General features: G+C 41.5%; 1 protein-coding gene and 1 long non-coding RNA gene across 4 annotated transcripts; one reads left to right on the top strand and one right to left on the bottom strand.

Moving 5' to 3' along the window:
* Positions 1-230: 230 nt before the first annotated feature.
* On the bottom strand, positions 231-12,030 carry LOC145353722 (CD83 antigen-like). Of its 3 annotated transcripts, none has more exons than XM_080204508.1 (5): positions 11,944-12,030; positions 10,983-11,107; positions 7,090-7,318; positions 4,940-5,019; positions 231-2,278 (listed from the first exon to the last, which is right to left on the bottom strand). In XM_080204508.1, the coding sequence occupies exons 2-5, from the start codon at positions 11,100-11,102 to the stop codon at positions 2,213-2,215; spliced, it is 495 nt and encodes a 164-aa protein (XP_080060634.1). In that variant the 5' UTR covers positions 11,103-11,107; positions 11,944-12,030; the 3' UTR covers positions 231-2,212. The 3 variants fall into 3 exon arrangements, with proteins under 3 accessions (XP_080060634.1, XP_080060627.1, XP_080060619.1); XM_080204501.1 differs by lacking the exon at positions 11,944-12,030 and adding an exon at positions 11,339-11,550; XM_080204493.1 differs by lacking the exon at positions 11,944-12,030 and adding an exon at positions 11,312-11,548.
* Positions 12,031-12,156: 126 nt separating this feature from the next.
* On the top strand, positions 12,157-37,933 carry LOC145353827 (uncharacterized). Its single transcript, XR_013888769.1, has 3 exons — positions 12,157-12,296; positions 33,499-33,581; positions 35,580-37,933. It is a non-coding gene; the product is annotated as an uncharacterized LOC145353827 (long non-coding RNA).
* The last annotated feature ends 34,156 nt before the right edge of the window (positions 37,934-72,089 follow it).

Raw genomic sequence — 72,089 nt, forward strand, 5'->3', positions numbered from 1 at the left:
CTGTGTAGAGTTTGCACATTCTCCTTGTGTCTGCGTGGGTTTCCTCTGGGTACTCCAGTTTCCTCCCACAGTCCAAAGATGTGTGGGTTAGATTGATTGGCCATGCTAAGAAATTGCCCCTTAGTATCTAGGGATGCATAGGTTAGAGGGATTAGTGGGTGTAATATGTAGGGATATGGGGGTAAGACCTGGGTGGGATTGTGTTCAGTACAGACTTGATGGGCCGATGGGCCGAAGGGCCTCTTTCTGCACTGTAGGGTTCAATGTTCTCATACAGCTTGACACTTAGAAATCTCTCAATATGGATACAGATCTTATTAATCATTTATACATCACTAGAAGATACTGTGCTGATTGGGACTTAAGTCTATTCTGGGGGCATTTTTTAGACATAAGAAAACTGGGGTGGTTCCTGTCTGTGAGGGCTAGCCCTGAGAGAGAATTCAGACCTGGTCAGCAGCTAATGAAGTTAAAATTGCTCCAGTAGATTTCCAACAAGAAGTGCTCAGTCCCAACCAGTCACAGTAAAATTGAGAGATGGTTACTTCTACTGTTCTAATTCAAAGATATATGAATATATTACTGAGAACAGAGACATGTTGTCAAAGCATTTTATCTTGATCTCACCAGGATAAATGCAAAAGTGCCAATTTTCAAACAAGATAAAAAGTTGATTGGTTGGCAAGTCACCTCTGATTGGCTGATGCAGTGCCATGGCAAAATCAAGGGGAAACAATAGCTTCTCAAGCTCCTAAGGTGCAAAGCTTCAACATATTTCTTTAGTTTGCAAAGAGATGGTACCTGTGTATAAATGTATGACACCTCAAGCAAGCATAAAGAACCTCATTACAAGTTTGACTGATCATCTTAAATTGGTTGTTAGTGTGGCTATTAGCATACTCTGGATTGTTCAGCAAGTGCTGCTCAATTGCAGAATCACATCAAACAATAGAAATTTTGTTTTTGGTTTTGCAAGCATGAGCTGGTCAAGTATGGTCTGTGCTCTGCCTGTTATGAACAACTGAAAGATGATGCTCAACCAACCAATTGCTGGGACATCTGATCTATGCACTTGCCTTCCCAAAATAACTTCAGTGCGATTCAGATGCTTAGGCTGCACAAAACCAATGAAAATGGTGGTGAGCACTGGACGTGGACAGAATCCCTATGTGACATCATCTATTTGGACAAACATGGTGTCATTAAAAGAGAACCGGATGTGCAAATTGCTGTTAATAAGTTCAATAAGTACAGATTAATGAAATAATGACACATCTATATTGCTATGATATAGGAACCAGACTTCCTTCAACGGTACCTAAATAAGCCTGCAATGTCAAACAATGCAATGATACCAATACGTAAGTCATGGATAGTTTTTTCCATTCATGGGACATGGACATCACTGGCTGGCCAGCATTTATTGCCCATCCCTAGCTGTCCTTGAATTGAGTGCTTGCTAGGCCATTTAAAGAGTCAACTGCATTACTGGAGTCACATGCAGGTCAGACGAGGTAAGGATGGTAAACTTTTCTTCCCTAAAGGATTAGTGAATCAGATGGGTTTTCTGACAATAGACAATAGTTTTATGGTCACAGTAGATTCTTAATTCCAGATTTTTTTTATTGAATTCAACTTTCACCGTCTGCCATGGTAAGGATTCAAACCTGGGTCTCCAGAACTTTAACTGATGTTTCTGGAATTTTGAGCAATAATACTAGGCCATTGCACTTGCTGAACAATTCAGCATTCACTGATAGCTACACTAATAACCAATTTAACATAATAAGTCAAGCTCACTTACGCTTGCTAGAAGCAGCTTACATTCTCTGGAAATAAAAGGAATACGTTTAAGCCAAATGACTTTTTTTGAAACATCCAGGAGCTTGGGAAGCTTAGTTCCCCATTCTTTTCTGGACTCGCTAAGTAATCAGTACCCTTTGTTTGGAATTTGGCCTTTATGTTTGTCCTGATGTGCAAGACAAAGAACTTCAGCAACATGTCTCTCTTCAGAAATATTCAAGCTCTATACTGCAATTAAAACTGCCAATGCTGGAACTCTGGCAGAAACGCAACATACTAGATTATTACAATTCTGCTGAAAAGGTTTTTTTTTTGGCAAAATGTTAACCTGTTTGTTCGGCTGTATTGATTTTCACTGATTCCAAGTTCTTTTTGTTTGTACCCATTGTTTTTAGGAACCTTGCAGTTTTCATACTGATAGATGATTGTTAGATTTCTTATAACCTGAATGATCCTTACGTTGTCTTGCATAGATCTGAACAAAAAAAGAGAGAAAAGAAAAAGAATTTTTACATTGGTAGTTGTGATAAATTTCAGACCCACTCTAAATTTTCTCATAAATTCAGTCACTGATCCCTCCTGTTCCCAGATCCTGCATCCCTTATCAGGAATGTGTGTTTATTGTGTAACATCTAGGCATACAGCAACATGATTGATGGCTAGAACACTGCAATTTCTCTTCATCACACAGACTGGAAATGCATGTACTATATTTTGCACTTGTTCAATCTTGCAAAAGCCAGATTTTGACAAAGCCAGGTTATAAAAATGAAGAGTCATACTGAACTTCAAATTTTAATAACCTCCACAGATGCAGCCAAGCCAGCTGAGTTTTTCCAAGAGTTCCGTGTTTCAGGTTCTGTATCTCCAGTACTTTGCTTTTATATAAAAATTACCCTGTTGCTTTATTATCATCATGTAAATTGAGTTATTGTATTGTTTATGTTATAATTATCTCCATTGTAGAAAAGTTACAAGCCTGCTATATGATCCATGTTTAGGGGTTAAATACAAATTTTCTGAACAATAATTCACCTGAATCTGAGCAGTAGAAGCTTCAGAAATTGTTCTTACTCTGTGCCTGTCTCTTTTACTATTTTCTTCCCTATTCCTCACTGGGTGTGTCTTGTCCTTTGGAAGTAAAGAGTTTGATCTCTGGCCCTTGTAATAACTTGGCTCTACCAGTTATGAATAAATTATAAATACTTATTAACAACAACTATTTATAGGGTGATACAGATTCAGTGCTTCCAGTCATGCCTCTAGGATCCAACTGCGAAAATGCGTGCTCTCTGCTTGGGTGATCCTGTGCGTTACTTACTGCTTGGACGAGCAGATCACATGACTCTTCAGAAGATCATTCTTTAAAAAGGGGCTAGCTAGTAGATCCCTCCCCCTCTAAGTTCCTTAATATACAGAATGATAGTTAACATATACAGTTCCCATAATTTACAACAATGAATATTTTTAATTGGTCCATCAAAATCTCTGTCTCTGGTAGCTTCCGCTTTCTCGCACAACTCCACTGACTGAGCTACTTCTATTGGGGTTTTATTTTAAATAGAAACTGTCACACTTTGTTTCTTTTCTCCTGAAGCTTCAACCTCCACTGCTCCAGTCGGAACAATACTCTCACCTATCACAAACCGATTAGGTATTTCACTTCATGAGCAGCCAACAACACTTCCAGCTGGCAACAACATATCAGGCTCTAACACTGGCTCTCGTGATGACTCACATCCTCACATGGTTCATGTGTTTTCTCAAAATCCTGTCTTTTACCGTCACTTTGTAAAACAATAATCCTGTCTTAACCACAATAATTCCTGGAACCAGTTAGGAACACTCCCAAAATTTCTCAAACAGAAAATGCTGGAAAATCTCAGAAGGCCTAACAGCATCTGTAGAGAGAATAGAGTCAACGTTTTGACCCTCGTGGTCAAATGCAGGGTGGACCTGTAAGCTAAAAGAAATTGAGCTATATTTGATTCCAAAGATGCAGCTGACTGTTTCTTTAAGCTGGTCTTGAGAGACTGCTCTGTCCAATCAGCCAATCCATTGAATAGAAGGATAATATGGTGAAGTTCTGATGTATTTTATGCCATTGAAAAACTTGAAACTTTGAAATTTGGTGCGTATAAAAGTTGTTCCATTATCTGTTACGAGTACTTCAGGTACTCCATAGGATGTGAAGCATTGGCATAAGTTCTTGATTGTGGTATGTCCGGTTATGGTCTCATCTCAAATATCTCCATCCACTTAGAGTGGCCTTGGCAGCAAGATGGTGCAGTGGTTAGCACTGCTGCCTCTCAGTGCCAGTAATCTAGGTTCAATTCCCTGCTTGGTCACTGTCTATGTGGATTCTGCACGTTCTATGGTGTCAGCATAGGTTTCCTCCCACAATACGAAAGACTGATTTGGTGCATTGGCCATGCTAACTTCTCCCTTAAAGGTCCCCCTACAGGCACCAGAGTGTGGCGACTAAGGAATTTTCAAAGTAACTTCATTGCAGTGTTAATGTAAGTCTACTTGTGACATTAATAAATAAACTTTATTTCAATATAAAAATTGTTGGGGAGCTACACCCACTAGCCATGCAAAAATCGTCATTGCAGTTGCCCATTTTACTCAATAAAACATGCCTACAACTGAAGTGATGAGTTTTGCGTAATCAACTGGTAATGTCAGGAGGGCTCCTGCAGAGCTGCACCATTATGACGCCCATTCTTTGATGTACGTTTTTCACTATTTGGATCAACAATGCAAGAAATTACACCCATGCCATGTGTGGTTATCAACTCTTTCTAGATGGATCTGGCCACTGTTTCCTCAGACAGGAAGAACAAAGTAGTACTAAGACATCAGTGTAACAGATTTACACAAAATTAGAAGACAGTAATAGATTTGAAAACAGTATCACTAAGACAAGTTAGTTAAATTCTGTATCATCTGTATGACAACACATCAAAATAGAATAACTATACAGTGGGAAAGGCTTTTATTTGAATGTCTTCATGAAGCTACTTTCCAAAATTCTTGCATATTCTATGCCCATTATAGTTTAGGATAAACTAGTTACGCCAGTGAAAATAAAACAGAAACCTTACTTGCTTTGGAACACCATCTGAATACTTACACAAAATATCATTGATGCAAGTACTGTCAAAACAATGAGTAAGATAACCAAGATAGTCCACCATTGTTCAAACTCGATATCTGCATCAAAAAGTTGTATTGTTAGTCACAGATTCAATAGAAAACAGTCACCAAACAATTAGCAGAACAACCTTTCTAGCAACTAATTAAATGATACATTATGAAAGGATACCAGTCTATTTTTTGCTTAGAAACCGTGACATGATACCAAGGTGCTCAACGTTCGGATTTGGTACAAATCTGAAGATCACAGCTCAACTGAAGTTAACAATTTACTGGTGTCAACATTGTTTCTCCGCCTGTCCAGATGAATGTGAACAATCCTGTGCCAAATCTTTTGTAAAGCAAGGGAGTTATCTCCAATATCCTGGCCAATATTTATTCCTCAATTAACATTACTAAAACAAATTAGCTGGTCATTAACATTGTTGTTTATGGGAGTTCACTGCATGCAACTTGGCAACCACATTCCTACAACACATTAGTGACAACATTTCAAAAGTACTTCATTGACTGTAAAGTTTCTCAAAATATCTGGTAGTTGTGAAAGGCCGTATTTAAATGCAATTTTTTTATTATGTTAAATCAGAAAATTCATTTGCTAGAATTGAAAATCACTGGTACTATTCAAAGAAATGTGACTAAGCCATTCAGCCCATTGAACCTGCTCCACCATTCAATACAACTGTGGTTGAGCTCATTGTGTTCTTAACTCCACTTTCCTACCTGTCTCTCCAAGTCCATTATTTGGTTTTCAAAATCCATATACACAACAGCAACCCTCTTGGGGTTACTTCAAAAGAATTCAAATCAGTGGTGATTATAGCTCAGAAGTATCTCAACACCTTTGGGGGAAGGACTATCAGTTGTATAAGATGAAGGTCTAGTGCTGGGTGATGGGAAATATTCAACTTGGAGTTCAGTTACAAGTGGTGTACCTCAAGGATCCGTTTGGGGCCACTGTTGTTTGTCATTTTTATAAATGACCTAGATGAGGGTGTAGAAGGATGGATTAGTAAATTTGCTGATGACACCAAAGTCGGAGGAGTTGTAGACAGTGAGGATGGATGTTACAGTTCGCAGAGGGACATAGATGAGCTGCAGAGCTGGGCCGAGAGGTGGCAAATGGAGTTTAATGCGGAAAAGTGTGAGGTGATTCACTTTGGTAAGAGTAACAGGAATACAGAATATAGGGCTAATGGAAGGACTCTTAGTAGTGTTGACGAGCAGAGAGATCTTGGTGTGTGTGCATAGCTCCCTGAAAGTTGACACCCAGGTTGATAAGGTTGTTAAGAAGGTATACGGTGTGTTACCTTTTATAGGTAGAGGGATTGAATTTTGGAGCTGTGAGGTCATGTTGCAACTGTACAAAACTCTGGTGCGGCCACACTTGGAGTATTGCGTACAGTTCTGGTCGCCGCATTATAAGAAAGATGTGGAGGCATTGGAAAGGGTGCAGAGGAGGTTTACCAGGATGTTGCCTGGTATGGAGGGGAGGTCTTATGAGGAAAGGCTGAGGGACTTGAGGTTATTTTCATTAGAGAGAAGGTGGTTACAAAGTGATCTAATTGAGGCATACGAGATGATGAGGGTTAGATAGGGTGGACAGTGAGAGCCTTTTTCCTTGGATGATGATGGCTAACATGAGGGGACATGGCTTTAAATTAAGGGGTGGTAATTATAGGAAAGATGTCAGAAGTAGGTTCTTTACTCAGAGGGTAGTAAGGTCGTGGAATGCCCTACCTGCAGTTGTGGACTCGCCAACTTTAAGGGTGTTCAAATGGTCAGTGGATAGGCATATGGATAACATTGGAATAGTTTAGGTTAGAGGATCATTAGATTGGGTCGACTGGTCGGCGCAACATCGAGGGCCGAAGGGCCTGTACTGCGCTGTAATGTTCTATGCTCTATGCTTGCTAAAAAGCAATACAACTAGGCAATAAGTGCACCCTTGCCAACACTGCCCACAGCGAAAGAAGACATTTCTAAAAAAAGATTTGGCATTTGAGACAATGACCACATTATCAAAATCTTTAAAAGAACCTATGACTCCAGTGACTGACAATAAATGCAAATAACACAAGTTCAAACAGGGACTATTTAGTATCACAGCAACATTAATATACTGACCCAATTCACGGAGTTCTATGTCTGCTTGCTTGTTTCGTTCTCCAAGTGGTGCCCACAAGGAACACTGATACGTTCCAAAGTCTTCCCTGGAGACATTGTGAATAATCAAGGAAAAAGGTCTGGCAGAATCTAACTCAATCGATCCATTGAAACCCAGATACCGCCTGGCTATGTTCTCCCTGAAATCCTTTCGAACGATTCCTGTTAAACCATTTCCATTACCAACTATCTGTAAGAGTTAAACAATTAATGTCACTGACATTTCTATGGAAATTCTAACAAAAACACTGGCTTTGAATATTTGGAAACCAGGAACTATACTGCTAAGATTATCAGTTTAATGCATTATATTAAATTCCTCTTTCCATTATTTTCCTAGAACAGTTCGTAGATAGGGAATAGAATAGAAGGTAGGAGTAAGTGGAAGTTTAAGATCGACAAGATGCACCAGTGTGTAACCGAGGGCCAGATGCTATGATCATGCAGGCAATATTAACTTAACCCAGACAACCAGAATCTGAGTGAGTACCCATTTCACACTCTGCCCAATTTTACCTTCCATTGCAATTAAGGAACAGGAAGCAAAGAACAGATCCTTGGAGGGTCTACTGACAAAGTTTAGGTGAGCTTGTACAAGACATTGGTGAGGCCGAATTTAGAGTATTGTGCACAGTTTTGGTCACCTAATTACAGGAAGGATATTAATAAGGTTGAATGAGTGCAGAGAAAGTTTACAAGGATGTTGCCAGGACTTGAGAAACAGTTACAGAGAGAGATTGAATAGGTTAGGACTTTATTCCCTGGAGCGTAAAAGAATGAGGGGAGATTTGATAGAGATGTATAAAATTATGATGGGTATCAATAGAGTGAATGCAAGCAAGCTTTTTCCACTGAGGCTAGGGGAGAAAAAAACTAGAGGATGTGGGTTAAGGGTGAAGGGGGAAAAGTTTAAAGGGAATATTGGGGGGGCTTCTTCACACAGAGTGGTGGGAGTGTGGAATGAGCTGCCAGATGAAGTGGTGAATGCAGGTCACTTTTAACATTTAAGAAAAACTTGGAAAGGTACATGGATGAGAGGGGTGTGGAGGGATATGGTCCAGGTGCAGGTCAGTGGGACTAGGCAGAAAAATGGCTCAGCACAGCCAAGAAGAGCCAAAAGGCCTGTTTCTGTGCTGTAATGTTAAATGGTTCAATGAATCAGAACTACATTTAATAAAAACACTCATTCAATCACCATTAATCATAGTACCAAAACAATACAATGTACATTGCATGGAATGACAATCATGTTTTAATATTGATCTCATATGCCCAACTTCCCAACTTGAAAATCATTTTTGGCATTCTGACTCAGTCTGCACAATAGGAAATTGTCCTGCATTTTTGTGTATTTTTTTTCAAGCTACCCTGAACTTCTAAAAACTGCTATATGTTTATGATGTAAGTAGTAAGAAATTAAAATTAATAGTGGACAGATGTAGGAAAATAATTCTGGAGAAAACACAGTCCCAACTCCAACATCCAACTAGTTGCTGAATGGTAAATTGATCCTGCATCAAGCTAGTAAAATGACATTTTGATTCTATTCAGTGAAAGTGCCTGGAAAGGAAACCGCCAAACATATACAATCACAGCTAGTTTTACTGAGGTTCACGAATGGTAAACAGAAGGAGAATGATTTTAACTTGCCAAAATTATGGTTAGTGGACTTTACTGCCAGAATTACGCTAACTTTGACTACCACTTTTACAGGGGCCTACTTCAACACTTTCAAAGCACATACCTATATCAGACCCTTTTAATATGACAAATTTCCATTTTACTATATAACTAGACAGAGCATGTACCATGCACTTCATGAGTACTTTTACTGGGAATACTTTTCAGGAGCTCTTCAGGTGTAAGTTTTAAACTATATTTATGGGGCCAGGAGCCTACCTACAAATCCAACAAAAATAATTTGTCATGCCAAAGCTCCAAGCTCTTCCCTCATGATGGCAACCATCCTAGTTTTATCTTGCTGCAATATTGTGCTGGTCTGAATTCAGCTAGCTATATCAGGATGCCCATTTGGGAATGAATAGCTTGCAGGTTCTATTTAATAGAGCTTCATATAATGCAGCACAAGCCCTAGCCAGAATGGAGATGATGGGATAATTGTTGCCATCATTCACGCCTGCACCATACTGCTGTCGGTAACTGGAATTGATTTTGTCTGTGTAATTCATTTATTTAACTATGTTGAACTCATTGCACGTTGCTGGGGAAAATAATTCCACTGTACGCTGTAGACTATTTTTTGTAGTTTTTCATCAAGAGTTCTGAGATTCTAAATTAAAATCACTCCCTGAACCTAAAACTCTTGGCTGGAATTTTACTGCCCTGTCCCCCAAGGGAATCAGAGCAGGCAAAGGGCGGACAATAGAAAGGTCTGTTGACCTTGGATGGTATTTTATGGTTTCAGGACGAGCGAGGCCCTAAAATCCGATCCGTTGGCTGCCAGAGTGGTGTCAATGTTAACTCTGATTTGATAAGACTTGGGCCTCAAAATTGGCTCCAGCATTTTTGCTGCTGGATGGTTGGCCAATATACTGCACCCATCAACCATCCAGAATCTAACATCTATCTTGAAGGATGTCAAGTGTCCATAGTGAATATCCTAAAGTCTGAAAAGGATTCTTGCTCATCACTTCACATTATAAACTAATTCTGATCTCTAGCTGTTGGTGAATGTGAAATGAACAAGTTAGGCTACAAAGGCAATTATGTGGTGTTTAAGTATTTAGGCTAGTCAAGAGTTAATGGGAACCTGACAGCAAGCTGTGAATGAATACCAGACACACATGGACAGAAGCAGTGAGTTACCAAAACAACTACTGCAATTGCTAGGAATCAGAACTAAAAACAGAAAATACTGAAGATACTCTGCGGGTCAAGCAGCATCTTGACAGGGAAACAAAATGAATATTTGTGGGCAATGATCAATCATAAAAACCAAATAATTAGAGGCCTAGCCAAGTTTAATTCTTTGACGAGAATACCGTAGACATATAACATCCAAACAATTTGATACCAGTGTGCCTGTATGATTGAATGATGGAATTTTGTTTATAAGTCAGTAATTGGTTAATGGATGATAGTTTTGGATCCACTGTAAAAGTATAGAAAAAGGCAGATATAGAACCCCTAATGCAGAAGGAGACCATTTGACCTATCAAGTCTGCACCAACTCTCCAAAAGAGCATCTTATCCAGGCTGTCCCCTGTGCCTTATCCTCTTGGGGAAAACACAGGTTACTGAGTTGGATGATCAGCCTTCATTGTACTGAATGGGTGGAATAGGCTCAAAGGACCAAATGGCCTCGTGCTCCTATTTTTCTATGTTTTAGTTCTATTTTTTAAACCTCTCATCGCCACACCTCAGGTGAGAGGCAAGGTTGAGAGGACAAGCCTTCATGGATAATCTCGGTCAGTACAGGAATTGAACCTATGCTATTGCTGTCATTCTGCATCACAAACCAGCTGTCCAGACAACTGAGCTAAAGGGACCCCCATCAAGTATTGATCTATCTTTCCCCCTTCTCTATCTGTAGCCAGAAATGTTTCATTTCCATTTGTGTCCATGTATAAACTGTTTTTTTTATATAGCTACTGTAGTATAGCCTTATTTGGTAATTTGTCAGTAACATTACCACACACGTCTGCTACTTCCTGTTTTTATTTCTTTCCTCACATTACTGCTGTCTTGTTACTTGTTGGGAATGAATTATATCTTTTTTTGTTTCCTATGAACTTAAACAACAATTGTATTTATTCTACACGTAGTAAAACATCCCAAAGCGGGATGAACGTGGACAGTATAAGCCCAAATGTAGTGGCAGCACACGTGTTCACCTTGTACCAACTGATAGCTCGGTACTGGATTTCAAGTTCATACTCAGCTCGACAGGGCAACCTTGCTGTTTCTCCACATTTTACAACAACTTCTGGGGTGGATTCCGCGCCCATAAGCATCAAAACTGTAAAACAAGAAATAGCAAAGATTAAGAGCTAAATGATGCATATAAACTCAACATTAAATGCTACTGCTCATCGGAAGAGAAATATACATTTGAAAATATACGACGTACATAAAAATAACTATCAGTTCCGCCTTAAACAAGGCAGGGCGTAACATGAAACGCTGTAGGAACCATTTTCTTTAACCACAATGAAACACTTACTTTGGAGAAATGGGATAAAATATCTACCTTGGGTGGTCAGAAGGTGGAAACAGTAATACATTTTTCGGACCATGTTTAAAGTGGAGAAACAGCAAGGCCCTTAGCCGAGCAACCTGAAAGCCCCCAGACGATTAAAAGCCCCCGGACCTATTCATTTCCTGTTTGTATTCGAAACAAAATCTAGGCAGCTTCAGCAGTCCTGATAGTTAACCAAGTTCATCCCATTTCTTTTATTGACTGAAGATACAGTGTATTCTCAAAGTAAAAATCTCCAGTGCCCAGATATAATTAATATTTGGAGGTTTTTTTTTGTTACATTTTGTTCGGAGAGAAGGACGAGGGGTGGAGCTTACAGCTAGAAACACAAAGCTTAATACAGGGCTTGAGCAGCGTGGTTTCGTTCAACACCAGAGCAATGTAGAGGTGGTTGATTTTTTTCCTTGTTTTTATTCCAATTCAGTCAAAGCAAGTCTAATTCAGAATTGAGACATTCCTGATCCAAGCTGACAACGTAAGAAGTCTCACAACACCAGGTTAAAGTCCAACAGGTTTATTTGATAGTAAACGCCACAAGCTTTCGGAACACGATGACTTTGTCAGGTGGATGGAAAGTTCGGATCAGAAACACTCACTTGAGGAAGGAAATAAACCTGTTGGACTTTAACCTGGTGTTGTGAGACTCCTTACTGTGTTTACCCAAGTCCAACCACATCTTCACACCAAACTGACAAAACAGTGCTCTCACCTCCTGTCTTGGGTTTGATCGACATGATCCAAGCTGATTGGAGTAGGCATAGCTCCTCCTCCAAGGCTTGATCTTATTTGCAACTGAGCCAAAAGGCTGATATGCCGCTTTTAAAAATGGCTTCAAATGAAGCTGAAATGTAACCTAATGACTTCAACCAAGCACAGTGTGTCGATACTACACTTGATCTTAGCCAAAAGGCGGAGAGGTGGTTCATGTTGGTCTTGCCCCTAGCCGGAGGTAAGTGTACAAGATTGTCAATATACAAGGTGTATGGATAAGTGTATATGGGCTGGGTATACAGGGTGAGTCCTTGCTTTCTTATAAAGCCTAAATAAGGTTTTACAGTTCTTAAACCTCGACCACTGATTCATTTTACTATCACGAGGTAAAAATGAGTGGAAACAATGTCTTTCTCTGTATATTAGCTGTTCTGTATTTTTTTCTCTTGCTTTGTATCACACTTTTAGGCCACTAACTATCGACAGGTAGTTCGCAAGTAACTTTCTGCATAATTTTCTAGTGTGGCTAAGAAGTTACATGTTTAGTGTTTATTTAGTTTATTAGTCTTTTATATCGATCACTAACTAATTTTAAAGAACATAAGAAATAGGAGCAGGAGTAGGCCATCTAGCCCTTCGAGCCTGCCCCGCCATTCAATAAGATCATGGCTGATCTGTCGTGGCTCAGTTCCACATTCCCGCCCTCTCCCCATAACCCTTAATCCCCTCTCTCATCAAAAACCCATCAACCCACGTCTTAAAAATATTTAGCGAGGTAGCCTCCACCACTTCAACGGGCAGAGAATTCCAGAGATTCACCACCCTTTGAGTGAAGAAGTTCCTCCTCAACTCCATTCTAAACTGCCCCCCCTTTATCTTGAGGCTGTGCCCCCTAGTCCTACTATCCTTTCTGAGCGGGAAGAGTCTCTCCACCTCTATCCTATCCATCCCATTCATCATCTTATACGTCTCAATGAGATCTCCCCTCATTCTTCTAAACTCTAACGAGTACAAGCCTAATTTATTCAGCCTCTCCTCATAGCTCAACCCCCTCAACTCCAGCATCAGCCTAGTAAACCTCCACTGCACTCCCTCCAAGGCCAAAATATCCTTGCGTAAGTACGGCGCCCAAAACTGCACACAGTACTCCAGCTGCGGCCTCACCAATGCCCTATACAGCCGCAGCAAGACCTCCCTACTTTTATATTCAATCCCCCTCGCTATGAAGGCCAGCATCCCATTCGCCTTCCTGACCACCTGCTGCACCTGCAAGCTGGCTTCATTGCTAGTATAAAATCCTTCTGATTGGAGTTTTTGATGAGGTGTCTGTAAGGGTGAGGGTGGGAGAAGGAGCTGTGGAAGATGAATCATAAACTAGTATTTAGTTTTCTGCCAATTAAACAAATTCTTGTTGGCTTTTTGAGTTTGAAACCGTATGTTTTTATTTTGTTAGTTAAGGTAGGTGAAATTTTTCAGGACCAGGAGAGAAACCCATAGTGTAGCTGGCTTTCCACTTCCTAGTTTGTAACAAAGCTGTGAAGGGGATTCCCACGCTGGCAGGCTTGGGAGAGCCACTGACATCAACTCTCCAGGGAATAGAGAAGATCCCACACAGGGACACCGAGGCACATGCCTCCCAACCCCCTCAGCAACCCCTGGACACACACACACACACACACACACACACACACACACACACACACACACACACACACACACACCTCCCCAGCTGAAGGCATCCCAGTACTACTTCGATGGGGGGGGTTGTGGTGGGCAGGGTCAATGCCAGGATTCACAAAATCGCTACATTGCAGAAGGAGTCCATTTGGCCCATTGAGTCTGTACCATTCTCCAAAAGAACATCCAACCAAGGCCCAATGGTTGTAACCCCACATTTAACCCTGCTAATCCCCTAACCTACAAATCTTGATTCTAAGGGACACTTTAGCACGAGCAATCCACCTAACCTGCACATCTTTTGACTGCGCAAACTCAATACAGACAATTACCCAATTGAATCTAGGTCTCTGGTGCTGTGACAATACACATCTCTTTAACCTGTGCTTAACTCTCTCTCCACTCACATTGGCTGTACTCTTGAGACTTGATTACCTGTAAAGACTTGCATTCCAACCATTATTTTGTAAATTGAGTTTGTGTCTTCATATGCTCTGTTTGTGAACATAACTCCCACTCACCTGATGAACGGGCAGCGCTCCAAAAGCTAGTGGCTTGTGCTATCAAATAAACCTGTTGGACTTTAACCTGGTGTTGTAACACTTCTTGCTGTGAGGCAACAGTGCTAACCAATGTGCCACCTCATGTCGCTCTTTCCCATCAAACCACCCCCCAGGGCTATACCTACTTGTATGCACCCAGTGGGTTCCCTTCACCTGGTTCATATTTTTTAAAATGTTGTTGGCAAGGGGAGGGGGAAATCCAAATGTTGGGGGCATGACACAGCGAGGAAGCCCACTTATCAGATGTAAATGTAAGGAAAAGAGGTTCCCAATCTTCCTTAGCAGGATCCTTGTTACATCAATGGCAGAGAATGGGGGAAAATTACAACAAGATCTCAGTGGTAAGATTCTTGTTTTCCAGTTCTTGTGGGATATGTGTCCGCATTGCTGTTTGCGCTCGTGGTGAACTCTGGTGCAAAATCCTCCCCCCCCCACCCCACCCTCCCGGTATTTTCTTACACTATCTGTGCTTAGTGGAGAGGCCTCTTCCCCTCTGAATCACGTGATTGAATGAGTTCAACTCCAGATACTGAATGCTAGAAATCTGAAATGAAAATAGAAAATGCTGGAAAGATTCAGTCGTTTTAGCAATGTCTGTGAGGAGAGAAACAGAGTTCAAGTCTATTTTTTAAAAATTCATTCATGTGATACAGATGTGGCTGTCCAGGCCAGCATTAATAGCCCTTGAGAAGGTAGTGGTGAGCAGTCTTCTTGAACCACTGCAGTCCATGTGATATAGGTACACCCACAGTGCTTTTGGAAGGGAATTGCAGAATTTTGCCACAGTGAAACAATGGTGATATATTTCCAACTTCACATGAATGGCTTGGAGGTGAATGTCCAGGTGGTGATGGTTTCAGGTACCTGCTGCCCTTTCTGGATGCTAGTGGTCTTGGGCTTGGATGAGTCATCTTAGGGGCCAAGGAGTCTGTAGCAGGCTGCATGCTTCATCTCACCATCTAGCTGGAGGACAACAGCCTCACCTTATTAACATTACTTCCAAGATATTAATAACTCTTTACTAAAAGAGAGGCATTTCCTTGATGCCAATGAATAGAAAACCAGTGGACAGAATTTCACTGTATAAGCAAAATACTGTGGCTGCTGAAATTTGAAATAGGAACAGAGGAGGCCAGAAAAACTCAGCAGGCTTGCTAGTCCTCTCTTGTTGCAGATTCCAGCATCCGTGGTATTTTGCTTATTTTCATCTGCTATTTTACCTTTTGCCACCATTTGGCAATTTTCAGTCCTTAAGGACACCCCTATTACTCCCTTTGGCAATCTCTCATTTTCTCATCCTATCTCTGCCCTTCCATTCTGCCACACCACCTCCAACATTTCTGTCCCTCTTCATTCTGTAAAGGATCATATGAACTCACAAAGTTAACTCTGTTTCTCTCCTAACACACCTGTTGGGTTCTTGAGGCATCCTTTTGTTCTTGTTGTTCTATATAAAACATTTTACTGTAGCAAACCAACAAAGCATTAATAAAAGGCAAAGGACATTTTAAGCAAAGGAGCATTTTAAATAGTCAGGCGCTTCCATTTTCATGAAATTTGCAGGAAGAGGGTAGAAAATCAATCACATTCTGATAGACGCCATGACCTGGCCACACCCGGTTTGGGTGGGGTCTGAAAACTGGCATTTTGACCTGCTGCTGGAGGATAGGCAATTAGAGCCTTGTTTTGCTGTTTATGGAGGAGGTTGGGGAACTTTTCTCCTTGCGGCTATAGACAAGGCTTATATCCTCTACTGTCAGGAGTTCACGGGGAGGGGGAGGGATTCATTGGGGTTTATGTGGGGTTGGGGGAATTGCTGGCAGATGCCCAAGGTACAATGATTGTTTTGATACCTATGACATCCTTGACTCTGGCACCAGGGACTCAGATTTACTTCTGCTATTGCAGAAATTTCTAACTATTCCCCTAACCATTGGGTGACTTATCACTATATTGCTCTTCTGCTGTAAAGTTAAACCATCAATTGTGCCATGGAGTTGACTCTGGCTACACTGCCCAGATGAACCATCATTCTCATCGGTATTCCAAACTGAATACTAGTTGGAGAGTGCAGGGGACTCCTGCACTACTTGCCTGTCTCTACTTGATGTCTGTCTGGTGGTCAGCCATTCTCCCATCACCTGCATTCTCTTAAGCTATTGGGGTTGTCACATCTACATGGCATACCATTCATGAAGCTCTCCATCTCATGGATTCGTGGCAATGATACCAGCATTTCTTTTTTTTCATTTATGGGATGTGGGCATTGCTGACTAGGCCAGCATTTGAGAAGGTGGTGGTGAGTTACCTTCTTGAATCACTGCAGTCCCGGTTGTGTACATATGCCCACAGTACCCTAAGGAAGGGAGGTTCAGGATTTTAATCCAGCGACAGTGAAGAAATTACATATTTCCAGGTCAGGACAGTGAGTGCCTTGGAGGGAAACTTCCACGGGATGTTTCCCCATATATTTGCTTCTTATCCATCCAGATGGTAGCATTTGTGGGTTTGGAATGTGCTGCCTAAGAAGCCTTGGTTAGTTCCTCCAGTGCATTTTGTAGATGGAGCAAATGCTGTCACTGTTTTTTTGGAAGGGGCAACAATCAAATGGACTGCTTTGTCCTGAGTGTAGTTGGAGTTACACTCATCCAGACAAGTAGAAAGTATTCCATCATAGAGGTCTACAGCATGGAAAGAGGCCCTTCAGCTCATCAAGTTTGTATCAGTCAAAGACAAACCACCCAATTATACTGATACAATTTTTCAGCACTTTGTCCATAGTCTGATAGCACAATTGCATATTTAAATACTATTTAAATGTAATGAGGGTCTCTGCCAATGAGTATCAGACTCACACTGTCATCTGGATGAAAACCTTTCCTTGCATCACGTTTGAATTTTCTGCCCCTTAAGGAGGTGAGGGGAGACCCAACTGAGGCCTACAAAATTATGAGAGGCATAGACAGGATGGATAGTCAGAGGCTTTTTCCCAGTGTCAGTTACAAGGGGCACAGGTTCAAGGTGGGAGGGGGAAAGTTTAAGGGAAATGTGTGGCTTGCTGGGTGCCTGGAACACCAGAGGAGGTGATGGACACGTTAGCAACATTTAGGAGGCATCTGGATGGGACATGAATAGGGAGGGAATCAAGGGATACCAACAAAGTAAGGGCAGAAGGGTTTTTTGTCAATTAGTTAGAGTATCATGACTGGCACAGGCTTGGAGGGCTAAAGGGCATGCTCTGCTATATTTTTCTTTGTTCTTGCCTTAAATCAATGCCCCCTTGCCATTGATCCCTCCACCAAGGGGGAAATGTTTGTTCCTATCTACTCGATCTATGCCCTTCATAATTTTATATATCTCAGTTGTGTCCCCTTCAAACAACCCCTGTCTATCCAACTCCAGTCTATCACATCCTGACTTGTGCCTTGTATATGGTGGGCAGGGTTTGGTGAGTCACGAAGTGAGTCACTCGCTATAGGATTCCTAGCCTCTAACCTGCTCATGCAGCCGCAGCATTTGTATAGTTAGTCCAGTTCAGTTTCTGGTCGATGGGAGCCACCCCAGGATGTTGATTGGAGTTCAGTGATGGTAAGGCCACTGAATGTCAAGCAGCAATGATTAGATTCTCTGTTGTTGGAGATGGTCATTGCCTGGTACTTATGTGGCACAAATGTCACTTGTTAGTCCAAAACAACTGGATATTATCCAGGTCTTGCTGCACTTGGACATGGATTGCTTCGGTAACTGAGGAGTCATGAATTGTGATTAACATTGCGCACATCCCCACTTGCGATTTTACTCTGGAAAGTAAGTAATTGAAGAAACAGCGGTAGATGATTAGGCTCAGACGCTCCCCTGAGGAACTTGTGCATGTTTTCCTGAGATGTTTGACCTCCAATCACCATAACCATCTTCCTTTGTGCCAGTGCTGCTGTTTTGCCTGGGTTTGCAAAACCTCACTTACTGTACTGTCTGGAGACAATACACATCTCTGTGACCTGTGATCAGTGCTCCTTCCACTCACATTGTCAGCCACTTCAGGTCTTGAACAGCAGGTTAGGTGTAAGGATTCGCATTCTAATCAGTGATCTCTAAACTGTCTGTGCTTTATATGCTCTGTCTGAGGCCAGAACTCTCCATTCACCTGACGAAGGGACTAACCCGAAAGCTTGTGAGTCTATTATCAAATAAATCGGTTGGACTAAAACCTGGCGTTGTCAGACTTTTTACTGTGTTTACGCCACTCCAACGCCGGCATATGCCGGATCATCGACATGGATACCATCATCACACGTGAGAATACCATCCACTGGGTACATGGTAAATACTCTTGCAACTCGGCCAACATTGTCTACCTGATACGTTGCAAGAAAGGATGTCCCGAAGCATGGTACATTGGGGAGACCATGCAGATGCTACGACAACGGATGAATGAACATCGCTCGACAATCACCAGGCAAGACTGTTCCCTTCCTGTTGGCGAACACTTCAGTGGTCACAGGCATTCAGCTTCTGACCTTCGGGTAAGCATTCTCCAAGGCGGCCTTCACGACACACGACAGCGCAGAGTCGCTGAACAGAGACTGATAGCCAAGTTCCGCACACATGAGGACGGTCTCAACAGGGATCTTGGGTTCATGTCGCACTATCTGTAACCCCCGTGACTTGCCTGGGTTTGCAAAACCTCACTTACTGTACTGTCTGGAGACAATACACATCTCTTTAACCTGTGATCAGTGCTCCTTCCACTCACATTGTCAGCCACTTCAGGTCTTGAACAGCAGGTTAGGTGTAAGGATTCGCATTCTAATCAGTAATCTCTAAACTGTCTGTGCTTTATATGCTCTGTCTGAGGCCAGAACTCTCCATTCACCTGACGAAGGGACTAACCCGAAAGCTTGTGAGTCTATTATCAAATAAATCGGTTGGACTAAAACCTGGTGTTGTCAGACTTTTTACTGTAAGTACTGAAACACAGAGCTCAAGCTATTGCAATGGATGACAATAGCTGCACAAATTGTTATCCAGGATGCGGGAAGTATCTGGTGTTTTTACATAGCACAGGACATGCATTCCAGAAGTTGGAACAGCTCTGCCATTCCTCTACTTATTAATTCGTAAACCATTGCCAATACAAATACATTATTAATAAACCTTACCAGTACTAATAAATCTTACTAATACCTACCAGTACTTATTGCACCCTATTAATAGTAGTGAAATCTTTAAAAACAAAATTCCCCAGTTTATTCCCTTGTTTAGCTAAGGTAAATGATAAACATCTACAGGCGATCATCTGCAGTCTTCTCTGGTGTTACCTCGTTTTCTTTCCAATATGGCTTAGAACCAACAGACTGACTCCTGGTGAAATAGCTGCTTTATTCTTGCTCTATCCCACTATTCTTACGGTGAGCTCTCGGTATCTCCTGAGCTGTTTTATACCTTGTGATGTTCTTATTTCTCCCCTTCTTGCTCGCAGTGCTGCAGACCCTGTTGAGTTATCTAAAATGGAGCTGTCTGTGAGATATATTTTTCAGTAACTACATGGCTCAGTTATGACATGTGGCTCCTGTATTTGTGAACCTCGAGGCTCTCCACGCCTCCTTGCAGCAGACTGCTGTCTTTTACTAGGAACTGATTAGAGTCTGGAACATGACCAGGGATCCATGTTCGGTTTTGACTTTGGGTGACTGTGTGGAGTTTGCATATTCTCCCCATGTCGGTGTGGTTTCCTCTGTGCACTCTAGTTTCCTCTCACAGTCCAAAAATGTGCAGGAAGGTGGATTAGCCGTGGTAAATGCACAGGATTACAGAGACTGGGCGGAGAAGAAGGGAGTGCCTGAGTGGGATGCTCTTTTAGAGAGCTGGTGCAGATTCACTGGGCTGAATGACCTCTTCTGCACTGTAGGCGTTCTATGGTTCTAAACATTGTTATTCCTTTTCACCCTTATTTGTCGCTGTACTTTATATAAAGTGCATTTTTGTACATAAATTCTGTGCATGAGGTCTATGAAAGCTTAATCAGATTCAGTTTAAGTAGTAAACTGCTGGAGAACTCTGCCTTGGAGAGTTGGAAGAGAAGCTAAAAAGATGGTGAAGGAATTAGTTGGGAGAAAAATAGTTGAACTGCTTGGTATATACAAATATACAAAGCCAAGAAAAATATAGGCAGCTGGAGACTTTAATTGGACCAACTAAAAAGGTAACAATACACAATTTACATTGGGAGCTATGTATTCTTAACTGTACGGTTTTCTAAGAGTGTTTTAGGTGTGATAGGGGAGGGTTAAAAAGAGGAGGGGGAGTGGCGCTCTTAGTTAGGGAGCAGATCACAGCGGAGCGGAGGGAGGATAACATGGAGGGGTTGGGAATTGATTCTCTGTGGGTGGAGTTGAGGAATAGGAAGGGGGCCATTACTATGCTAGGAGTGTACTATAGGCCGCCTGACAGCGCGCGGGCAGTGGAAGAGGGTATATGTAGAGACATTTTGGACAAGTGTAGGAAGAACAGGTTGTTGTAGTGGGAGATTTTAATCTCCCTGGGATGGATTGGAAGGTGCCTAGAGCTGGAGGTTTGGACAGGGAGGAATTCGTAAGATGTGTATTGGAAGGGTCCTTGCAGCAGTATGTAGATAGCCTGACTAGAGAGGGGGCTATATTGGATTTAGTTCTGGGCAATGAGCCGGGTCAGGTGGTTGAGGTTGCGGTAGGTGAACATGTGGCTAACAGTGACCACAACTCTGTCTACTTTAGGATACGAATGGAAAAAGATGAGTGCTGTCCTAAGGGGAGGGTGCTAAATTGGGGAAAGGCTAGATACAGCCGGATTAGGCAGGAGCTTAGGGATACAGACTGGGATAGGCTGTTGGAAGGCAAGACCACGTTAGGCATGTGGGAATCTTTCAAGGGAAAACTGCAATGGGTGCAGGAAAGGCATGTGCCGGTTAGGAGGAAGGATGGGAAAGGTAGGATTAGAGAGCCATGGATTACTAGAGATATAGAAGACCTGGTTAGGAAGAAACGAGAGGCATATGTCAGATCTAAGCAGCTGGGAACGGAGAGAGTGTTGGAGGAATACGGAGAGAGTAGGAGGGATCTCAAAAGGGGAGTTAGGAGAGCAAAAAGGGGGCATGAGATGGCTTTGGCAGGTAGGATTAAGGAGAATCCAAAGGCGTTTTACTCCTATCTTAGGAGCAAAAGGGTGGCTGGGGTAAAAATCGGTCCTCTCAAGGACAGACGAGGGGAATTGTGCTTAGAGGCTGTGGGAATGGGGGAGATCCTGAATGAATACTTTGCGTCGGTATTCACGAAGGAGAGGGGATTGATGTCTGGTACGGTCATTGAGGGAGCGGTAGACCAATTGAAAGATCTATCGATTACGAGGGAAGAAGTGTTAGGGCTTTTAGGTAGCGTTAAAACCGATAAATCTCCGGGGCATAAGAACATAAGAACATAAGAAATAGGAGCAGGAGTAGGCCATCTAGCCCTTTGAGCCTGCCCCGCCATTCAATAAGATCATGGCTGATCTGAAGTGGATCAGTTCCACTTTCCGGCTTTCTCCCCTGTCTATCAGAAACCTATCTACCCGTGACTTAAATATATTCAGCAAGGTAGCCTCCACCACTTCAACGGGCAGAGAATTCCACAGATTCACCACACTTTGAGTGAAGAAGTTCCTCCTCGACTCTGATCTAAACTGCCCCCCCCCCCCTTATCTTGAGGCTGCATTCTCTAGTCCTGCTGTCCTTTCTAAGCGGGAAGAATCTCTCTACCTCTACCCTATCCATCCCTTTCATTGTCTTATACGTCTCTATAAGATCCCCCCTCATCCTTCTAAACTCCAACGAGTACAGACCCAGGTTAGGGGGATTGGCCATGCTAAATTGTCCCCCAGTGTCCAAAGATGCGCAGGCCAGGGTGACCAGTGGGGTAAATATGTGGGTCTATGAGGAAAATGGTCTAGGCAGGACGCTCCGCCGTCGGCGCAGACCCGATGCCCGATGGCATTTATCCTAGGCTGCTTAGGAAGGCAAGAGATGAGATTTCTGGGCCTCTGACGCAAATCTTTGTCTCTTCTTTGGACACAGGTGAGGTCCCAGAGGACTGGAGGATAGCGAACGTGGTACCATTGTTTAAAAAGGATAGGAGGGATAACCCGGGTAACTATAGGCCAGTGAGTTTAACGTCAGTGGTAGGCAAGTTGATGGAGAGGATTCTTAGGGATAGGATGTATGAGCACTTAGAGCGTTGCGATCTGATTAAGGATACGCAGCATGGCTTTGTAAAGGGGAAGTCTTGCCTTATGAATCCGGTAGAATTCTTTGAGGAGGTGACAAAAACGGTCGACGAAGGACGAGCCATTGATGTCGTCTATATGGATTTCAGTAAGGCGTTTGACAAAGTCCCTCATGGTAGGTTGGTACAGAAGATTAAAGCTCATGGGATATGTGGTCAGGTATCTAGATGGGTAGAGAACTGGCTTGCAAAGAGGAGTCAGAGAGTAGTAGTGGAGGGGTCCTTTTCTAGCTGGAGGTCTGTCACTAGTGGTGTGCCGCAGGGCTCAGTACTGGGACCTCTTCTCTTCATAGTGTATATAAATGATTTGGAAAAGGGAGTAGGTGGTGTGATCAGCAAATTTGCTGATGACACCAAGATGGCTGGATTGGCGGGCAGTGAGGAGCAGTGTCTGGCAATACAGCGGGATATTGATAGGCTGGTATATTGGGCAGATACATGGCAAATGGAGTTTAATCCGGATAAATGTGAGGTGATGCATTTTGGCCGGAATAATGTAGGGGGAAGTTATATGATAAAGGGTAAGCCCGTAAGGAGTACAGAATTGCAGCGATACCTGGGGGTGCAAGTGCACAAGTCTTTGAAGGTTGCAGTGCAAGTGGAGAGTGTGGTGAAGAAAGCCTATGGTATGTTAGCCTTTATAGGAAGGGGTATAGAATATAAGAGCTGGAGTCTAATGTTGCAGTTGTACAGAACGTTGGTTAGGCAGCATTTAGAGTACTGCGTCCAGTTCTGGTCGCCTTACTACTGGAAGGATGTGGAGACTCTGGAGAGAGTGCAGAGTTGGTTTACCAGGATGGTGCTTGGAATGGAAGGACTGGGGTATGAGGAAAGATTGAATAAATTGGGGCTCTTTTCCCTTGAAAGACGGCGACTGAGGGGGGATCTAATAGAGGTATATAAGATTATGAAGGGTATAGATAGAGTAAACAGAAGTAAGCTATTTCCTATGATACAGACACACAGGTCAAGGGCCATGGGCTTAAGGTGAGGGGGGAGAGGTATAACACAGATATTAGAGGGAGGTTTTTCACACAGAGGGTAGTAGGGGTATGGAATGCCCTGCCAAGTAAGGTGGTGGAAGCAAACACGCTAGAGTTGTTTAAGAGTAACTTAGACAGGCACATGAGTGGGTTGGAGATGAGTGGATATAGGCGATTGTTTTAAATAAGGGTCATTTGCATTGGGGCGTCCCTGGTAAGGTAAATGGATATGGTACAATAATAATGTTTTTTTTTTCTCTTTTTCATTCACAGGTTTTAAGTCGGTCCACCTTGTGTCCAACGAGGGGCTTACATGTGATGGGTCGTACTTGGGCTGCTCTTGGTTGTTCGAGATTGGCCTAGTGCTTCATGTCGTTAGTGTGTGCTTAAACTGGACCAGATACTGGGCAAGACGACAGCTCAGTGACTATCGCTGATTGCTGTGCAGACACATGGATTTGGGCCGGTGTCTGTGGGAGTTTGCGCATTCTCCCCGTGCTTGCGTGGGTTTTCTCCGGGTGCTCTGATTTCCTCCCACACCCCAAAAATGTGCTGTTAGGCTGATTGGCAGTAATAAATTGTCCCTAACTTAGTTTCCCTCAATGTGGATGGCCATAAAACATTAGATAAGGGTCATGGGTGGACGGGGTGACTGGTGGTGTTAAGATGGCGGCACAGGCTCGTTGGGCCGAAGGGCCTGTTTCCTGGGCTGTTTTTGTTTTTTGTTCTTTTTGTTTTGTTTTATTGCGAAGTAAACAAAGAAGTGGCTTTATTCATTGAGGGAAGTTTCTTTCTGTCCAGAATATTGAGATAAACAATTAAGGGTTCTGTTAGGCATAAGCTAATTTATGTATCTTTGGTCACACCCACTGGACATACCAAAGTATTTTACAACTGGTGATATATGTTTTGATGTGTAAAGACATTTACAATGTAGATATGTTATAAGCCACTAAATGGTTGGTCAGAAATTTGGTATGCGATTGGATCATGCTGAGTTTGCAGTAGAAAGGGAATATTTTTGTTTTGGACATCCTTAAAATGAATTATTTTTGAAATGTAGGAGGCCGAAGGGCCTGTTCTGCGCTGTAATGTTCTATGTTCTAATTGCTCGCAGTGCTATGCGCTAGAGAGTACCAAAATGGGAGGATAGCACAGATACACGCATGCTGGAGCAATGGTGCAGGAAGGAAGGCTTTAGATTCTTGGGAAACCTGGGCTGCTTTGAGGAAAGTGGGATCCATATTGTCCAAATGGATTGCACCTCAAAAGAGCTGTGTCCAATTCTCTCATAGGAAACTTCTAGTATGGGTAAATTTAAACTAATTTTGCCAGAGGTTGGACGGCACGATGCAATATTAGAAAAGGGAAACAAGGTGTACAAAGTATTGGTAGCACTGGAGTAAGAAATAGTCATGTATTAGATGGAATGATATGAAGGAAATAATTTGTTGTATAAATAGCAGATTTGTGCATAGCAAAATGCCACCAACAGCTAAGAAAACAAATATTTTCCACGATGGCTATTGAGTCAAATGCTAAATCATTATTTAAAAAGGACTTGTGTAAAGAAAGAATATGTGGACTGCAGCATTTCAAGACAGCAGCTCACCACCATCTTTTCAAGGATGACCAAGGACAGGCAATAAATGCTGGCCAGCCATGCTGTGCCCATGTCCCACAAATGAATAAAAAAATGAAAGGGAAGCTGAAATTGTATTAGAGTGTATTAATCCTGTTGAAGACTTGTCAGCACAGATTCCAAGTTGTCTTCCTCTACACTGTAATTTCTATTATTTCTGTTTGTGTTCGTTGAAACCATAGAAACCCTACCGTGCAGAAGGAGGCCATTCAGTCCATACCGACAATAATCCCACCCAAGGCCCTATCCCTCAAATTTATCCTGCTAATCCCTCTAACCTACATATCACAAGACACTAGGGGCAATTTAGCTTGGTCAATTTTGGACTGTGGGAGGAAACCTGAGCACCCAGAGGAAACCTATGCCAACATGGGGAGAACATGCAAACTCCACACAGGCAGTGACCCAAGATGGGAATTGAACCCAGATCCCTGGAGCTGTGAGACAGCAGTGCTAACCACTGTGCTGCCCTAACAAATCTTTCTTTCATATCTTCAAAATGCCTCTGTAGTCTCGAGTAGAGTTTTTCTGTTAGGCCTATGAATTATGTGGATTGTCCCCATGTCTATAGCAGCTTCATCTCAATCAGAGGGAAATTTGATTTCACCACAGCCTAAGAAATACTTCAATCCCAGAAACTGTACTCCAGATTTGGAAATTTTTGACCCCACATCTGACAATAGAACAGCTAATTAAGTATTACTTTGAAGTGCAGTCCAAGTGCTTTAGAATGTCCCGCATTTGTGAAAGATTGTATATGTACAAGGTCCTTTGTTCTATTCTGTTTCCACTGTGTCTCCCTCATGGTTATTTGACCCATGATGGTTGGTTAAATAATTTTAATTGAGTAAAGTGCACTTGTGCCTCTTTAAAATGAGTGATTGAATAGACTGGGTCTGTACTCATTGGAGTTTAGAAGGCTGAGGGGGGATCTTACAGAGACATATAAGAAAATGAAGGGGATAGATAGGGTAGAGGTGGAGAGATTCTTCCCGCTTAGAAAGGATAGCAGAACTAGAGGGCACAGCCTCAAAATAAGGGGGGTGCAGTTTAGATTGGAGTTGAGGAGGAACTTCTTCACTCAAAGGGTGGTGAGTCTCTGGAATTCCCTGCCCATTGAAGACTACCTCGCTGAATATATTTAAGTCACAGGTAGATAGGTTTCTGATAGACAAGGAAATTAAGGGTCATGGGGAGAAAGCGGGAAAGTGGAGCTGATCCACTTCAGATCAGCCATGATCTTGTTGAATGGCGGGGCAGGCTTGAAAGGCTAGATGGCTTACTCCTGCTCCTATTTCTTATGTTCTTAAAATAAAACTGAGGTAAGTAATATCTATTCAAAGCTGTTGATAAGTATTGGAATATTAATACTTTTCTTTCTGTTTAAGTTGCCAATGCTTCCAGCATTGAAATCTGTGATGAAACCCGTAACTATGGTTTAATAGCTAAGATAGTTATACGTATCCCTCTGCACTTCAATTTCAGTACTAGTTGTAAAGAAGAATGGACAAAATTACCTAAGGTATACTTTCTTCAGCATTTGAGACAACAATAAAATGTTTTTGAAACATAGAATCATAGAAAATAGGAACAGGAGTAGGCTATTTGGCCCTTCAGGCTTGTTCCACCATTCGTTTATGTTCATGGCTGATCATTCAACTCTGTAGCTTGATCTTGTCTTCCCTCATATCCTTTGATCCCCCTCTGCCCAAGAGCTATATCTAACGCTTGAAAATGTGCAATGTTTTAGCCTCAACTGCTTTCTTTGGTTACAAATTCCACAGGTTCACCACTCTTTGGGTGAAGAAATTTTGCTTAATCTCAGTCCCAAAAGGTTTACCTTGTATCTTTAGACTATGACTCCTGGTTCTGGACATTCCCACCATCAGGTACCTCCTTTCTGCATGTACCCTGTTTAGTCCTATTAGAATTTTATAGATTTCTAAGAGATCCACCTTCATTCTTCTCAACTCCAGTGAATGTAATCCTAACTGACAATCTTTCCTCATATATCAGTCCCACCATCCCAGGAATCAGTCCAGTAAACCTTCTCTTCATTCCCTCTACAGCACAAATATCCTTCCTCAGATAAGCAAACCAAAATTGCACACACTGTTCCAGATATGGACTCACCAAGGCCCTGTATAAATGCAGCAAAACATCTCTGCCCCTGTACTCTAATCCTCGTTATGAAGGTTGACGTAAGAACTAAGAGCAGGAGTAGGCCTGCAGGAGAGAATTAGGAAGCATAGGTTGGACTAGGAGACTACAGGGTCTGGGAACGTCCGAAATGTGGAGTTTTTTCAAGGAGCAGCTACTGCGAGTCCTTGATATGTATGTCCCTGTCAGGCAAGGAGGAAATGGTCGAGCTAGGGAACTGTGGTGCACTAAAAAAGTTGGTTCGCTGGTTAAAAGGAAAAAGGAGGCTTATGTCAGGATGAGACTTGAGGGCTCAGGTAGTGCACTGGAAAGCTTTAGATTGGCTAGGAGGGAGTTAAAGAGTGAGTTAAGAAGGGCTAAAAGAGGACATGAGAAGACTTTGGCTGATAGGATTAAGGAGAATCCTAAGGCGTTCTATAGATATGTTAAGAACTGAAGATTGGTTAGGGCAAGGTTAGGGCCAGTTAGAGACAGCAGTGGGAAGTTATGTGTGGAACCGGAAGAGATTGGAGAGGCATTGAACCAATATTTTTCTTCGGTATTCACGCAGGGGGACATAAATGTAGCTGTGAAGAACACTGGGTTACAGGGTTGTAAACTGGATAGTATTGCAGTTGATAAGGAGGATGTGCTAGATATTCTTGAGGGTTTGAAAATAGATAAGTCCCCTGGGCCAGACGGGATTTACCCTAGGATTCTCTGGGAGGCAAGAGAGGCGATTGCAGAGCCTCTGGCTCTGATCTTCAGGTCGTCGTTGGTCACAGGTACAGTGCCGGAAGATTGGAGGATAGCGAATGTTGTCCCATTGTTTAAGAACGGGAACAGAGACTTTCCCAGGAATTATAGACCGGTGAGTCTTACTTCTGTTGTGGGCAAAGTTTTAGAAAAAATTATTAGGGATAGGATTTATAGTTATTTAGAGAGTAATGAATTGATTGGAGATAGTCAGCATGGTTTTGTGGAGGGTAGGTCGTGCCTTACAAACCTGATTGAGTTTTTTGAGAAAGTGACCAAAGAGGTGGATGGGGGTAAGGCAGTTGACGTGGTATATATGGACTTTAGTAAGGCGTTTGATAAGGTTCACCATGGAAGGCATCTGCAGAAAATGCAGATGTATGGGATTGAGGGTGATTTAGTTAATTGGATCAGGAATTGGCTAGCAGATAGAAGACAGAGGGTGGTGGTCGATGGTAAGTATTCATCATGGAGTTCAGTTACAAGTGGTGTGCCTCAGGGATCTGTTTTGGGGCCACTGCTGTTTGTAATTTTCATAAATGATCTGGATGAGGGTATAGTTGGGTGGATCAGTAAATTTGCTGATGACACCAAAGTCGGAGGTGTGGTAGATAGTGAGGAGGGGTGTCATAGTTTACAGAGAGACTTAGACAAGTTGCAGAGCTGGGCCGAGAGGTGGCGGATGGAGTTTAATGCGGAAAAGTGTGAGGTAATTCACTTTGGCAGGAATAACAGATGTGTAGAGTATAGGGCTAACGGTAGGACTCTGAATAGTGTTGATGAACAGAGGGATCTAGGTGTATGTGTACATAGATCCCTGAAAGTTGGGAATCAAGTAGATAAGGTTGTTAGGAAGGCATACGGTGTCTTGGCGTTTATCGGTAGGGGGATTGAATTTAGGAGCCGCAGCGTCATGTTGCAACTGTACAAAACTCTGGTGCGGCCGCACTTGGAGTACTGTGTGCAGTTCTGGTCCCCACATTATAGGAAGGATATGGAGGCATTGGAGAGGGTGCAGAGGAGGTTTACCAGGATGTTGCCTGGTATGGAGGGGAGGTCCTATGAGGAGAGACTGAGGGATTTGAGGTTGTTTTCGTTAGAAAGAAGGCGGCTAAGAGGGGACCTTATTGAAACATATAAGATGATTAGAGGATTAGATAGGGTGGACAGTGATAGCCTTTTTCCTCGGATGGAGAAAGCTAGCACGAGGGGGCATAGCTTTAAATTAAGGGGTGGTAGTTATAGGACGGATGTCAGAGGTAAGTTCTTTACCCAGAGGGTGGTGAGGGATTGGAATGCCCTGCCTGCTGCAGTTGTAAATGCACCTAGTTTGGGGGCGTTTAAGAGATCCGTGGATGGGTTTATGGTTGGAAAGCGATTGGTTTAGGTTAGAGGGTCATTGCTTTTTTAATTGGTCGGCGCAACATCGTGGGCCAAAGGGCCTGTTCTGCGCTGTAATGTTCTATGTTCTATGTTCTATCTGGCCCCTTGAGCCTGCTCCGGCATCCAGTAAGGTCATGGCTAATTTTTTCATTGACTCAGCTCCATTTACCTGCCTGTTCACCATAACCCTTAATTCCTTTACTGTTCAAAAATGCATCTATCCTTGCCTTAAAAACATTCAATGAAGTAGCTCAACTGCTTCACTGGGCAGGGAATTCCACAGATTCACAACCTTTGTGTGAAGAAGTTCCTCCTCAACTCAGTCCTAAATCTGCTCCACCTTATTTTGAGGCCATGTCCCCTAGTTCTAGTTTCACCTGCCAGTGGAAATAACTTCCCTGCTTCTATCTTATCTATTCCCTTCGTAATTATATATTTCTATAAGATCTCCCTCATTCTTCTGAATTCTACTGAGTATAGCCCCAGTTCAATCAGTCTGTCTTCATAAGCCAACCCTGTCAACTCCAGAATCAACCTAGTGAATCTCCTCTGCACCCCCTCCAGTGCTAGTATATCCTTTCTCAAGTAAGGAGATCAAAACTGTACACTGTACTCTAGGTGTAGCCTCACCAGCACTTTATACAGCTGCAACATAACCTCATTGTTTTTAAATTCCATCCCTCTAGCAATGAAGGACAAAATTCCATTTGCCTTCTTTACCACCTGCACCTGCATGCTTGCCTTCAGCAACTGGTGTACAAGGATACCCAGGTCTTGTTGCACATTCCCCTCTCTTAATTTGTAGCCATTCAGATAATCTGTGTTCCTATTGTTACTACCAAAGTGTATATTTCTGCATTTATCCAAATTATACTGCACCTGCCATACATTTGTCCACTCACTCAACTTGTCCAAATTACATTGAAGCATCTCTGTATCCTTACAGCCTACTCTCCCATCAAGTTTTGTGTCATCTGCAAAATTGGAGATATTACATTTAGTTCCCTCATCTAAATCATTTATATTGTGAATAGCTGGAGTCCTAGCACTGATATCTGCGATGGCCCACTAGTCACTGCCTGCCATTCGGAAAATGACCCTTTTATTCCTACCCTTTGTTTCCTGTCTGCCAACCAGTTTACATTTCAATACACTACCCCCAATCCCATGCACTTTAATTTTACACGATAATCTCATATTTGGGACTTTGTCAAAAGTTCAAATAAACCACATCCACTGGCTCTCTCTCATCAACTCTAATAGTTAGATCCTTGAAGAATTGCAGTAGATTTGTGAAGCATGCTTTTCCTTTTGTTAATCCATGCTGACTGTTCAATTTTACCACTTTTTACGAAGTGCCCAGCTTTAAAACCTTTGATAATAGCTTCTAGAATTTTTCCCATTACTGATGTCAGACTTATTGGTCTAAAATTCATTGTTTTCATTCTACCTCACTTTTTAAATAATAGAATTACTTTAGCTACCCTCCAATTATTCCAGAGTCTATAGAATCTTGGAAGATGACCACCAACTAATTAGCCTTCCCCAGTTTAGCACCTTAACTTGAGAACTACACTTTTTTTTATCCATCGGTACCTTAAAGCTTATTGAATTATGGTCACTATTCCCGAACTGCTCCCGTACTGAAACATCAACCGCCTGGCCAGGCTCATTCCCCAATACCATGTACAGTACAGCCCCTTCTCTGGTTGGACTATCTACATACTGTGTCAAAAAGCCCTCCTGGATGCTTACAAACTCTGCCCCATGCATGCCCCTAAGCACTAAGTGAGTCCCAGTCGATATAGGGGAAGTTAAAATCTCCCACCACAACAATACTGTTACTTTTACACCTTGTCATCTCTGACCTTCAATCTTGTATGAACAAACTCTATCTTAGGCTTGTTTTCTATTTAATATTTCAACAATTTGTGGAAAATTTCTGCAAGATAATTGTACAACTTTTACGAGGTCATATTTTCTGCTTTTTCTTTAACATGTAAATATTTCTCCATTTTTTTTCTTTAGGTTACCTGAACCTTCACATTTGTAACAACATAAATACTCATGGAATCCCTACAGTGCAGAAGGAGGCCATCCGGCCCATCAGTCCTGCACCGACAACAATCCCACTAAGGCCCTGTCCTCATAATCCTACTTATTTACCCTAGCTAATCTCCCTGACACTATGGCCAATCCACCTAACCCATATACCTTTGGACTGTGGGAGGTAACTGGAGCACCGGAGGAAACCCACGTAGACACAGGGAGAATGTGTAAATTCCACACACTCAGTGACACAGGCTGGGAATCAGACCCAGGTCCCTGGTACTCTGAGGCAGCAGTGCTAACTACTGTGTCACCTGTGCTGCCCTGTCTCACTTTGAGCAATATTATGGAAAAGTCTTCTAGTGCTGTATGCATTTTACTCCCATTTTCATTCAGCATCAATCAGTTGCTAACTTTGAAGTGGTAGTGGAAAAACATGGTGAAATGTTGTCAATCATCTTTTCATGACGATGTAAATAAACGTATCTAGCATGTAACTCTTAGTTTCTTCAATAGTTAAATGAAAGTTTAGCTTCTGTTTTAAAGAATTAAATGCTTTAGTTGCTTCTAGCTTGCATGTTTTGAAGGTTAAGATAATCCTATAGTGCTTGTCACTTTACAAATTATGATAATATACCCACAAGAAGTACTCAAAATTAGCTTCTGCAAATCCATCATTGCACCAAAAGGAAGCCTCAAGTAGCTGTTTTTGTTTCCATACAATTCTTATTAAGTGTATTCTATATTAAAAAAAACTGAAATAGAAATTGTGAATGGTGTTCTCAAAGATATGCAGGTGAAGACTATTGATTGACTTTGAGCACATACGAAAGAGAAGAGCATTAAAAGAATGGGGTTGTCTATCCTGGCTATCTGCCCCTCTAGCATGGTTCCATTTCACGGTCAGCTGGAGAAGAAGCATGCAGTGCTCACTGGCTCACTTCAGATTTTCTATGACTGTGAGCATTGTGGGAACTGGGATGCATCATCACGCCAGGAAATTATAGTTTAATTTGAAATTAGTTAAGTTTCCTTTTGATCTATTCTAGTTACCATGCCGCACTAAGGGCTGTCACCACCACCACCCTCCAGCTTTGTTTAATTTACTGATTGTTGAATAAAAAGTATAAAAAAGAGTGATATTATGTAGCCTGACTGTCTGCTTCAATTTGTGGCTTGGTGGCATTGGAGAGAGGGCATGTGGTATCCACTAGAAAGCTCCAGTCCTTCGATGGAGGACAATGGGGGCTGGAGTGCATCATTAGCCACAGAAACAACAGTCTTCTAATTTTATTTAATGTTTACCTTAAAGTTTTGTCTTTTGTTACCCCTTGAAGGGCTGTCAATTTAGTTAATGAGTTTATTTACTTTTATAGAGTATAAAAGAGAGATTACTCAAAACAGTTTCAAAGACTTCTGGGACATTGGTTGTCAGTCAGGAGGAGGCAGAGATGTGTAATGCTGCATTCTGTAAATAAACCAACATCGAGACAGGGGTTTGGGTCTAGTCTCACACTTCACCATCTGGCTTGGAATCCATTTATCAGAGCATCGTTTTAGGTTATACCTCAGATTTTCATTTTCTAATCCAGTAAATGGTATGCCTTCATATATTTAGATATGATTGTACCTTGGTAGTTGTATGTGGTATTCATGCAGTTGGAACATAAAAGGAATTGGTCAAATAATTTTCTGCACGTATCTATTTGCTTTGTGTAGCCTTACAGTGCACTTTGCGTAGTATTTCTGAAGTGAAAGACTATGTAATGGGAAGGCGATAGAGTTTTTAAAAACTCTATGTTTTATATATTTATCTCATTAAAAGTGGATCTAATTTGAGGAACTCTGTCTACAGTCACCTTGGAGTATGTATTTTCATCAAGATAATTACAGGAAAATGTTTTCACATTTTTTGTAATAATTATTAATCTAAAAATGTTTCCGTTTTTTTAAGGTATCTATTATGTTCCACTGGTTGTACTGGCTTTATTAGCTATTCTATTCATTGTACATGTATTTCGAACACACTAGCCCATGGTAAGCAATGTTTAGCATTTTTAAAAATTTTTTTGTGAAAACTTGGAACAACAATAGATGTTTCAATAAAAACTGGTTTTAACCTCCGATTGTTAATTACGTTAATATTTGCATTTGGTTTCTTCTCAATTCAAAATTCTGCAGTGCATACAGATTTTGGAACACATCCAACATTCTTGGAAGGGTGCAGAAAGAGTTTGTTAACATTACTAGATATGATCACATGAGTTGCCCAGTTAAATATCTCAGTCGTAACCGAATAATAACCAAACCTGTTAGAAAGCTAAGTGCACTTTTAGATAAGAATGCGAGATAAAGATTTGCTTACTTGGTAAGAATCCAAAAAAAGGAAATTTACATTATCTTGCATGCATCAAGACCTGGGCAACATTCAGGCTTGAGTCGATCATAGAATAGAATAGACCACAGAATCCTTACAGTACAGAAGGCCATTCAGCCCATCGAGTCTGTACTGACCACATCCCACCCATGCCCTATTCATGCAACCTTCAGTTACTCTGCGAATCCCCCGACACTAGGGTCAATTTAGCATGGCTAATCAACCTAACCCATACATCTTTGGACTGTGGGAGGAAATCGGAGCACCTGGAGGAAACCCATGCAGACACAGGGAGAGTGTGCAAACTCCACACCGACAGCGACCCAAAGCCAGAATTGAACCTGGATCACTGGTGCTGTGAGGCAGCAGTGCTAGCCACTGTGCCACCCTGATGGATAATATAAATATTAAGTGCTGGATAATGACCATCTCTAATATTAGAGAATCTAACCACTTCCGTTTGGTGGTGGTCATGTCTTTGAATACTAAATCCCCTACACTGTGTTCCTGGAGGTTACCACAGACCATGGTTGTATGAACATCATTGCTACAAGAGCAGATCTGAGACTGGGGGGGGAGTTCTCTGGTTTTTTGTGCCCAGCCTTCACTGCCAGCAATAACAGAGAATCTGGTGCTCAGCCAAATCTCAGTTCACTGCAGCAGGACTGGAGAATCCCAGCTGCAGGTGAGGTGAAGAATCTGGCCCTGAGTGTTCTGTATGAGTAATTCACCTCCTGACTCTCAAATCTTTACACAGTCCAAAAATGTGCAGGTTGGGTGTGTTGGCCATGCTGAATTGCCCTTTGGTATGCCATCAATCAGTGGAATGCAATTGAAACCTTAAAGACAAGTATTTCCGATTTTAATAATTATTAGACAAAATGTTAACACATTCTTCTTTAATTATATACTCCAAGATAATAACCAAATTCCTCAACTTAGATCAAGTGAACATATTAAATATAATTCTAATTATTTAAAATTCTTACCCCCTTCCCTTTTTATAATAGTCTTTAAAATATGTGAAGTACACTGTAAGAATACACAAAGCAAATAGATGCATGCAGAAATTTATTTGACCAATTCCCTTTAAGGATTAGCCATGGTAAATGTGTGAAGTTAGAAGGATAGGATGGGAGACCGATGGGCTAAATGGTCTTTTCTACACTGTAGGGATTCTATGATCTGCAAGGCACAAGCCAAGAATGTGATGCTGTACTTATCTGGATAAATGTGGCTCCAACAACACTCAAGAAACTTGACACTTTCCATAACAAGCACCTTGTTTGATAGGCATCCCATTCACCACCTTAAGACATTCACTTCCCCCTCCACCACTGGCACATTCTAAACTATGACCTCTACAGCATAAAGGTACAAGGAGTGGACACGAGCAACACCATTTCCAAGCTCCCCTCCAAATCGCAAAATGTCATGAATTTGAAATAAATTGCCTTCATGCCTACCTGACAGCACTGCGCATGTGGACTGCAGCAGTTCAAGAAGGCAGCTCGCCACCTATCTAAAGAACAGTTAGGGACAGACAATAAACGCTGACCTTGCCAACAATTCCCATACTCCATATTTTTTAAAAATCCAATCAATTTATTGATGATCAGATGGCGCAACTTAATTTTTTTTCTCCCTTGTGATTTCAGATTTGAGAGTTTTATGCAAATAGTCCTGGTTTAAAAATCATTTTGATGGGTGCTTTTTCTTACTGTGGTCAGAAGATGACAACTGAAGACTCTTCACAATATGATGACATCTACAGCTGTAACTGGTTTATTGTTTCTACACATCGGAAAAATTCTTTGACTATTCAAAAGGTGTTTAAATTGGTATGATGTGGAAAAGAAACGTCCAACTGCTTGGTGCTACACAAGTGATTTAAAAAAAAATTGAAAACTACTTCTTCACATCAAGTGCTCACAGAATGTCAAAACTGGTCAATGAAGCCCATTGATTCATTTCTAATTTTAAGTCGGCTAAATTTTGAGACTCATTGTTAGAATACGTTGTGTTTGCTCTTGTGGAAGGGGGTTATGAATTGGCTAGCAGAGCCACAGGCAGGTTTTTAGCAATAGCTTGGAGGGAAAGGTAACAAGATAATGTTAACAGTTTGCTTGTGTGGATGCGATAACAAGAATTAAAATAAAGATGTTTTTTAGTGTTAAGTATTTAATACACAAGTATATAGATAATGTATTTTAACATATCAAGTGTATTTCTAATATTTGTTTGCCTCAGTCAAAATGCGAGCACTGCAGAGATGATAGAAGTTCAATAGCTAAATCCATTGGTCAGCAAAATATACAATATAATTTTGAGTCCCGGGAAAGTAGTTGAAGTAGTGTCCAAATAATAAGGCATCTATTTCCATGACATAGAAAATGTATTTTCTGGGCCCAGAAAGGACACTATCAGATTGTTTTGGCAGTATGGGAATGGTATTAGTATTGAGGCATCCTTAGCTACATAGCAATAAGGAAATGAGTCTTGCCAGAGGGAAGAAATCCGGTATTTGAATGGACAAATGAAATATCATTGTCAAGTAGCGCATCACAATTGGCTGAGGTAATCTGTCAAGTTTTGGATTGACATGTTAATATAAAATGAAATTGAATCTAAGCTAGTTAGAAGGTATATCCTAGAAAGCAGAACGTATAAGTGTATTGAATTTTGCCCAAGTGCCTTAGGTCTTTCGCAAGGTCTTGTAGCACTGATCCAGAGCTATTCGACCATCTGAAGGCCTCCCAACAGCCATAGGTTAATGTTTTGTTTGTCTAGTATGATTTTTCATGTTTTAAAATTTGTTACATCTTAAGCAGAGACTTTGCCTTTGCAAATTTAATTTTTAAATAATCAAGTTTTTAAGCAAATCAGGCCACCATCAAAGAATCCCCCAATATAGCTCTTTTCCCATTGGTGGTTAAATTATAAATCAGAACTACTTGATCTATGCAAATTAATAGGAACTATATTTAAACATGAGCCCTCATGCAGCAAGTTTACACATGTGCATTGTGAAGATGCTTGGACATCAATGCCATATTGCTTAGGCTGTCTCAATGCCTTGTCATTCATTGAAATATGATCTTGGATACTTTTAATAATTTGGTTGTTTACCACATTTTTAGTAAGAAGCAAGGTTCCATTCATGAATGCTGTTCTAATGATAAAAAAGCACAGTACGCCCAGCCACAAATCCAGTGAAGATGAATAAGAAAGCTCCAATCTAATAAGCATTAATGAGGAAGCTGTGTTCCAGCTACTAATCCAGTGAACAAAATTTATATAAGTATATAAAATCTTTCAAAGTTGTAAAGTTCTGGAACTTTTGACATCTTTGAAAAATATTAAATAGTGTCTTCTCTTCTATAAGAATACCTCAAAGCACATGTGGTTAGAATACTAATTGTTATTTCTTAGAATCATAGAATCCTACAGTGCAGAAAGAGGCCATTTCGGCCCATAGAATCTGCACCAACCACAATCTCACCCAGGCCCTATCCCCATATCCCTACATATTTATCCACTAATCCCTCTAACCTATGCATCCCGGGACACCAATGGCCAATCAACCTAGCCCATATATCTTTGGACTGTGGGAGGAAACTGGAGCAGCTGGAGGAAACCCAGGCAGACATGGGGAGAATGTGCAAACTCCACACAGACAGTGACCCGAGCCGGGATTCAAACCCAGGTGCCTGGAGCTGTGAAGCAGCAGTGCTAACCTTCTTATTGGCCAAGGAAAGGCTGCTAATGTGATCCTACTTTCATTAACAAAATATATAGAAAAGTATTGAAGATGCTGGAAATCTGAAATAAAAGAACCGTATGATGTATTTTATCTTGTTTAGCTAATTCTATTGCTTTGGCATATAAATCCAGTACAGGTATCAAACCTAGCTTTGATAAAATATAGCTTATATAGCAACAGTAAGGTAAGAGTTAATTAGACATTGGAACGGCAATTTTATTTTAATATTTATGTCAGCTGTGGCTTAGTGGTTCACTCTGAACTTGAGTAAGAAGGCTGTTTGTTCAAGGCCCACTCCAGAGCTTGAGCATAAAAATCAAAGCTAACACTTCAGTGTAGTACTGAAGGAGTACTACATCATTGGCTCTTGGCTAGAAGTAAAAGATCCCAAAGACTGTTTTCAAGAAAAGCAGAGAAATTATCAATAGCATCCTAGCCAGTATTTATCCCTTAATTTGCATCACTAAGATTATTAGTATTGTCACGTTGCTATTTTTGGGCACACTGCTGTGTGCAAGTTGGCTGCTATGTTTCCTATGTTCTAATAGTGACAATACTTCAAAAGTACTTAATTGGCTGTTATGACAGTGTGTTATATACAATTTGCCATTGGTTGGACATATATTGAACATCTTGAAAAGAATTTACTGAGGATAAGAAAATGGCCCAGATCAGCTATGTTACATTTGCAAGAAGACACGAGCTGTTTCATGCAGACATTGGGTCTACAGAGCTCTGAGACATTGACTAACACAAGCCTAGATTGAAATCCGAGACAAATCATGAGACCTGGTTCTTGGGTGTAAAATGATACTGGATTTGCACTAAACCTCAGAGAGACTGCCACAGGGATAAAAGGGCAACAGCCTTACCTTCTCTCTCTCTGAAAATGCTGTATTCAAAGCCAAGTTGTTTGTGATTTGAAAACACAGCAGAACACCATATTGCTGTAAATTGAGAATTTTTAAAGGAAGAACAGGTTATGGAGGTGGAAATATACAGGATTAATGATGGTGCAGAATTTCATCTCTGGGTCAATATGACATCAAGGTGGCAACAGTCTGCTTTAGCCTCCAGAATGGAGTTGGTGGCTAGGGAGCAGAATTTGTGGTGGGGACAGAATATAATCTTCAGTCTTTGCAATATTTAATTGGAAATGCTTGCTCACCCTTTCCAGATTTATGACAAAGAAGTCTGTAATTGACAAATAATATAGGATCTTAGGCTTCATGAATTGAGCTACATAAATAGTTATTGTGTATGAAAGAATTAAAGATGCCATATCTTTATAAAACTCTGGTTAGGTCACAACTAGAGTATTTGCATCCAGTTCTGGTCACCACATTTTAGGAAGAACGTGAGAGCCTTGAGAGAATGAAGGCAAATACCTAGTTCATGGTTCATGTTAATATTTTAAAGCTAATGTTTAGTCCTAGGAAGATTGTTATTGTGAAGATAAGATACCCAAAATGCTAGCCTTCAGAGATTACCAAAATACCTGAAAGAAAATGGCAATTCAGAATATTACCCTTGGTTATTTAATAGACTCAGAATATAAGTAATGAAGTAACAAACAGCAAGTGGGCTTACTTAGCTGGAGAACTATGAAGTGATGTCTATGCTCCTTGTAAAAGAAAGTGCAGTCCAAATAGATGTTTTTGGAATTGGAGAAAAAATAGTTTAAATTGGCCTGAAAGGTTACATCATCATTGTAGTAGGCGGTGCTTAAGGTTAAAGTAAAATACTGCAGGTGCTGGAAATCTGTAATGTAAACAGAAAATGCTGGAATAATTCAGCAGGTTGGGCAGCATCTGTGCAGAAAAAAACTGAGTTAATGTTTTGAATCCGTATGACTCTTCAGAGCTGAAGATAGATAGAAATGTGATGGGTTTTATGAACATATGAATTAGGAGCAGAAGTAGACCACTCAATCCCTTGAGCCTTTTCTGTCATTCAATGAGATCATTGCTAATCTAATCTTCACCTCAATTCCATGTTCCTGCCTATCCCTGATAACTGTTCACCCCCTTACTTATCAAGAGTCTATCTCTGCTGTAAGGATATTAAGACTCTACTTTAACCATCATTTGAGGAAGGGAGTTCTAAAGTCTCAACCTTCTGCAAGAAGCTTTTTCTCCCCCCTTCATCCTGCTCTTAAATGGGTGCCCTTTTGCTTTTAACAGTGACCTGAGTTCTAGATCTGCACACAAAAATATTCTCAGGCCCTTCCATTTTTCTGTCAGGTCACCTCTTAATCTTCTGAGGTTGAGGGGACACAGACTAGCCTGTCCAATCTTTCCTCATAAGACAGTTCTCCTATTCCAGGTATTAGTCTAGTAAATCTCTTAACTGTTTCCAACATACCTGCACCTTTCCTTAAATAAGGAGACCTATACTGCGCACAGTACTCTGGATGTGGTCTCACCAATACACTTTATAACTGAAGCATTACCTCCTTACTCTTGCATACTCTTTCTCTTGCAATAAATGATAGCATTCTATTGGCTTTTCTAATACTTACTGCACATATACATTAACATATTGTTATTCTTGTGCTGTGACTCTCATCAGCTTTTACAGATGCACCATAGAAAGCATTCTTTCTAGTATGGCTTCTGCTCAGCCCAAGACGACAAGAAACCACAAAGGATTGGGAATGAAGCCCAGTCCATCAGGCAAATCAGCCTCCTGTCTGTTGATTCTGTCTACGCGTCCCGCTGCCTCAGAAAAGCAGCCAACATAATTAATGACCCCAAGTACTCTGGACATACTCTCTTCCGCCTTCTTCTGTCAGGAAAAAGATACAAAAGTCTGAGGTCAAGTACCAACTGACTCAAGAACAGCTTCTTCCCTGCTGTCAACAGACTTTTGAATGGATCTACCTCGCATTAAATTGACCTTTCTCTACACCCCTAGCTATGACTGTAACACTACATCCTGCACACTCTCCTTTCCTTCTTTATGAACGGTATGCGGCATCTGTATAAGCACGCAAGAAACAATACTCTTCACTGTATTCTAATATATGTGACAACAAAACAAATCAAAAACATACTTCAGCATCTCAGAGCTCTACTCTCTCACATTTAAATAGTATACTTTTTTATTTGTCCTGCCAAAATAGACGACTTAATATTATACTCCATTTGCTAAATCTTTGCTCAGTCGCCTAACCTATCTACATCCCTTTGTAGCCTCCTTCTGTCATCTTCATAACTTACTTTCCCACTTATATCAATAGCAAATTTAACAACTATATCGTAAGTCCCTTTATCCAAATCATAGAATCCCTCCTGTGCAGGAAGAGGCCATTCAGCCCATGAGTCTGCACTGACTCCAATAAAGCATTTACCCTGCTTATCCCCTAACTTACATATCTTGGGACACCAAGAGGTGATTTAGCATAACCAATTCACCTAAACTGCACATCTTTGGATTGTGGGAGGAAACCCACCCAGACACTGGGAGAACATGCAAACTGTACACAGTCACCCCAGGCTGGAATCGAACCCAGATCCCTGACATGGAGGCAGCAGTGCTTACCACTGTGCCACTGTGCTGCCCCAAATCGTTTATAGAAATTCTAAAGAGTTGAGGCCGTAGCACTGATCCCTGTGGCACATTACTCATTACATTCTGCCAACCATAAAATGACCCATTTATAGCGACTGTTTTCTGTTAGCTAACTAGTCTTCTATCGATATTAATATATTACCCCTACTCCATGAGCTTTTATATTCCACAATGACCTTTGATGTGGCAGCTTACTAAATGCCTAATGAAAATCTAAGTACAGTACATCCATTTTAAGAGTCATAGTCATAAGAGTCGCACAGCACAGGAAAGGCCATTTGACCCATCAAGCCTGCACAAACAATAACTACTACTAAGCTGGCACTAATCCCATTTTCCAGCATTCATCCCTTATCCTTGAATGTTATGATGTTTCAAGTGCTTATCAAGGAAATGTGCTGCAGATCTCCTTGCCAACATCATCTTGCTTGCAATGAGAGACAGTGCTGCGGCAAGCATTTAAACGTTGCTCCTGCTTGTTAAGGACTCGCAGCTGATTCCCGACTTCAGTGAATCTTGTGCCTGTGGAGTCGGGGCCAATGTGATCCACGTAGCAGAAAAGATGGCCCATTTACACACATTGAAAGGCTTCAGCGCTGCCCGTGGGAAAGACTGGTTTTCTCGCCAGTGGCAGCAGTAGGTTTGTCATCGGGAGAATCGTGACATAACCGCCAGACAGAAGCTGCCAGTTTCTTCCTTCGCTGAATTGGAAAACTATTTCCCAGATGTGACCACCTTAACCTGCTTGTGGTAATTATTTGCTGGATTTAGATGTTGTTTGGGAAAAGGGGTGTCTCAGTGTTCAGGTAAACATAGGTGATTTTGGAGACCAAGGGATAGTTTCATGTAAAATTTTGCACGTATAGCCATCCGTATCCTTAAATGTCATGGAGCATTTTGGTCTTGTCCTTCCTGACAGTGTTGTCCTGCAAAGCAATCCTGAGAATAATACACTTTATAGCTCCCCTTTTTTTCTCTCTGCATCCACATTTGAACAGCCTTGCATTCACACTTGCCTTCAGCCTTTTACCAACTTGCATCCATGCCTCGGTCATCCTTCACACAAACCCCCGTTTCACAGAATCAATTATGAACACACACACACATGGCTCTGTTTACTCTCCTTGCAGAAGGCAGCACTTAATCTGGTGAGTTGCCAGGTGGATGGGAGGTTAGGTGGTGATCCTCCAGTTACAGGTATTTTGTCAGCCATTGGCAATGCATGCCTACCTGCTCCACTTGGAAGGTGCTCTTGTTTTAGAAAGCTGCAAATGTCAACAGCGGCCTTTCATGAGAGCTGATTCTTCTGATGCACTGGTGCTCAGAGAGAGTTGAGAGAACTATTTTCATCCGATTGTAGACCCTGGGTTGGGGATCTCATCGTCGTAAAGCTCATCTGCCCTGTAGAGAAGGCAGACAATTTTATTGCTGCTGCTGGAATAGTTTGTGACAATATGACTTCTACATTTGACCCTTAGCAGAGATAGAAGGTGGAGTTGCATAAACTACTGCCAGGCTACAATGAAGACTGGCAATAAGGAGTGCAACTGAAAGTGAGTGAACTGTTAGTCAAGCAAAATACCTCCCAGCGAGATGGCAATCATCTGTCAAACAGTGATAGCACTGTTCTAAGCTTTTTCTCTTAAAGGCCATGACTGGAGCTCCTCAGTTTTATTTATCAAAGCTTCCCCAGCTGTCAGTTTCACTGCAATTGCTCATCCTGCTGTGCACTCACCTCGGTAGCCCTGGCAAGTTGCTGATAGGTTGGGGAGCAGATCATCCAGAAATGAGTCCAAATAGATTTTAGTTAGCTGTCAAATTACCTCAATCTAACCAAACAAGCTTTCAATTTGGTGCTGCAGAAATTCTTATGAGGATGGGATGATGTCAGGGTTCCAACCTGATGTAAATTTTGGGGATTTAACTTCATAGGTATGCAAAACAGTCGTTCCTTGAGTGGGAAAAGTATCCAAATTGTTTCCTTCAGCATAATAAAGCAGAATGGGCAAGTCTAATATGTTTGCACTAGGGGTCAGAGTTGTACATTCATTTCTCCCTTTCAATGAATTACTTTTTGACTATTTTTGGGTTGTAGATGCAATTTGAAAGACAAATTAATCTGAAGCTTAATGCTGCTTAATAAAATGAAGTGAGCTTGAAGAAGGTTTTTTGAAATTTGACATGGTGCTCTTCATTTTGTTGAATTTAGTCCATCATTCACAAACTGTAGAATTGGATCTTTATTCAATGAGAAGAACTACCGTATACTATATCAAACTAATATCAAATATTATTACCAATTATTTATGGTCCCCAGAAGAGCAGGGGATTTTAATTTAGACAGGCAGCATGGTTGGTGTAAGCTTGGAGGGCTGAAGGGTCTGTTCCTGTGCTGTAATTTTCTTTGTTCTCTCTAATATAAAAATATATTATAAAATATATTACCAAATATACCCAAAGAAAAGACATGCATACTTTTGGATGAGAAAGGATGACCGGAAAGTGGGATGAGAGATGGAAGATTAAGTGTATAAATTCCCTCATCATTCAGTGCGTCTTGTCTTTTCATAATTAAAGCCCTTTAAATGTTGAATGCTAATCTCCTTAATGGAGATTGCACTGTTTCCTCCATGGTTGTGAAAATATACTGACCCTCCAGTTCCTTCCTGCTGCCTGCTATTATATGCTACCTTCTCTTGCAAGAGAGAAGTGTGTAAGCAAATGAACTCATATGTGCTGTGGCAGCTAACACAGAAGAGAATCTAAAAATCTTCTGTAGGTATATACAGTTAAAAGGGTGGTATGAGGAGAAGGGCCAATTTAGAGACCAAAATGGGATTTATAAATGGGGGCAGTGGGCTCGACTGAGGTTTTAAATGAATCTTGCATCTGTCTTTACTAAGGAAGAAGATGCTACCCAGAACTTGGGGAAAGAGAAGGTAGCAACAACATCCTGGAGGTTACCATTAATTAGAAATTTAACTGCCCTAGTCTTATAAATACACTGGTTACAAGTGCATGTCAGAGGTGAGGAATCCAGCAACGAATAACTCACCTCCTGACTCTCCAAATCCTGTCCACTAGCTACAAAGCACAGGTCAGGAGTGTGCTGGAATACTCTCCACTTGCCTGGATCAATGTAACTTCAACATTCAAGGAGTTTGACACCATTCAGTACAAAGCAGCCCACTTGATCGACACCCCCTCCACAAACATGCACTCCCTCCACCATTGGCACACAGTAGCAGCAGTGTGTACCATCTGCAAAATGCACTTTGCAGGAATTCGCCAAGTGCCTTAGTTGGCCCATTTCAAAGCTATGACCATTATCATCTAGAAGAACAAGGGAAACAGATGTCTGGGAACACCACCACCTGGGAGGTTCCCCTCCAAGTCACTCACCAAGGCATTCCATCATTGTTGCTTGATCAAAGCCCTGGAGCTCTCATCCTAACAGCACCGTTGGTGTATCTACACCACATGAATTACAATGGTTTCAAAAGACAGCTCCTCTCACCACCTTCTCAAGGGCAATTAGGAATAGGCAATAAATGTTTGTCTAGCCACATCCTGTGAATGAATTTTAAAAACACTGAGACACTTGGAAGGGTTTAAAACAAATAAGTAGGAGGTTTTGGATAGGCTGTATGTACTTGTAGTTCATTAGGCACCAAACCAAGGATACTGAGGAAAATGAATGGCAATTGCAAAAGCACTGGTCATAATTTTCCAATATTTCTTTGACTGGGGTGGTGCCAGAGGACTAGAGAATTATAAATGTTATAGCCTTGTTCAAAAAAAGTGTCAAGGTAAGCCAGCAACAAAAGGCCAGTTGGTTTAAGCTTGGTGGCAGGGAAGCATGTAGAAAAGATAATTAAAGACAAAATTAACAGTCACTTGGGCAAATCTGGGATAATTAATGGAAATTATTGGATAAATGATTGATAAAATCAATTGATAAAATAAAGGCTACATTTCTAAAGTGGATACAGGAGCAGAGCAATGCCGATGTGAATTTGAATAATTCGTTGAAGGTGGCAGGGCAGGTTGCAAGCACAGATTATAAGACATATGGCATTCTAGGATTTTTAAAAGAGGCATAGCATTAGGAATTATTTTAAATCTATATTAAACGTGCATGCGTTCGGCTCAGCTGGAGTATTGTGTCCAGTTCTTTAGGAAGGATGTGAAATCACTGAGAATTTGCAGAAAAGATTGATGAGAATGGTTCTGTGGATGAGGGACTTTGGTTATCTTAAAATATTGAAGAAGTTGGAACGATTCTCCTTGGAGAAAGGAAGGTATAAAAAATCTTATAGAGGTGTTCAAAGTCATGAAGGTTCTGGACAGAGTAGATATAGGAAAAACTGCTCCCATTGGTAGAAGATCAAGAACAAGTGGGCACAGTTTAAACTAATTGGCAAAAGAAGCAATAGTGACATGGAAAAATGTTTTCACACAGCGAGTGGTTAGGATTTGGAATGGACTGTCTGAGAATGCAATGGAGGCAGGGCCAACTGAGAGTTTCAAAAGGAAACTAGATCATTGTATGAAAAGGCAAAATTACAAGGAAAAGACAAGGAGGTGGCACTCAGCCCAACACATACATGATGGGCCAAATGGCCTCCTTTTGTGCTATAACTTCTATGATTGTATGTTTGGGAGATGTGGCTGTAATGTTTGAATAGCTACCAGTGAAAGGGTGTTCTGATTTATGGATGTTAGGTTTGCAACCAAGAGGCCCCATTTAACTGTAGCACCAAGGACCCTAAACAAAATTGCAGTCAGTGGAAATCAGGAGAAAAGCTCCCCACATGTTGGAGTCATACCAAACACAAAGGAAGATGGTTGTAGTTGTTGGAGTCTATGATCTCAGCCCTAGAGCAACATTCCTCAGGGTAATGTCCAAGGACCAACTATTTCTACCTGCTTCATTAATAACGATCCCTCCGTATTATGGTCAGAAGTGGGATGTTTACTGAAGATTGCTCGATGCTCAATACCATTTCTGACTCCTCAGATACTGGTGTTGGCTGTGTCCACATGCAGCCAAATCTGAACAACATTCAGGTTTGGGCAGGTATTTGGCAAGTAATGTTCACACCATGTAAGTGCCAGACTATGAGTAACTCCAACAGGATGTACTGAGTGACGTGAAATGATATTTAAATGAAAATTCTTTCTTTGAAAATTCGCACCATGGAAGAGTTTCTATATGGTATCATTAAAATTCTCAATGTTCAAGAACTCTTTTCATACACTGTGGCCGATACTTACCTTGTGATATGGACAAAGTGCATGGACCAACAGTGTCAGCACTCTGACCCCTTTTGTAAGCAATATGTACTTCTGGCAGGCTGTAATAGACAAGGACAAAGGGCTTGAGCTTTATTGTAATACTCAAATAAATGACACAATAATTATTCCTCATCAACAGATTATATAATCGTTTATGTCTTTTGCTGCCTCTATTGCTTTGTGTGCAATATTGTAATTTTCCACCTCACCAACATTCATATTTTTCAATCATCATAGTCTATTTCTGCCACATTATTGTGATTCCACTATCTATTTGCTCTAAGGTTTGAGGTATAGACAAGGCATAGGCATGAGCAAGTAATTTGAAAGTGGCAACGCTACCATCAAATCAGTGTTTGATGTTGTAACCTGCTTGCCTTGCCTGCTGCAGTAGTCATTAGATACGTGTGTGCATACACCTTAATCAAAATGGTCTCTAGCGTACTTCCCATCAGGTGTGTGCATACATCTTAGACCTCACTTTTGAGTGTTATTGGCTGCACAGTTAAAATATTAAGCCCACTTTTCCCCATAGTATTTCCAGCACTGAATTAGGTCAGTGTTTATTCTGGATAGTATATTTATCACCATCCCTTTTATCCAATGCTTTCTCTCTTGTGCTTATCTAGCTTTCCCCGAAATGCATCTAATCGACTCACCTCAACAATTGCTTATGATAGTAAGTTCCATATTCTAACCATTTCTTGGTAAAGAATTTTCTTGATCCTGAATTCCCTTTTGAATTTATTAGTGACTATTTTATCTTTATGGTCTCTAGATTTGGTCTTCCTTAGAGATTAAATCATTTTCTCTACATCTACCCAAACCTTTTCAAAAAGAATTCCATCAGGTCTTTCCCCAGCTTTTCCCTTCTTAGACAAAAAGCTCCAGTCTGTTCAGTCTTACCCGTTAGGCATAACTTCTCAGTTCTAGTAATATCCCAGCACATTTTTTTGCACCTTCGCCAGTGACTCTATTTCCCTTTTATATCCTTCTGGTGTGCCGACCAGAACTGTTCAAGTACAACAAGTGTGATTTAGGAAGGTTCTGAATAAAATTGTTCGTATCTTCTTTGCTTTTCAATTCTGTCCTCCTTTGTTTTTTTTTCCCTGGTCTTAGTCACCTATTTCTAGTGATCTGTGTATCACTTGACTCTGGTTGGATTTAGTTTCCCATGACAACTAATGAGCAGACTTAGGCTATGTTGATTGGATGTTAAATCCAGGCCACCGAGAGTACCCTGCTGTATGCTTTAGGTTTTCTTTATGGTCTACTCATACAGTCCAGTATTATAAGACTCACTGTGGATTTTGACTGTGAAATAAATACCACAAATGTAACAACAAAATAAGTAGCATTTTTATTGCATTTTTATATGTTCGTACACTCTGCTAAACATAATGAAATAGTGAACATAGAAAAAATGTTTTAGCTAAATAAAAAGGTATAAGGTTTCATTAAATAGTTAATGCCACTTTGTGTACGGGTTGACACTTCTACAGATGTATAATGCAAAATGTTTTTGTCTCAAATTAAATATTACAGTAAACAAGTCAATAAAATGAGATTGTTCCCTCCACATCCTGCTACAGTGTTTGGTTGAGAAGCTGGAATCAGTGTTAAAAATAGCCCAGTTCAGTCAGAATCTGCTGCCGCAGTCTCTGTAGGTACTGCACCTGTGAGGTGATGTATACTCATCCACCTGAGTCCTGTGTCTTAGAGTCATATTACCCTGCTTTGGTAGCTGGTTTCTTTTCTGACTTGGGATTAGCCATAGGTTCCACTCCAGACTGCCTATGGATTCTACTGTAAACTGGCATTAAATCATCAGTTAAGCTGGGCATGAATGATCTGCAGCCTGCTGGAGTAACCTTCTCTACTTCCAACACCAGTTACTCCTTGACCGTTATCGTGCTATAGTTTGGCTTTGGTCATTTGTTTCCGAAAGAGAAAAACAACAAGCCACAGGCAATTCTGAATGTTCTGAGCTTTGTTCATTTTTTTTTACGTTGATTCACACTGTTACCAAGGTGACAGGGATGATCAGTCCCTCACTGAAGCAACAAAGGCATATTACACAGTTCTGATGATGGAGGAGTGCACCATTCCATAAAACTGGAATATAACAGGTAATTTATTTTCTTTTTTGACTTTATGTGAGCATTAAAAATAAAAACCACCATTAGAGCAAACTCACCCCCCAGAAAGGTAAAACTGAGCAGAAGCAGTCTGGTCCTTTAAACATGGCTAGATGGTACAAGTCAGAATGCTCCTGGAGGAGAGTGTAACAAGACAGCAGTCAGTTTATTTTACAGATCAGATCTTCTACAAAGATAGGTGTATCATTTTGGAAATGAACCCTTGATAGAGGGCTGATATTTTTCTGTAACTATGACATCCAAATACCGGCAGGCACCCAACATGAAATTATGTTGGTGTAACATTTGAAAGAATTAAAACATGTTCAAAAAAAAAGAACAATGGGGCATGTTGTAAGATGTTAGGTGCAGATCTCACAATATAAAACCCATTTGATTGGAACTGCAAACACACGAGTTCTACATGCTCACTGATACTGGATTCAGCATTTGGTATTTATACGTTTGTTGATTTCATGTTAAAAGCTATTTAACTAACAACACCAATGCAAACTTCAAGGTCAATCTTCAATTTAAGATGCAAATGGTACTGCTATGAATTTTAGGCAGGTACGGGAAGATAGAAGATATACAGAACTGTACAAATTTGTCTGATAATTTATTATTTTTCAAGCAAGATCAAAGCTGTAGGAAGGCTGCAGGATGGTTGCCTCTCTCAAATATGAAGAATAATGGATAAATTGTCCATTATAACACCATATTCTCAGAACATATGCTTTGCAGTGGAGAATAAAGCACTGTTATTTTCAGAATCAAAAAAAATTGCAATTTGGAGTTACTAACTAAACAGGTTGGAGGCAGATGTTTTTTTGTAGAGCAGTCCTTGTTAGTCTGAGTTATGTAAAGAAAACTTGAGTGTGTGATGTCATTTGAGATGATCTTCAGTTTTCAGCTGGAATTTAGGCCACCAGAATATCCTTGACTAAAGGTGATCAGTCATGCATGGGAGCAAGAAAAGATAATGATACTGGTACAACACAAAAGACAGAGAAGAAAAAAGACTGTCAAAAACATGTATGTCTTTCACCTACTTGATTTGTGTGGGAACTCTATAATGACTTGCATGATCTTTCTTTTCTGAAACAAACCACAGACTACTGTTCATTCAAAAACTACAGTGCAGTTGCAGTGGATGAAAAGTTACAAGGGTGTTAGACTACAAAAGGAAATCTGTTCTCAATTCATGTGATTGTAAATGTTTTAACTCCATTCATTGTAAACAGATCTATCCAGTCTCTAATATGCTCTCGTAATTATTTTCATAAATAGCACTGTCCAAAGGACAATTGACGCTTACTGTGCATCTTATTGTTCATTACATGCATATCACATTTTTTCTGAAGCAATTATTTGGCATCTTAAAATTCCAATGAATGGCTAATGTCAATCAAAAATTCCACTTGTTCTAAAATTGGAACTTTAATACAAAACAAAAATATATATATTTAAAATATTCACACACTGCAATTAGTCATCATAGTGGGCAAGTCGGGTGATAATGTAACATTAATAACACAATGACTAAAAATATTAAAAGCATGTTTTCCTTCTTGTTCACCTTCTGTTGAACACAGGAAAACACAGTAAAATGATATACAGACATGAAAGAACCCATCACTGTGGCAGGGTTTTATAAAGAATTTGTTTCTGTTCCTTTGCTCTAATCCATCATACAAGAACCAACGTAAAAAGCAAATGATCTACAGGTACAAATGCTACTTCTGTTCCTTATGTAAAATGTAAACTGTGCTGAGAAAGATACAACACAGGCATCATTTTTCATCCTAAACTTTTCAAACTGATTTTGTGGAATAGAAATTGTTAAGTGTTGTATCTGTTTTACCTCCAAACATGGACAGAATGATGATGAAATTTGAAGAATGTTGCTTTGGACACAATGAAGTAAGCTCCATAGTCTTTAATGTTCACATTTGCCAAGTGTGTGGAAATGTCTGGGAACTAGTTACCTTTGAAAAGGTAAATAAAGGTTAAGAATATGATTTGAACCAGGATGAGCACTCCAGACTACAGTGCCCTTGAGGACTGCTGCCATCCTATGATCACTCGTCTCCTCAATTCCACATCATCGCAGGAGACATACATGATGGCTGCCACTAGCAAGGCTAATTGGCCAGATATTTGGCTGCCTCATGAAGTACAAAAGGTGCCAGCAGCATTCATAATTTTGGAAGTGAGGACCATGACACTAATTTCAGGTGAGCAAGGGCTTCCTGGCTGGGATTGTACTGTTTGTGCAATGTTAACTATGCACACGAAAATGAGTCATAATCAATTTCTGCCTTTTAACTTCTGCAGGTATCTTTGCTCTGATCTTTGTTGTGAAAGCAGGTAGGAAATAAGAATGTGCCCTTTCTAAACTTAGCAACAGATGATTGGTACATTCTAAAAAAAAATAAACAGAAATTGCCCTTCATATTGAAATAATGAAATAGTAATATTTCATTCTGGAGTGTAGATATGATTTGATTGCAGCAGTCTGCAAAATCCTGCCACTGTGGTTAAATTGACTTCTTATCATTCCTACACAGCAGATCTGCCCACACCCAAATTATAATACTCTAAAATTTCACTCATGATAGGTCATGATAGGTTGATGGATATTATTTGCCTTTGAGGACTCATCTCTAAATAATACAATTTCTGTGGATAAATTGTGGTTTGGAAATTCTGATTTGTAACAGAATGAATGCTAGGTCAGGACAAATGCATTGTGAGCAGAATACATAGGTCATTAATCCTGTCAAGGCTCCTGCAACACTTCTGCTATTAAATACCAATTACATCAAAGTGGCAGGAATTGGAACCTTACATTTTCATTTAAATGTTTATTTTTCATGTTGTTTATAAGATTTTCACTTTAAAAGTCTTGGAAAATTAATGATGCCTGGGGAGGGAAACCATAGTTTTGTGAAGAGACTTGAGATACAGGGATGATTGTCACTATAGTAGGGAAGGCTAAATGTTTTTAATGTTGTGGAAGTATTAGTAAGATCAATAATAGAAGATTATTTCCTTTCATTAATGTGTGAAAAGTAATCAGTTTAAGATTGAGGATCAGGAGAGGGATTAAAATAAATTTCTTTAGACTGAGAATTTTAAATTTGGAATGCATTTGCTACAAGATGAACTTGAGGAATAGACTATTGTATATTTCAAGAGAAAAGTAAATAAATATTGAACCGACAGAAAGTACAGGACTGTGAGAAGCTGGCAGAGCAGTGGGATTAGTTGTTGATTGCTCCAACAAAAAATTCAATGGTTCAGATGGACTCTTATGCTGTAAATTTGTGGAATTCTAAGATGAAACCATAATATATATGATTTAGTATCTTTCTTACAGATAACTTAAGAGCTTTAATTCTTAATGTGACTCAAACCACAGCAGACCTGAGGATTCTATAGCTCGTTGACTTTACTTGGTTGACCTTAATGACTTTCCTGTAGTAAATTCACAATTTTAACATAAGGTTTACTGTTTTCACTATAACATTAATACCATTAACAGTAAATTATGCCAACCAAATGTAATCAAGCATCTGGAAATTAGTTTTGTGGCCATTCCCAAAAGGCTTGGCACTGCTTCCGTTATTCAAAGCTATGGGAAAACTGTATTTCAAAGCACAGATTTGAAATAGAATCTTCCACAACATTTGGGATTTATTTTGTTTCTGTTTTGTGCTGGAGATCGTGCAGGTGGTGTTCTACAAAAATGTTAAATGGAAATAATTTCTGCTGATCTACCAATTTTTAGTCCCAGTGCAAGCTTCCAGATGGATTTGAATTGGGAATGTTTTCTCCACACAATTTTCCAGGGATTGGAATTACTAACTTCAACAAGGAAACTGATATTAAAGTTTCTTTTGGCTATTTCTGAGCCTGAGTTAGTTATTCTGCCTGTGGGTATTCAGGATTTCATAATCCTTTTTGCCAATTGTTTTTAATTATTACTTAGTTGACCCCTCCCCTCATCATTCCTGATGCCTATTGTTTTACAGGCTTGTTTGAAAGGAAGGAATCGATGGAGGAAGGCCTGGCTGATTAAACTATCCAAGAAATGCTCCCAAGGCCTCTAGCACTTACATTTCAGAAAAGAGAAGTGAAATTATCTAATTTTGGTGCATGCTGTGCTATTGGAAGCTTCTCTTCCTAAAAAAAGCTGTGCTAGGAGAGCCCTTCTGTATTACCATGATATTTGAATGCCAAAGGATTCAAAGGATAGCATGGTTACAATATATCTTATGCTATAATAGTTTCAGTGAACGCACAGCCCCTTTAAGCCCTCAGGTTTAAAATGGTCAAACACACGCCATTCTGAAAATAAGTGAACTTCTGTGGATTTCTCCTCAAATCTCCCCAGATGATTCTTATACCATGAGCCATCTTCTCTCACACGACTCCAACTTTCACACAATTCCAAACCCTCTCTCAAGAAGACATGCCTTAGAATCTTCTTTCAAACAATGCTTTCCCTCGGTTTCTCCCAACAAGGGTCCATTTCCATGTGTTACAGTCTCCTTTCAGCATTCTTTTGTCTTGAATGCTTTCAAGTTTTCACACAAACTCTCTGAGATCCAGCCACTAACAACTATCACTTCACAGGCTGTTGTAAGATCTCACAAACCATAGAATTACTTCAGATATCTCTGGATTCTCACTAGCCAACTCCTTCTCACTCTTTTCAGCTTTGTCTTTAACCTCAATGAACAATACTGTGTTCCAATTCCAGTTTCCATTTACTCCTCTGACTTCACACTTCCTGGATTTTTTTTTATTCTCTGGCTTCTAGAACTAATTGTTTTTTCATTTTATCTGGACTTGCCTTTGTGCCCAATTCTCTATTATTTTACTTCTGCTTCTGATAGTACTGAGGGAGCTGTTCTCTCTCTAGCTTCTGAGTTCCATCTGCTATGAATTCAGCTAAAACTGAACTCAAAAAGGATTTTTCTTAAAGGTAGCCCCAGAGTGCTAAACAACAGTGCATTCATTTTCCAAGCTAGTGTTTACATTTCCTGTTGTAAACTCTTTCTCAGCACAACAGAAACACAGTTTGAACTGAAACCAAAGACTCCCATACATACAAACATTTTGTCTAACATGAGTCTAACTAGACTTTTACCCTTTTCTACACAGAAACACTAATTTAAACACACTTAAATCTATATCTTATTTCTAACGTCCAGCAGTACAAATATAGATCACTTAAAACTACCTCTGCTTCCTGACACCTGACAATGGGAGCTTACTATACCTATATTAATGGTATATCAAGATGCTTGGACAAGAATTGCCAATTGACTTGCCATGGATATTATAGGAAGTCTTGAAAAGCCAGCTACACAGTTCCATCATACTCAGACTTCAAAGACAAGGTTTCATGGAAGATGCATGAAGGCCAAGTTGGCAGACTTCCTGACCAAATGGATCCCTCTCCTTTAGAAAGACCCCCATCCACCATATTTTCATACTGGGGTGATGGGGGTAGGATGGAATAGGACCTGCACATCTGGAGGCAGACCTAATGCAACTACCAGAGTGCGCAGATGGCCAGACTGGCAGGCTAGAATGGTTGTCTCTATTTACTGGGAAAGCTGCCCCATTTTAATGATTGTTAGGTTCCCAAACCCTCACCACCACACCCCACTCCCACCCATCCACCCCTCATGTCCCCTCATAATCCCTTATACTCCATATATCCTCTATAGCTAGTCATCCAGTATCCACTACAGGCAGGCCTCAGGAGCCGTGTCTTTGAAATGGAGATTTTAAAAAACTTCCAATGTAATAACTCTCACTGAAACACATTTCATGCTGAAAATATCTTTCATTCATATAGCCCATTCAATTTTTTTGAACCCCCTTAAGTGGTAGGCCTGTTGTAAGAACAAACACACATTTACATCAAAGACAGATAACCTTTTAATAACATAATAATCAATTGACAGCCCTTTACTGAGATAAGTGATTTTTTTCCTTTTGTAACTTAGTCAAGCATTCATGAAGCCTTTTTTTTGTATTTCAAAGTTTGTCAATGAAGAATTCCAGGGGCAGGCAGCAAGTTGTTTTTGGTTCCCCACTTGAGGCTGGGGCTCCCCAATCGATCACGTCCCCTCTCAGAGACTATGAACCACATTAACTTTCAGAAGGAAACCAGCTGCACTGAAATTGCAGGGAGCTTTAAATTGTACAACATCATAATAGAGTTGGCAAGAGCAAAAGTGCTGCATGCAGACTGACTGCTTGCACCTTACCCTGTGCCAGCAAAACATGCTGGAATTGGGAATGGGAGTGGGAATCCAGAATTGGGTCCCACCTGGCATTTTTTAAAGGGATCCCAAGTCGTCCTGACTTAACAAAAATGCAGACTAAGGGTCTGGGATACCTTTCACTATTCTCTGTATAGCATACAATGCTGTTGACTACCAAAGTGGGCACTCATTAGAGAAAAAGTTATTTCAAGAAGCTGCCAAAATAGATCAAATAAGGTGATTGGTTAAAGCAAAAGGTGACATGAGGATTACTTTTTTACGCAATTAGTCTGTAAGATCTGGAGTGCACTGCCTGAGAGTGTGGCGGAGGCAGATTCAATCATGAGGCAAAGGTTTACATTCACCTACTAGTAGGTTTGCAGGAGGAGGCCAGTAAAGTTGATAACTACGTAAGGCTGTTTCCTACCAAACCTTAATCTCAGCCTTGCAAGAGATTTTCAGGTGGAGTAATAGTGATTCCGCTCAGATGTCAGACAGGTAGGAGGTGTACTTCCATCAACAGCCTCCTTTCAACACTGGGTACCCTCCACAAGTTCTGTCCCTTTGGGTGTTCCCTCCTCACATCCCTTCTGCTTAACCCACTCCCCTAAGCCTCAGCTCGCTGGGATAGGGACTTCCTTCCAAGTAAGGGGCAGAGATCTCACCTTCAGCCTGTTAAGATCTTTGGAGTATTAAATGGCTGTAGGGCAACCAGAATCAATGATGATGCACTCTCCACTGACTCTTCAGGCAGTGGGCTGGGAAACCCCACCATCCAAAAAATTTGGCTTTGTGTTCAAAAGAGAATTGAATATTTATCTGAAGAGAGAAAAATTCAGGGATGAGGGGGATAAAGTGGGGAAATGGGACTAGCTGAGTATGCTTATGGGGAAACCAGCATGAGCATGTTGGATCAAGTGTCCTCCTGTGCTTTAACATTCAATGATTCAGTTTGATATAAATGTCATGAACTTTGTTTCTACCTCAACAGCTTTAATATTGCAAAGCAATAAAGGAATTAATAGAAATCTAAAAGACATACATCTTTAATAGTATGGGAGGTGGTGGTGCAGTGGTATTGTCACTCATCTAGTAACCCAGAGATCAGAGGTAATGTTCTTAGGATGAGGGTTTGAATTCCAGCGTGGCAGATGGTGAAATCTGAATCCAATAAAAGCTGGAATTAAAAAGTCTAATGACGACCATGAAATCATTGCTGATTGTTATAAAAAAAAACTCATCTGATTCACTAATGTCCTCTGTGATGACACTGTATGTTTAAGAAATATATTTATATCATGTCTGGTAAGAGACAGTGTTTTGTTTCAAGGAGTCAATTTATCTGAAAAAAAGACATGCATTCCATGCTGAGACTGCAGGATAATAACTAATTTTAACTCATGTGTGTTTGCCTAAATAAAGTTAATACATTGGTGTTTACTTAGTTTTTTTCCCCTGGAGTTTCAGAGTTTTGAATAGATTGATTGACAGAGAACGGGGTAATGTGTTTAATAGGAGAAGCTAAGCTTGCAGGGGGAAACACAATTTTTCTTTCATTTTTAAAATACAAAAGGTCGCTGTCTGGTTTTGAAAGAAGACATGTCTCTCTTTCTCTCTCTCTCTCTCTCTTTCTGGAAGTTGCCTGGGAGCTCCAGGGCCAGTAATCTAAATACAAGCATATAAGCCTGTGTTTTGCTAACTGAATTTGACAAGGGGTTCAAGTTTGTAAGAGGAATATTGTTTGAACTGGAACTCGCGGGGATAGATTAGCAGTTAAAGATTGTACCTCATTATGTTTAAGGATGGTTCAATTGTTAAATGCTAATTCATTTGCTATAATTAAACTGCATTGTTAAATAAAGTTTGTTAAGGCTTCCAAGTGTGTCAGTAGAATTGTACTTGGAAAGGAACATCATATCCTCACATTAATGACAATCCTATTTAGTAAGGTTGTAGTGCCATGCAACACTATGAAGGCTCTCTGGATTACTGGTGACAACACCACTTCGCCACCGCTTCCCTGTGTGGTGGTAGTCCTAATGGTAGCAAGTTCCACATGCTAACTATCCTCTGGGTAAAGAAGTTCCTTCACAGTTGCTTATTAGATATATTAGTGATTATCATACATTTACCACCCATAGATTTGGACTCCTCCACAAACGCAAACATCTTCTCTACACCTGCCATATTAAACTCTTCATAAAACCTTTAAGGTCAACACTCAGTATTCTGGTAGTTATTGTTCTGTTATCATTCTCCAGTGCCTCAGTATCCTTTTTAATAAAATGGAGATAAAGCGCTGGATTTTCATGTAGAGGTGGAAAAAGGTGAGTTGAACCCTTCTGTGGCTTCCCAAATGAGAGCCCTCTGCTGAACTCACATTGCACCATATGTTTGCATCTTGGAAGCTAGGCAAGTTCTGAGTGCAAGTCTTGATCGGCAAGGTAGGTGGAACCTACCAGGCCTCACCATAGCCAGTATCAAAGACCTGCCTGGAGATAACTCTGAGAGGCCACCAGAAGTGAAACATAACCCTTGCACTGTAAGAACTGTTGAGTTAGGAGTTAGAACATAGAACACTACAGCACAAACAGGCCCTTCAGCCCACAAGTTGCACCGATCATATCCATACCTACCAGGCCTATCTATAACTCTCAACCCCATTAAATCCCATGTACTCATCCAGAAGTCTCTTAAAAGACCCCAGCGAGTTTGCCTCTACCACCACCGACGGCAGCCGATTCCACTCAATCACCACCCTCTGAGTGAAAAACCTATCCCTGACGTCTCCTCTGTACCTGCTCCCCAGCTCCTTAAACCTGTGTCCTCTCGTAGCAACCATTTCAGCCCTGGGAAAAAGCCTCTGAGAATCCACCCTATCTGTACCTCAACATTTTATAAACCTCTATCAGATCGCCTCTCAATCTTCGTCTCTCCAGGGAGAAGAGACCTAGCTCCCTCAACCTATCTTCATAAGGCATGCCTCCCAATTCAGGCAACATCCTTGTAAATCTCCTCTGCACCCTCTCAATAGCTTCCACATCCTTGACTGAAGGCATTCGATATGGTGCCTCACAAAAGGTTGCTGCAGAAGATTAAGGTACACAGAGTTGGGGGTAAAGTGTTAGCGTGGATTGAGGATTGGTTATCTAATAGGACGCAGAGGGTTGGAATAAATGGGTGCTTTTCTGGTTGGCAGTTGGTGACTAGTGGCGTACCGCAGGGATCGGTGCTGGGGCCTCAACTATTTACCATATACATAGACAACCCGGAGGAGGGGACCGAGTGTAGGGGAACAAAGTTTGCTGATGACACGAAGATGAGTGGGAAAGTGAATTGCGTGGAGGACGCGGAAAGTCTGCAGAGAGATTTGGATAGGCTGAATGAGTGGGCGAGGATCTGACAGATGGAGTATAATGTTGGCAAGTGTGAGGTTATCCACTTTGGAAGGAATAATAGTAAAATTGACTATTATGTAAATGGTGAAAAATTACAACATGCTACTGTGTAGAGGGACCTGGGGGTCCTTGTGCATGAATTGCAAAAACTCGGTCTGCAGGTACAGCAGGTGATCAAGAAGGCAAATGGAATGTTGGCCTTTATTGCGAGGGGGATGGAATATAAAAGCAGGGATGTCTTGCTGCAACTGTACAAGGTACTGATGAGGCTGCAACTAGAGTACTGTGTGCAATTTTGGTCCCCTTATTTGCGAAAGGATATATTGGCCTTGGAGAGAATACAGAGAAGGTTCACCAGGTTGATACCGGAGATGAGGGGGTTAGCTTATGAGGAGAGATTGAGTAGATTGGGCCTGTACTCGTTGGAGTTTAGAAGGCTGACAGGTGATCTTACAGAGACATATAAGATAATGAAGGGGCTAGATAGGGTAGAGGCAGAGAGATTCTTTTCACTTTGAAAGGAAACAAGAACTAGAGGACACAGCCTCAAAATAAGATGGGGGGGAGGCAGTTTAGAACAGAGTTGAGGAGGAACTTCATCTCTCAGAGGGTAGTGAATCTCTGGAATTCTCTGCCCATTGAAGCGGTGGAAGCTACCTCGTTGAATATGTTTAAGTCACAGGTAGATAGATTTCTGATCGATAAGGGAATTAAGGGTTATGGGGAGCAGGCGGGTAAGTGGAACTGAACCACTTTCAGATCAGCCATGATCTTATTGAATGGAGGGGCAGGCTCGAAGGGCCTACTCCTGCTCCTGTTTCTTATGTTCTTATGTTCAATGTGGTTTCTTTCATTGTGGTTCGACATGCCACCAAAATCTGGCTACCAACCCATCATGATTGTGTGGACAATGATGGTGCCCCAAGATTCCTATGCTAAGCAAAGTCACACACAGGCTTCTATCAGTGGTCATCAAGTCCTGTGGCTATGGAGATTTGGTGATGGGGACAGGACTGTATAACTGGAAAACACTAAGAATCCTCACACAGGTGATGGAAGTACGAACACCTGTGCTGGGACAGAGTAATCTTTGGGTAGAAGCACCTGTTACTGACCAGTCATCTTCAGGATTCCCTCTACTCAACTCAAATGGGGAGGGAGATAGTAAAGGTGTCCTAAAAGTAGGTTGTTCCACTTTCTCCAGGCTGGGGAAAGCACTTGCAGGATCACCATCTTCAAGGCCAAAGAAAGAGAAGAATTCCAAGTTCTGTTCTTGACCAGTCTAAAGTTTTACATAAGAACATAAGAAATAGGAGCAGGAGTAGGCCACCTAGCCCTTCGAGCCTGCCCCGCCATTCAATAAGATCATGGCTGATCTGTTGTGGCTCAGTTCCACTTTCCCGCCCTCTCCCCATAACCCTTAATCCCCTCTCTTATCAAGAACCCATCAACCCGCTTCTTAAAAATATTTAGCGAGGCAGCCTCCACCACTTCAACGGGCAGAGAATTCCAGAGATTCACCACCCTTTGAGTGAAGAAGTTCCTCCTCAACTCCGTTCTAAACCGCCTCCCCTTTATCTTGAGGCTGTGCCCCCTAGTCCTACTGTCTTTTTTGAGCGGGAAGAGTCTCTCCACCTCTATCCTATCCATCCCATTCATCATCTTATACGTCTCAATGAGATCTCCCCTCATTCTTCTAAACTCTAACGAGTACAAGCCTAGTTTATTCAGCCTCTCCTCATAGCTCAATCCCCTCAACTCCGGTATCAGCCTAGTAAACCTCCTCTGCACTCCCTCCAGGGCCAAAATATCCTTGCGCAGGTGCGGCGCCCAAAACTGCACACAGTACTCCAGCTGCGGCCTCACCAATGCCCTATACAGCTGCAGCAAGACCTCCCTACTTTTATATTCAATCCCCCTCGCTATGAAGGCCAGCATCCCATTCGCCTTCCTGACCACCTGCTGCACCTGCAAGCTGGGTTTTTGTGACACATGCAACTCAATTCCAGAACACTGGGATCAAATTAAATCAGCTGTACTAGAGCCTTGTGTCCAGTCCACTGGGCTGAAGCATCAACATCGTCAGAACTGGCTCAATAAAAGAGATACTGAAATATGTGACCCCTGGGAACAAAATCTAGCAGCCTCATTGCCTAGGTGAACAATCCAAGGTTTTAAGTCAAAAGGGTAGCATTCCAACAACTCAAGACTGATGCCCAAAGGCAAATTAGGAAAATAATGGCTATGTAGTGTGAAGAGAAAGCCTGAAAGATTTGACAATATATTGACCATCATGATATGAAAAGCTTTTTTGGAGCCACCATCAATTGACTAATGTCAACTGATCAAAGTCCACTTTGTTCACAGGATGGTGTCTCTTTTCTTAAAGATGACAAGTCCATCCTTCAAAACTGGAAAGAATATTTTCAACAGTTTCTCAACTGATAATCCACACTGGCAGCTGATACTCTCCAGGCTTATTCCTCAGTAGCTTGTGATAGAATCCATGGTTGAACCACCATTGATGGGAGAGCTGCAACAAACAATCGAATGGATAAAAAAAAAAGCCTGCTGAAGTCTTCAAAGTTGGTGGACATTTGCTTACATCAAGACTCCATGCACTCATTTCATGGATTTGGAAGGAAAAGCAACTTTAGTCTGACTTCAGGATTGGGACAATAATACTATTTTCAAGAAGAGAAATAAATCATGCTGTTGGGACACTACCTCGCCCCCATGAGCTCCACGAATATTGTGAACCCTCCTCCACACACAGACATCACAACAGCCCCCCCCACATGCTGATCACTTCTGGTGCCAGTCTACTTACCGCAACCCCCCCCACCCCCCACCTGCCCCACGGACATTTGGCCCCCCTGCCAACTGCTGCTGTCTGCAGAATTCTCCACTTTCCACCTCGATTGCACCGGGCAGAGTTCCCTCCATTCCTGATTCCACCCCCCCTGCCAATTGCCACCCCTGCAAAGTTCCGTCCCTCCCACTCCAATTACCCTATTATCTGAAATAATCCCATTAACAAATAGTGTGATCTTCAGAGATCCAACAGCAGCCAGCTAGAGTGGAATTTAGTCTGCCTACAATTTTCTGATACAAGACTTGGGTGGGTGAAGGTTTTTGCCGGCAGTTTGACTCAGAAAAGTACCCTTTCTCCTGGAAAATTAATTCCAATAAAATGGAGAAAATGATGCAAAAACTGACTGAGCTTTCTTCTCAGAACAAAAATAAGAATGTTTTGCGATATACAGTTTTCTTTTCTAAAATAAGACGGACACAAATTTACTTTCTTGAGTGTGTGGATTTAGAAGTTAAATTGGACAAACGTACAAATGTTTGCATGTGCTTGACTCCAGCCCATACAATTTCGCAAGAAAAATTAGGACAAAGCAAAATGTAGGCCTATATGGCTTCATGCTTTCCAAATTACCCAGTATACCAACTTCTAGCTGCTCTTTCAATAATTCAGTTGCATTTTCCTATGATTCTTCCTGGGAACCCTTCACAGTTATTCAACACCTCCAATTTGAGCAATTGCGCTGAATTTAATCTCTTGTCCTGTTCTCAGATGCATTTAAAATTATTGTTCTGGGTTTATGATCGATATCCCTTGTGTGTAAAAGTATAAAATCTCCTGTGAGGCATTCTTTTGAAAATTGAGAAGTCATATCAAATAGTTGTTCATTATGTATCACCCTGATACTATCCAGCTTTGTTGGTCTCCACCACACTGTGTCTAGGGACAAGAGGACCCCTTATACTGTATTGCAAGAACCAGAACCTTAGAGGGTAGTATGAATGTGACTGACCAAAGCATTCTTGCAGAAGTTAATAAAAGTAGATTAGGTTTTTGAAGTAGACCATGGATATAAATTTAGTGATGAAGATTAAATGAACAAAACATCATGAAACATATGGAATGGAATTTTACGTTGGCAGATTTTTCCAGTCCCACTGAAGTCAATGGAGTTTTGAATGGCTCTCTGCATTTTATAGCCCAACCCTCATAATAGAGCAGTAAAATTCTGCCTGTACACCGGTCACACATCTTAGGGTGGCATGGTGGTACGGTGGTTAGCACTGCTGCCCCACAGTGCAGGGACCCAGGTTGGATTCCTGGCTTGGGTCATTGTCTGTGTGGAGTTTGTGCATTCTCCCCATGTGTGCATGGGTTTCCTCTGGGTGCTCTGGTTTCCTCCCACAGTCCAAAGATGTGCAGGTTAGGTGAATTGGCCATGCTGAATTACCCCTTAGTGTCAGGGTGATTAACTCGGGCAAATGCATGGGGTTATGGAGATAGGTGGACCCGGATGGGATTAATAGGTCAAATGGCCTCCTTCTGCACTGTACAATGCTATGAATCTATGAATCTTGGCGAGGCTGTTTGTATTGGGAGCAGGGAATGGGACCGATTGTGGGGTGGGAGAGATAATGCATAGTCAGTGATAGTGGAACATCACACACCCCAAATCTGGAGGTCTCATGTTTCTCCATTATTAGATTGGAAATCTTTTTAACCTTCTAAATACTAGAATCAAAGTATAAAATCAGAGAAGAAAGCCAGAGATCAAAAATATAGAAATGTAAAATGGTCACAGCACAGAAGGATGCTATTCATCTCATTGAACCCACTCTAGCTCTCAAAAGGAACAATTTGCTTCTGTAATCCTGCAATTATTTTCCCTTCAGGTGCTTTTTCAACTCAAGGCCACAATTGAAATCTGCTTCCAGCATACTGTCAGATCATAACCAGTTACTGTATAAAAATGTTTGTCCTCGTGTTGCCTTTTAAATTTTTGTCAATCACTTTAGATGGCATTCTCTAGTTCTTGAATTTTCTACCAATGAGAACAGATTCTCTCTATTCCGTCTAGACTTGTCATGATTTTGACTACCACTATCAAATTTCCTCCCAATCTTCTGTTCCTGAAGGAAAAGAAGCCCAATTTCTCCAATCTAACCACATAACTGAAGCCCCTTATTCCTAGAACCATTCTCATTAATCTTCTTTGCACCTTTTTTTACCCTCTCATGTCTCCCAAAATGCAGTACCCAGAATTGGACTTAATACTCCTACTGAGGTTGAACCAGTATTTTATAATGATGCACAATAATTTCCTTGCTTTTGTACTCTATGTGCTGAACATTACAGGCTACTTGTGGATGTGAAAATAGGCGGATAAACCCATAATTTCAGACACTTTACCATCAGTGGCATGCTCATTGCTGGTCTACCTGCTCTAACCCCTTCCCCTTAGGGATATCTGAGAAGATGTCAGATGGGTTGCCCAACCTGTGACCAATTTGAGGCTCTTAAATGGGCAGAGAGGTCTCTGCCAATGGGAAGATAGGCCTCTGCCAATGTGTAGCCTGGCAGGTGTAACCCTGCAAGGCTGCTGGTCAGTGAAAAGGATCTTTCCCAGGTCCCCTGTGGCATTCAGAAGGTCTTCCCACCCTCCACAACTGTTTTACTTACCTGCATCCACCCTACCACCATCCTGTCCAAATGCCGCCAACCACCTCTCACTGGGGCCTGTCAGTCAGGCCCCAGTGAGATCTCATACTTAATTGAATGTCCAGGTCCATCACTGAATGTCGTCTCCTTGGCCTAAATGCATCACCAGCAGTGGCCACCACACTTGCTTGGTTCTGCCAGTCTGCACAGTTGCCAGTCTCCAATTGGCTGGCAACTCTGTGCAGTGGGATGTCCTCCTGGAGATGGATGGAAGTCCCATCTTACAATAACTAAAGGGTCATCACCTAAAAAACTAAAATGGGGCATGCCAGCTAAATGGAGGCAGTCTTAAACACGGAAATTTACACATGGATCCAGAGAGCCCAGCATCAGCATAAAATCCTGCCCTACGCCTTTATTTGTAAAGATGAGGATTCCATAGGTCTTTTAAACAATCTTCTTAAGCTATCCTTCATGTTCAATGATTTGTGCACATATACCCTCAGGTCCCTCCACTCCTCCATCCCCTTTCGAATTATATAATGTTACTCCTACCAAAATGAATTACTTCACACTTCGTTGCACTATATTTTATCTGCTGCATATCTCACCTATTCCAGTAGCCTGTCTATGCGATCTTGAAGTCTATCATTATCCTTTCTAAAGTTGTACAGTTAAAGCACATGGGATTGCAGGTAATGTCTTGAGATGTATAGAAAGCTGGTTAGCAGATAGGAACAAAGATTCAGCATAATTGGGTCTTTTTATGATTGGCAGGTAATGAATAGTGGGGTACTGCTGGGGTCTTTGCTGGCACCCCAACTGTTCACATGATATATCAATGATTTGGAAGAGGGAACTAAATGTATTATGTCCAAATTTGTAGATGATACAAAGTTGAATGGGAGGGTGAGCTGTGAGGAGAATGCAGAGATGCTTCAGCATGATTTGGACATCTGTGTGGCAAATGCAGTATAATGTAGATTATTGCAAGGTTATCCACTTTGGTAGCAGTAATAGGATTATTATTTGAACAGATTATTATTTTAACAGATTATTATTTGAATGAGTATAAATTGAGAGAGGTGGATACTCAGCAAGACCTTGGTGTCCTCATGGATTAGTTGCTGAAAGTAAGCACATAGGTACAGCTGACAGTAAAGAAGGCAAATGATATGTTGGCCTTCGTAGCAATAGGATTTGCGTACAGGATTAGGAATGTTTTACTGCACTTGTATAGGGCATTGGTGAGACCACACCTGGAGTATTGTGTGCAATTTTTGTGCTCTTATTTGAGGAAAAACTTCCTTGCTATAGAGGTAGTATAGCAAAGGTTTACCAGACTGATTCCTGGGATGGCAGGTCTGTCATATGAGGAGAGACTAAGTCGGTTAGGATTGTATTCTTTGGAATTTGGAAGAAAAAAATTCTAACACGGTTAGGTAGGATAGATTCAGAAGAATGTTTCCGATGGAGGAGTCCAGAACTAGGCGTCATAGTTTTAAGATAAGAGGAAAACTTTTTAGAACTGAGGTGAGGAGAAATTTCTTCACCCAGAGACTGGAGAATATATGGAATTCATTACCATAGAAAGTAGTTGAGGCCAAAACATTTGTGATTTCAAGAGCAAGTTAGATATAGAACATAGAACATAGAAAAGTACAGCACAGTACAGGCCCTTCGGCCCTCGGTGTTGTGCCGAGCTACGTCCTAACCTAAGATCAAGCTATCCCACTCCCTATCATTCTGGTGTGTTCCACGTGCCTATCCAATAACCATTTGAAAGTTCCTAAAGTGTCCGACTCCACTATCACAGCAGGCCATCTATTCCACACTCCAACCACTCTCTGAGTAAAGAATATACCTCGGACATCCCTCCTATAGCTCCCACCATGAACCTTATAGTTATGCCCCTTAGGAACAGCTACACCCACCCAAGGAAATAGTCTATCAATGTCCACTCTCTCAATCCCCCTCATCATCTTATAAACCTCTATTAAGTCACCTCTCATCTTCCTTCGCTCGAAAGAAAAAGGCCCTGGCTCCCTCAACTTTTCCTGTTAAGACCTGCCCTCCAAACCAGCAAGGCTGCATCCTTGTGAATCTCCTCTGCACTCTCTCCAACGCTTCCACATTCTTCTTGCAGTGAGGTGACCAGAACTGTACTCAACATTCCAAATGTGGTCTCACCAAGGTCCTGTATAGTTGCAGCATAACCCCACGACTCTTAAGCTCAAACCCCCTTTTAATAAATGCTAACACACGATAAGCCTTCTTCACGGCTCTATCCACTTGAGTGGCAATATATATTTTGATGTTCAATAATAAAGTTTTAAAAAGAGGTTTTGCATCAAACCCTGTGTGCTGATTAAGACAGCACGATAAGTGGTTTGGTGAATTGCTAGCTGCTGACTCTGAGAATGTGTGGTCCACCCAATGTTGTTTTTAGACTGAAACATTACCTGCTAAGTAGAGAGCAAAGGAAATGAAGCGGTGGTATTTGCTCAGGATCCGAAGGGGCTCCTCTCTCTGAACCAGTGTGAAAAACGTATCTGTTACCGTCTCGCCGTAGAAGAAGTAATTGGCACACAGCAAGAAGTACCTTAAAAAGGAAAAACGCGTATTTATAGATATAGAATTCCTACAGAAGGCAGCCATACGGCCTTTTGAGTCTGCACTGACAACAATCCCACCCAGGCCCTATCCCTGTAACCCCACATATTTACCGTACTAATCCCCCTGGCATGAACAGACAATTCAGCATGGCCAATCCACCTAACCCACGTATCTTTGGACAGTGGGAAGAAACCGGAGCACCTGGAGGAAACCCACACAGACAAGGGGAGAATGTACAAAATCCACAGACAGTGATGCAAGCCGTGAATCAAACCCAGATCCCTGGCGCTCTGAGGCAGCAGTGCTAACTAAGCAGTGCTAAACAAGTTTATTTATTTAGTAGTGTCACAAGTAGGCGCGGGGAGAACATGCAAACTCAACATAGACAATGATTTGAGGCCGGAAATCGAGCCCAGGTCCCTGGCGCTGTGAGGCAACAGTGCTAACCACTGTGCCACTCTGCTACCCGGGTGAGAGGGGAGAAATACAAATGGGTCCAGAGGGACAGTTTCTTCACACAGAAGGTGGTGAGTGTCTGGAACAAGCTGGCAGAGGTAGTAGTAGAGGCGGGTACAACTTTGTCTTTTGAAAAGCATTTAGACAGTTACATGGGGGAAGATGGGAATTTCACAGTAACTTCATTGCAGCGTTAATGTAAGCCTGACTTGTGACTAATAAACTGAAAAAGGTGGGTATAGAGGGATATGGGCCAAGTGAGGAAACTGGGGCCAGCTTGATGGTTCAAAACCGGGTGGCATGGACAAGTGAGGCTGAAGGTCCTGTTTCCATGCTGTGAACCACTGTGACTCTATAAAAGACGTGATCTGATCAGCCATGATCTTAGTGAATAGTGGGGCAGACTCCAGGGGTTGAATGGCCCTATCCCTGCTCTTATTTTACGTCCCCCACACTTGGGGCTAAAGGAATCAAGGATATGGGGGAAGGGAGGATCAGGATATTGAATTTGATGATCATAATGAATGGTGGAGCAGGCTCAAAGAGCTGGATGACCTACTCCCGCTTCTAGTTTCAATGTTTCTAAATATTTCAAAATTCTATGTCATCAGCAAATTTTGAAATGCACCCAAGTCTTGGTCATTAAAATAGATCAAGAAAAGCACTGGTCTTAATACTGACAGCTGGAAAAATTTACTTCCTACCATGTTCCTGTCCAAAAATAACCATTCACCACTAGTAATATGTGTTTAATGCAATGATTCATCATAGGGATCTGTCCTGAAAAGATATGTTGATCTTATATTGAGACCAGTATGTAAGTGTAGTCATGCATTATTGTGTCTTTTTTTAATTGAAGAAAATGCTTTACCGCATCATACTGGAAAAGAAAATGGGCACGGCTTACTTCAATATACTTGGATGCATCTCATAGGGTCCTGGGGTCTTGTCAACTTTCAGTTTTGACAGTCTATTCATCCCTTCCTCCTTATCAATTTTGAACCCTTCTAGAGGCAGAATTTCTTTGTCTGTCACTAAGGGAGGAATTTTACATGCTTTCCCCACCTATCGATGGGCACAGCGAGCTGGTAAAATCACTCAAGAGCCAAAAAATTAGGATCATGCCAAATTCTTGGCTCTTACAATTTTATGAGAGCCAGATTTTCAATGAGGTCAGCCTCTTACTGGAAATGGGCGAGAGGCTGAATAATTTACTTAAATATATTTAAACTTGAATTTCCATATGTTTAGTGAGCCCAGTGCTCAATCGTCCAGGCTCATTTGCCTTTATGGCCTCACACCTCCTCCCCCCACACGCCCCCCCCCCACCCCCAAAATGAGCAACAGTCTGTTGGTTAAGCTGGTGGAACTGGAGGCCATTGAGGCCTCCCCGGGGAGGCCAAGGGTTAGGGCATGTGCACATTTAGTAGTACCTTGGGTAGTTGCTTATGCAATAAAAATGTATAGTTGTCCTGTAACTTTAGAATGGTATTGGAGTGATCAGGGCCTTCTCTTCAGAGAGGTATTGGACTGGCCAATGCTATCTCTCTCAGCAATTGTTGGTCAAATAAAGATACATCTTTGAGCAGGATACTGACTTTGTGAGTCTTCGTATTAGGTGAGGTTTCAGCATTACTTAGCTCTGAAAAAACCCTGCAACAATATAAAATTTGGAAGGACTGTAAACAGTGATGAAGCATAAATCTTCAAAAAGGCATAGACAATTTAGTGGAGTGGGCAGATAGGTGGCAGATGAAGTTCAGTGTGGAGAATTGTGAAATGATGCATTTTGGTGGGAAGAATTTGGAGAGATAATACAAAATAAGAGGTAAAATTTTTAAGGGGGTACAGGAGCAGAGGGATCTGGATTATATGTGTATAGATCATCGAAGGTGGCAGACAGGGTGGAGAGAGCAGTTAATAAAGGACATAGTGTTCTGGGATTTATTAATAGGGGCATGGAGTACTAGAACAAGGTGGTTATGCTGGACTTATACAAGACATTACTTAGACCTCAGCTGGATTATGGGATACAATCTTCCCAAATTGCACAGAGTGCTGGATCAGGTGAGAAAAGTTGTGTGAAACTCACCAGTTTGTCTAAGGAGACATGAGTAATGTACCAGAAGTTCTGAGAAATACAAGTTTAGTGAGGAGCTGAAGGAAATCGATACCAGGAGAGAAATGGTTTGGGAGAAATTAGTTGGATTAAAGGCCAAGTAAATCTCTAGGGCCTGATAATCTTTATCCAGAGTATTTAAGGAAGTGGCCCTAGAAATACTAGATTCACTGGTGACCATTTTCCAAAATTCTCTGGATTCTGGACTGTTCCTAGAGATTGGAAGATAGCTAATATAAACCTGCTATTCAAAAAGAGAAGTAGAGAGAAAACAGAAACTATAGACCAGTGAACCTAACTTTGGCAGTAGGGAAATTGTTAGAATCCATTATCAAGGATTTCATAGTAAAGCATTTGGAAAGCAATGGTATAATCAAACAAAGTCAGCATGGATTTACGAAAGGGAAATCATGCTTGACAAATTGATTGGAATTCTGAGGATGTAACTGGTAGTGCTGAAAACGAAGAACCGGTGGATGTGCTTTATTTAGACTTCAGAAAGTTTTCGAAAGGTCTCAAACAACAGATTGCAAGTAAAGTTAGAGCACATGAGGTTATAGGTAATTTCTTGAAATGAATAGAAAGCTGATTAGCAGACGGGAAGCAAAGAGTTGAAATAAATGGGTCTTTTCCCGATTGGTAGGCGGAGACTAGTGGGGTTCTGTGGGTTCTGTGCTAGGACACATTATGTTCTAAATGTATTGGGTGGAATCCTTCCAAAAAATTCCTAAGGCCAGAATTCTTTGGCAGTTCACGCTGGAGTAATTCTCCACCCCCTGACCATGGGTTTCTTGCTGGCTTAGAATGACGTCAATGGGAATTCTCGTTGACAGTGACAGGACCAGAGAATCCTGGTGTTAGCAAACAATGCGCCACCTCCCACTTACAGGAAACATGCTGCTGGGAGGCCAGAGAATCTCGCCTTAAATGTCAAAACGATGAGAACAATGGAGTGATCTGCAGCAGTCTCTTCGGTGCACTCCAATCATCCATCTCATCCTGGCAGCAGTCCCGTCCATCACACTTGGAATGTTCACCTTGACCCACTTATGGACACCCTGTGGCCATCCAACACCCAACTTCCCAGCATCCTCCTCAAATCCCTCTGGCACCCCAGTCACAACCCCCTGTTTGGTGAGGCACAGTGCCAATCTATGCCACTCATTTCCCCCCACCACCCTTCCCCGCCTCCACCCCTGCCTGGACCACCAGCCATCAAGCGCTCAATCGTCTCCTTATGTCTCCACAGGAGAAGATGGCGCATAAGAGAAGAGAGCAGGAGAAGACCAGTGGCAGAACCTCCTAGTTGCAATTCTTAACTCCTTGAGGAATGAGCGATGGAGCTCACAGGGGAGCTATTTGGCAGGGCTGTGATTGACCGCGATGTTGGAGTATGCCACAGAAGTGAGGTTCTAAAAAAAAATTCTCAAGTAAGTGTTGAATTGCCCAGATATCTGTTTTCCCTAGCACTTACCCATGTGTCTTCTCTTGCAGGAGGAACACCAAATGAGCCGCTCCCCCCGTGCCCCCCCCCCCCCCCCCCCCCGCATTCCCCACAGGCCTGCCCCCTCTCCTATTGACCTCTGACAATACCTCGGAGGAAAGCTCTGAGGACAGTGCCATCCAGGTGTCAGAGACATCACCTGCCACATTCACCAGCGCAGAGACACACATCTCGGCAGGAAGAATTAGCAGATAGGTTTCAGAGTTACTTTCTGCACCACACAGCTGCTGATGCACATGTGCAATGGCATGGAAGATAAGGGCAGTCATCACCTTAACTTCCATCACGAGTAAGGTGACCTCCTCCCCCACAAGTGCCAGGTCCATGAAATATGGCGCAAGTGGCTCAGGCGGAGCCTTCGGTAGCACATGCCATACGGCAGCTCCTGAAAGAAAACACATGTCCTGTACAGCAGGAGTGTCTTCCTTGGCCATTTTCTGCCCTCCCCCTCAGGTCAATATGCGGCCAGGTCCTGACCTGGACCAGCAGCTCCCTGTTGGCTTGGTGTGGCCTCTTACCTGGGTTGACTGTACCATGGGAGGCAATGTCTATCAACTGACATGTTAGTGATCGCTGCCAGTTTTGCTTAGATACTATGGTATCTAATCCAATATTAAAATTTGGCGTTTATTGGTAGGGGGATTGAATTTAGGAGTCGCAGCGTCATGTTGCAACTGTACACAACTCTGGTGCGGCCGCACTTGGGGTACTGTGTGCAGTTCTGGTCCCCACATTATAGGAAGGATGTGGAGGCTTTGGAGAGGGTGCAGAGGAGGTTTACCAGGATGTTGCCTGGTATGGAGGGGAGGTCCTATGAGGAGAGGCTGAGGGATTTGGGGTTGTTTTCGCTGGAAAGAAGGCGGCTAAGAGGGGATCTTATTGAAACATTTAAGATGATTAGAGGTTTAGATAGGGTGGATAGTGATAGCCTTTTTCCTCTGATGGAGAAATCTAGCACGAGGGGGCATGGCTTTAAATTAAGGGGTGGTAGTTATAGGACGGATGTCAGGGGTAGGTTCTTTACCCAGAGGGTGGTGAGGGATTGGAATGCCCTGCCTGCTGCAGTTGTAAATGCGCCTAGTTTGGGGGCGTTTAAGAGGTCCGTGGATAGGTTTATGGACGAGAAGGGATTGGTTTAGGTTAGTGGGTCATTGTTTTGTAACTGGTCGGCGCAACATCGTGGGCCGAAGGGCCTGTTCTGCGCTGTAATGTTCTATGTTCTATGTTCTATTTAATATCCATTCTTGCTCTGGAGGTGGAGTAGGGGGGGTGCGGTGAAGACGGACAGAAGGAAAGACAGTCCATAAGGTTATCCATCCCTGGCCCCTAAGTCCCTTCCAGCAGCTTGTGTTCTTGTGCGTCTGAACCCTGGCAACCCAACATTTTTCCCAGTGAGCATAATGGTGGCTGTAGGAAGGTCCATTTTGAGGAACTCTTGCAGTATAAACCTGCATATACCCATCCAGACATCTGGTGCAAAGTGGCTTCCAGACATGGTGTGCTGTTCAGACAGATGATAGGGAAGCACCCTCCTGACTTCTATGCG

The sequence above is a fragment of the Carcharhinus amblyrhynchos genome, chromosome 2, assembly GCF_965287045.1.
Source record: "Carcharhinus amblyrhynchos chromosome 2, sCarAmb.v2.hapA, whole genome shotgun sequence".
Taxonomy (NCBI): Eukaryota; Metazoa; Chordata; class Chondrichthyes; order Carcharhiniformes; family Carcharhinidae; genus Carcharhinus; species Carcharhinus amblyrhynchos.

Bases quoted from the DNA above. Each gene is read 5' to 3' on its own strand.
- LOC145353722 (XM_080204493.1), bottom strand. From the start codon at position 11,384: ATGGTCCGAAAAATGTATTACTGTTTCCACCTTCTGACCACCCAAGGT. The intron at 7,319-10,982 runs GTGAACACGTGT...TAACTCTTACAG, and splicing joins GAGCTATCAGTTGGTACAAG to ATAGTTGGTAATGGAAATGG. The intron at 2,279-4,939 runs GTAAGTATTCAG...TTTTTTGTTCAG, and splicing joins TTGCATCAATGATATTTTGT to ATCTATGCAAGACAACGTAA.